The 58,506-nt window shown below is 40.5% G+C and overlaps 2 protein-coding genes across 3 annotated transcripts; both read right to left on the reverse strand.

Annotated features, from left to right (window-relative positions):
* Window positions 1-9,149: 9,149 nt before the first annotated feature.
* Window positions 9,150-11,659, reverse strand: gnrh3 (gonadotropin-releasing hormone 3). The gene is made up of 4 exons (XM_088304487.1): window positions 10,911-11,659; window positions 10,684-10,838; window positions 9,782-9,862; window positions 9,150-9,472 (listed from the first exon to the last, which is right to left on the reverse strand). Exons 2-4 carry the CDS (start codon window positions 10,819-10,821, stop codon window positions 9,416-9,418), a joined length of 276 nt encoding a protein of 91 aa, XP_088160613.1. The 5' UTR covers window positions 10,822-10,838; window positions 10,911-11,659; the 3' UTR covers window positions 9,150-9,415.
* Window positions 11,660-11,815: 156 nt separating this feature from the next.
* On the reverse strand, window positions 11,816-38,215 carry LOC148330144 (receptor-type tyrosine-protein phosphatase epsilon-like). 2 transcript variants are annotated; one of them, XM_088304486.1, is made up of 22 exons: window positions 37,985-38,215; window positions 34,138-34,189; window positions 33,773-33,995; window positions 27,063-27,134; window positions 26,880-26,976; window positions 26,328-26,401; window positions 25,715-25,851; window positions 25,479-25,569; window positions 25,324-25,400; window positions 25,201-25,237; window positions 24,972-25,069; window positions 23,681-23,800; window positions 21,841-22,001; window positions 20,658-20,793; window positions 20,318-20,467; window positions 19,051-19,144; window positions 18,436-18,512; window positions 18,164-18,298; window positions 17,903-18,028; window positions 16,844-16,995; window positions 14,085-14,220; window positions 11,816-13,965 (listed from the first exon to the last, which is right to left on the reverse strand). In XM_088304486.1, the coding sequence occupies exons 4-22, from the start codon at window positions 27,127-27,129 to the stop codon at window positions 13,891-13,893; spliced, it is 2,040 nt and encodes a 679-aa protein (XP_088160612.1). In that variant the 5' UTR covers window positions 27,130-27,134; window positions 33,773-33,995; window positions 34,138-34,189; window positions 37,985-38,215; the 3' UTR covers window positions 11,816-13,890. The 2 variants fall into 2 exon arrangements, with proteins under 2 accessions (XP_088160612.1, XP_088160611.1); XM_088304485.1 differs by having other exon boundaries at window positions 21,841-22,004.
* Window positions 38,216-58,506: the final 20,291 nt, after the last annotated feature.

A 58,506-nucleotide genomic window follows, 5' to 3' on the forward strand; every position in this document is an offset into this window, starting at 1 on the left:
GTGGTTTTTGGAATTTTCGGTCATGAGATACTCCTGTGATTTTACCACCAGTTGCCAAAAGTGGCAAAAGACTGCAAATTGTTGCTAATCTTCACGATAACTGTCGCTAACTTTTGCTTCCAGTCGCTAATGGCTGCCAACTGTCTTTCACAAACATTTTGCCAAACATTGTAGCGCTAAAAGTTGCAAAATGATGCTAACAATATTCGCTAGCTTCACAAGCGTTCATCGCTCAGTGAGATTAAATCTTAACAGAATTAAGTTATCACAGTTAACACATTCATAAACTTTTAACACTTATTTGTGATATTCGTATAAATCCAGTTGAATTAGTATTTAGTGCGACATTGGACTTCATTTTGAGTTTCCCAGTAAACAACATCCAACACGTCAGCCTCCGGGAACGTTTGACATTGTCTGCGTGTCAGCGATCGCATTTTCTTCCGCGCACCCAAAAACGTTGAGGAAGCATTTGCTTAATAAAAAAAGCGCTCCCACACCTCATCTGCTGCCTTGTCAAGTGTAGCGCGACCCTTTCCCCGGCAAAGTAAACAGCGTCCATCCAATGAAAGTTGAATTCAATGACAGCTCCTTTCTCTCACTTAAAAAAGATTTTTTTTCTTTTTTTATCCTGGCGTCCAAACTGGCGGAAAAAAAAAAAAAAAAAAAAAAAAGAAAGCTTGCGCTCGGTGTGTTTTTCCTTTCTTTTCGATTAAATGCTCTTTCTCTGGCTGTTTGTGCTCTACAGTTGGAGTGCGCTACATCGCTACTTTCTTCTCTACAGGGGCCCCTGGGCTCCCCAAGCAATAGGAGTAAATTAGAGTGCACCTGTTCCAGCTCCAAGATAAGCCATCTCCAGAGGATTTCCTCTGAGTAAAATGAAGTGAGTGAAGAATAAACAGAATATCACAGCATTACTCCGCCAAGGTGAAGTCGGCTGCTGCTCTGGGGACACAAGCTTGCTAGTTTTTTTTCTTTTTTTTTTTTTGTGCACATAACACCCAACAAACTATCCTGTGTAAACCTCCACATGTGAGACTGCAGGAATGTTTTTTTTTTTTTTTTTACCTGAACAGAAGTAAAAACAAAAAGCAGTCAGATACTTGTTCTCCCGACTGTATGTCCACTCACAACCTTGACTGAAAAAGTTCTTGCTGGTGCTTGGCGTGCTGTGGGTTACCTTGTACTTTTTACACTCTTCGACTGTGTTTTGAGAGCCTTGGAGAACTCCTAAAAAAAAAAAAAAAAAAAAGAAAAGGAAAAAAAGGAAAAAAATATTAATAATGCATTTTATTATCATTTTCCGCCAGCACGGTGTGCTCGTGTGTTTTCATTCACCGTTCTGAGATTTTGCTTTCCTACGTGAAGTCAAACATTCACTTTAATGTAGATTGTATCGATAGATCCACTGAGAAAATAACGAGTTACTTGACTTTTAAAAAAAAACTAAAACTAATACAAAAATGAATAAAAACTAAACTAAAACAAAACCTAAAGAAAGAGAAACCCCACTTTAGATCCTATTCCACTGAGAACATTAAACAAACATCTCTGACCTTGAACGTACCCTGATGCGAACAACAATTCGCTAATGTTTGCAAATATTCGCCCCTCAGTGGGGGAGGGGCTTAAGAAACCAGCTCGAAGAACTACGTTTTAACAGTGACAAATCAACATTCATAAATCTTGATTCCCATCCAAACAAGTGCTAAAAGAAACTGTGAAACTCTCACCGGTTTTCGTTACTTGAGGCCGGGCTCAGTCCAGTTATTTAATTTATTAATTAATTTTTTTAGATGGCATGGTGAATAAAAAAAATAAAAAAAACACTTTTATTTGTGTCCAACTAGAATGAAACACATTATAATACACCATTCTCCCACTCTTCATCATACCATTAGACTAATGAGGTTGATTTTAAACCTAGTTCCTTGGCACCGGGATGCTACAAGACAGCACATTACAACAGGTCCGAGGGGTGAAAATCCGTTGATTGTGTTTGCGAGCAGCATATTACACGATTCATTTTTGTCGGCCACCACTAGCTTTGTTGTTTTAATGGCCTTTTTCACAGCAGTCATGTTGACACAGTAAAACCATAAATAGGACACATACCGTTAGAAGGATTAGTTTGGTGGATCTGCATCCCTTTAGATGTCCAAACAGTTGTCCTGAGATGGATATTAATTGAAAAGGCAGTCTGACAGAAGATGGTTTCAAAGACGACTAACAGAAAGCAAAGATTACAAAAACCAAAAACAGCACAACGGCAGTATAAGACAAGAATCCAATTACATGGCTGTATTTGACTGGGAAAGCAGTGTTACACCCTGTGAGGATAGGACACGAGACATAGAATTGGACAGCTCGGAACAGGACAAGAGTAGTGAGACGCTTTCTATTTTAATTCAGTCATACGAATCCCTTTGACGTTCATTTAAGAGAATGGCTAGAGATTTGTGGCCAGAGATTTGAGAAAGTGTATAATAAATTACATTTAAAATAGAACAGGACAGGACAGGACAGTATGAGAGTATTAAGCCAAGACTTGGATTGTATCTATCTGAGGCGTGAGAAGGCAGTGCAACACCCTCTAAAGGCGAGGAGAAAATACTGTAGGACAGGACAAAACAGGACAGTAGTAGTGAGCCAAGTGTGCGGCAATCGGTGAATGAGCACCTGTGAAACAAAGCAGAATCACAAATAATTTAGTAGAGATGGGGCGCATGGAACGAGGACCTTTTTGAGTTTGGTGTTTTCTTACCATTTATAATTGATCCGTTCGCCATTCTTCATGAACCAGGCTGTCGCTTGCTAGCTTGCAAACACAAATACGGCTCCGAAGTTAGCGATGAAGTTTCTATACTACGGTGACGACAAAAGCTGACTTTGTACATGTAAGTCGGAATGCTCTGTGAACTATTGCTAACATAGCTAACAAAGATGTTAAGTCATATCGACAGTAAATAGTTGTATAACAAAAAAACTGAATGAAAAACTAAGTACGGCAGAAGCTGGGCGTGGTTTCTTGTGCTCTGTTAACAAGTTCTATGTTGGGCATTTTGGACTTTCGGGTGATATTTCAGTAAGAACCCAGAACAACCAAGAATGTTTCATGAATAAGACATATTGAGACCATCTTAAACTAAGGAGGCCCCGTACACCCAAAACGTTTTCATACAGTTCAGCCTCTGCCCAAGTCTCCACTCTAGCGAGACATCTACCGAGACATTCCAGTTAAATACGATCATACAAAAGTCTGTATCGGGGAATGGCCAAACATTTGTGTCTAATCAAGATGCGGAATAAAAGTTGGCCCGCACGCTGCATGACCATCTCCTTGCGTGCTTTTTCTTCTTCTTTGAGGAAATAAAAGCGCTCACCTCAGTGTGAGGCCCAAAGACCGCTGACCGGAGTTGACTTGAATTCAAAACTCCCTCCGTCGGTTGTCACATGAAAGCGTTGGATAATTAGAGCGGGGGAAAAAAAATGTAATTCTTTGTCTATTTGATCATCTTTCTGATTTGGTCTCCTGTTTGTTTCAAATGTGCCGCTCCCCTACTATTAGCACCCCGCTCCCCGTCGCACCGCCAGTCTGTTTTAGCTTCTTTGTTCCCCCAACAACGCATTATCGTTATTGCGGCTAATTGCATGCCGCTCGCCGTTCGCAAAGCGCGGACGGGGCTTTTCTGTCGCTGCTAATTGCCATTAGCGTGGGGGGCAAGTCGCGCTACCACGCCGCGGCCTGCCGGACGAGCCTCAAACGTGGGTTGCGGCGTCGCACGAGGGGTGGCGCGGAAGGGGTGAGCCAAAGGCGGCTCAGCGGCGGTGGCACGGGCGGGCCGCATCACGGGGAGGGAGGCTCTGCTGTTAGATGGAGGTCAGCGGGAGTGGAGGACCCTGAAGATTACAGTTGGCTCGCCACGACCCCTCTCTGACAGGATCTGAGCCTGCCATCCCAGCAGAGGCGGACCCTCGCGTCGGGCCAAGCCGCCCATTAGCGAGGCTAATAATGTTCACAGGCTCGGTGCTAGCTGCGAATCAAAGCCGGCGTGCTAGTTAATATGCTCCGAAATGACCGGAGAGGGTCTTTAAATGATTCGTAATAAGACGGTAACGCTGTGAAGGAACCTTCATCTTAATATTTCTGCCTTTATGATCTTTTTTTTTTTATTGTCTTTGTTTATTAAAGTAAAGCAAGATGGCTGCTCATTGACGCGCACATTTGTGCAATGTTTGTGTAGAAAACTTTTTGGTAAAGCTGAATTACATTTATAATGTATCAGAAGAGGAATGCTTCTTTTGGAATTAGTATAATAAAATACGGTATGGCTAATACTTCCTGATTTGTTTGTTGCTAATACTGTAGCGGCAGTTAGCTAGTTTGTTAGCTTAAAATTGCCACTGTCGCTCCGCTACTAAGTAAGATGAAGTATGATGACCTTTAAGGGGCAAAAGTGGTTTTGGTAAAAATGATCTTGTTGTTGTTTTGACTGTTTTTCTTTATTAAATGGGCTGTGTTTTCTCAGAGATAATTTTCGTTAATGATTAAGAATAGCATCTCATTTAAAGGTCATTTAGCGGATTTGTTATTTCAGAAGTGTCTCAAACTGGTTGGTCACCTGTGCTCTGAAAATCCCACATTTGGGTTTCTTTTTGCTACCAGGTAGTGAGACATGTGGTGGCCTTTCATGGCTAAAATAGGAAATTGTTTGTTTTATTCGCTTTTTAATTTTTTTTTTTTTTTTAATTAAGTGTAACACAAGGAAAGCGCTCACATGACTTTGAGAAGTTTGAGGCCTTTGGGGGCCAAAAAGGGTTTGGTTCAGTTCAATTTATTTTAGTTTCTTAAATTAGTGGCAATTTTACAACAATATTGAGTCAGCCATTTGACTCACAATTAAATCTTTCAAAATACAATAATAATAAATAAATTCAGGTTTTACTGGCTCGATATGGTGTCATTTAAGGGTAAAAAAAAAAAACAACTTTAGATTTTTAAAGTTTTGCTTTTTCGGCGCAATAATGAACATTCATGTTGATTACTTTCAGTAATATTTGCCATTGTACGTTTGTGAGCATCTCTTTTATTACGTTGATTTATTAAAGCATGACATGTCATTTTCACTGCTGTATCTTTTTCATTATTTCTTTTAAGCACAACTTTAAAATTGTCAGATTTGTGCATTTTCTGCTAGCTTCCCCTCATCCCAACGGGAGTTTTACGCTACAAGATCGACTTCCGACTTAAAAAAAAAGAGTCCCGGTTTCTTGAAGGCGACGCAATCGTAGACATAACCAGTGATGAAGCCTACATGGCCACCAATAGAAGTTGTTGGCTTCCATCGCCTGGAAAAAAAAATACATACTGTAGATACTTCGCATTTGTGGCTTGTTCAAAAGAACAAACAGAAGGAAATGGTGTCATTATTCCGTGAAGCGTACGACTCCATGAGAATGTGAAGAAGAAGAAGAAGAAGAAGAGCCGATTTCCACAACACAAACACACTTCCGGACCCTTTAGCGTTCTGTGCTCGCATAACTTTTGAGACGTATCCATCAAAACACAGCTGTATTCATTCATATTTAACACCTCCTCCTTTTCCCGCCGCTTTAACGCGGTTCTTTCTCGATCAAAGCCGCGCACAACAGGACGCTTTTCCCTGCCAGCACCAAGAAGAAGCAGAAGCAGCGAGGCCTACTGTACACGCGGAAAAACTTCACTCAAATACTTGATGATTCTTTTTGTGATCACCAAAATGTACCAAATACTTTCTAGTAGCAGCAATGCGACTCTTTAGGTGATTGATTGAAGTCTTTGTTGGATTTGGGAGAGGGTGCTGGTGTGTGTGTGTGTGTGTGTGCTGGGTGCCATCATGTTTGCTGCAAGTGATGGAATGGATGAGGAGGCAGCCACTTGGCAAGAAAAGCTCAAGAGTGACACCATGTGGAGCCAAGTGGTAACAAAACACAATGGAGTGGACTTGATAAAGTAGTAGCTCAACTCTTCTTTTTTTTTTTTTATGTAATTAAAATTCTCTCACTAACAACAAGTTCCAAGACATATAGTCACACCTTCTCAAGTCTCTTGAAGACCTCCCCGACATTTTAGACGCGCTCTGAAGATGACTTTGCCTTCGACGATGTGCGTAGCCTGAGGGAATGTAGTAAGACCCACACTCAGCTGCCATTGATATGCGGCGGGCGCGACCCCTCCGGGGGAAAATTATCATTCTGTCCATAACAGGAGCCACAACAAGCACCTGGAATTTGACTTTATTACGCTCCTTGCTTCAATAAAACTTTGCGATACGACCCGTTGGAAAGTTATGCAGATGAGAGGGTGTGGAATTGATTGACAGCTGGGCTAATGTGGCCTTGGATGGAGCAAATGTGTCCAAAGCCACCAAAAATAAAAATAAATAAATAAACACCTTGCTCTTTATGAGAATAAAGTTGCAATATTTTGGCATCATTTAAAATACGTTCACGTGTGGATATCTGTGGCGACAATTGTTTTTAGACAAAGCTAAAGTGATGAGAATAGAAGAAAATTATGACAATAATCAATTCAGGGGCTTAAGAGGTAAAGGTGGTAATTATACCAGAATTTGGATCGCTACAAGGATATGGTCGTAATTCCCCCCCCACCCCAAAAAAAAATAGTATGATAAAGCAAAGTAATATTAATATCTGCGATTTCCCGGCGAGCAGTTCAGTTCTCGTCCGAAGGCAGCTGGGATCGGCTCCAACATCCTCGCGACCCTCGTGAGGACCAGTGGTTATCAAAATACATGTCGCGTAGTAATGACGATAAAGTCAAAATACTACTATAAATATATATATATATATGCGCGTGTGTGTGTGTGCGTGTGTGAGCCCCGCAAATAGCTATGGTCTATTGTATCATTTGCTTCAAATTAATTTATAAACCTGATGGCCCAATTAGTTAAAAAAAATATATTGAATAAAAAAAGTTGTTCTAAAAAAAAAAAAAAAAAAACTTGGATAAGAAAAATGTCGCAATTTATCAAAGAGAATAACTCAACGAACGACAGAATAAAAAAAACTTTAAATGTGTCACACAGCATTAAAAAGAAAAAAAATAAACGCCTCGCCCTTCATAAACGGAATTCCCTTTGAGCAAGGACACGCAACAATGGGCCATTCTCCGCTTCCTCGTCCCTTTTCCATCGCCGTCCGCCAATGGACGTGACCTCGGCGTCGGCAAACAATGGGGGCGAGCCCGGCGCGTTTGGCTTCCCGCCACCTCGCGCTTTGTTGTTATATTTAAGGATGACTCGCTAGCCCGCCATTGTCTTCGGCGCGATTATTCCCCGCCGCCGTTTTTTTGGCCCCAGTTGTGGCTCTTTGATGAAAAAGGTCGCCCGCTCAATTGGAAAACAGTCATTAAAATGCGCTGGGTAGTATTCACCAGTGTGCTTTGGGTGGGTGGGGTGGGGGCAACTCAACTGAGCTGGTTAATCAAAAGTTAATTATATAATTTTCATGCAGATGAGGGGGGAACATTCAAATGAATCCCAACCCTACAATCATTAGAAAAAATAAATAAAGAAAACGCGGGCCTAAAACGCTGTAAAATGTTCAGGGACCGCCGGGCTGTAAACAATATGAAGTTTAATTTGAGGTAAACAAAGTGAATATCCACCAGGGGGGTCCGGGCGAAGGAGAAAGTGAGGTTAAATCAAATTTGGAAACACCGATAGCGGCAGGTTTTTGTTTGCGTCCTGTCGCTACGTGCAATTAAACAGAACCTTGAAAAGAATGTCGGTCTTATCTGTAAACAGGAATTAACCTCTCCTACGTGCGCCAAATTGCAATCATGAAAAAAAAAAAAACATTTTTTCTTAAATTACCTTTTTAAAAAGTCTCATTGTGAACTTGAGTGGAAAAGCCCTGGACATGATTTTCTGCTGTAACTTTGTCAAAGAAGTTTCTATGCAAATTACAGGCATGAATATTAAAAGCAGGTCGACTACATAACGAAAGAGCAAAACGCATTGTTCTTGCAAGTGCAACGGAATGTGTCGTAATTCCTCTGGCTTCTTCTTTTCCCTGCCTAACGTTGACTTTTCATCGGTGTGCTTTACGACAATGAATGGCGGGCCCCTCGTGCATCGGGGCGATTAGCGCGGGGGCTCCGTCTGTGGGGGTTTTTGCCGCCGAATGAGTTCTCTTGAAAACGTTTGCTCCGCTGCTGAAACACGATATGAATTTTTTTTTTTGTAATGAAGCCCGGCAATTTGCTCGACGGGGAAAAGGGGATTCGGGCAAGTTACGCTCGGTTTCTAAAAGAACTGTCGTGGGGAGTTTGACCAATAGTTCAACACTGGTTTTGAGTAGAAAACAGCTTGTAGGGAAAATGTTGGGTTTTTTTTGGGCATCGTAAGAGTGATGGTAAAAAAAAAGTACCGAACACACCTAGACTTATAAAGCTAACCTGGCTGCGCGCAGAGTTTAGTAAGTGAGCTGCTCTTTGAAAAGAATTGTGGGCAGCAGAGAGGGGAGGGGTGAGCAGTTACGCGTGGAGTATTTTTAGATGCAGTAATGACAGAGAAAATCGTAACTTGCAGTCAGAAATGACGATATTTTGCCAACGAAATGCACATGCAAAATGTAGCAACGCGAATGCAGTGAAAATGTGAAACAAGTCATAATGTTATTAGAGAAAATAAGAAGCAGCTTTAAGAGTAAAATTAATAACTTTATGCAAGTAACACAAAAAAAGGCCATTTAAATAAATAAAGTAGCAAAATTACTACCTCCTCTCAAAACATTATTTTTAATCATTCTCATAACGTAAGACCTTTTCTTGATCCTTAGAGTTTATATGAACTTCATCCTGGTAAAGATACAACGATTCTAGTACGATAGAACCATTAGACATACTCGGAGAGAGACAACTTGCGTAGCCCTAAAAATGATCATTTTTCAAGCACTCCACATTTTAACTTTGGCATGGCTCTCAGATGGCGTCACCGACAATGGAATGTGTAACACGTAGTGTGATGTCACAGATTTGCCTTAATGAGCAGCTGCTGTCACGCGAGCATCGCCGCCGTCACGGCTTTGTCATGCTTGTCGGTCGCGGATGCTTGACAGAAAAAAAAAAAGGCAATTTCGTCCACTTAAGAGGTGTCAAAGGTTTTGTTTTTTTTTCTTCTCCTTTTATTTCATATTCGCAATGAACACATGACAGCCAGGCCTCGCTTTTCGCAACTCAAATCAAATAAATAAGTTGATGAGGTTGAAAAGAGTTTATTACAATTTCACATGAGTTTGAATGCCACAGACATGCCTCTCAATGACACTGGTGCAATAAATGCGTTGCCCTCGAGGGGGGATCCATCACTGTTGTAGATAATCATGTAAATTGTCTTCCCCCCCCCCCTTTTCATTTATAAGAGAACCTTTTCTTTCGCTCAAAATGATGAGAATCATCATCATCCATCTGCAGAGATTGGAATGAGACCTCTTTAATATTTCATTTAATTTGTCGTAAGCACTTCAAACAGAGCATATTTGCAAAAGCGTAAGTCAACTTTGGGGTGGGGGGGGGGGGCGGAGGCTACTCGTATATTTAACGATGCACAAAAAAAAAGACAAGGAGAAATGACATTTAAAAAACAAGGTAATTGAGCATTTTGTATGCTGTCGCAGCTGCTCGAGGAGCACAGCGGCACAACTCTGCTGTGGTGTACATTAATATTGCACAATTGAGGGAGACATCCGCCATCAATTATGTATAATAAACACTTACTACATTGTATGGTCGACGTCTCTCATGGGTTTGGGCACTCGCCTCTTCGGGAAGAGACACCACGCCCCCTGTACCCATCATCTAAGTGCAACGCAAGAGGCAAGGTTGGAACATCGACATAAACTCAAATGTATAAAGGGAAACAGTCAACGACGCTTAATTGAATTGTTTGATGTTGGCTCCTGTGCGGAGGAGGTAATATTATAATAGTAAAACATGTAGTTAAATTGAAAAATAAATAAATGAAAAAAAAAGGATTATAATTGTACTGCATTAAACTGTATTACAATTAAAATAAAGCAAAAAAATATTAATTTATAGTAAAAAATATAATGAAAAAAATGTAACGAAACTGCAAATAAAACAAAAATATAACAACAAAGAATTTAACAAATACAATTAATCAATATAGAAAAAGGTTTTTTTTTTCATTTAATAGTAAGATAAAATGTGTTTTGTGTGGCCATTTAGTTTGAAAATGTATAGAAACATCCCAAAAAAATGAAATGAATGAAAATGTAAAAGTGAAATACAACTTATAAACATAGTTGTGTTTACAAACGTCCAGAAAAAAATCTAATAAAAAAGAAATAATTCAAAATAACATTTGAAAACAATGAATTGTTAAAATAAATTAAATTAAATTATAATGCATACAGTTGTGTTAACGTTGAAATAAAATTGAACAATATCAACAATTCAAAACTAATAATAAAACAAGAACACCCAAATTATTTAAACACAACAAATAAATCCATATAAAATACATTAATAAACATTCATTTTAAACACAAAATATTAGGAATAGCTAAATTATTTCAAACCTTACTAAACAGAAGAAAAAGATCATTTGCAATCCAACAAACTACAGGACGAAACTCGAACTGAAGTGTGCAACTCACCCGGATGGTGGCCTCCAGCTCGCCCACACTCCTCTTGCCGCCTGGCAGCCATCCGTACGACCAGTGCTGGCCCGAGGTCGCTTGCAGCAGCAAGGCCAACAGCAACACGTGCACCACCGCTTTGCAACCGGACTCCATCGCAGCTGCGCGGTTTCCTGCACGAAAAGAGCGGACAAGGTCACATCCTCAGCAATGAACGCCATACAGAGCGCACCCGAGCCACTCACCTCTCTGTTAGCCTCGTTAGCAAGTGGCGCATCAAGAACGCGTCTTTTTTTTTTTATAGGTGCCAGGATTATAATCCCTTCTCTGCAGGTGTGACACATTCACACGCTAATGGCGCACCCGATGCCGCTAATGGAGGCGCCTAAGTGCTTCAGAACACCGCCGCCGTCGGCGCCGTGAGGATTCAAGCAGCATGAGACCTGCAATACATTTGTGTGCGTGTGCACCTGTTGGGAGTAAGACAAACAGCGCAGACATTTCTCACCCATGTATTATTTATTAGAATCAACTTTGTACAAGAGACTCCAAAAAGGCAGGAAGTTCCACGGAAACCACTTTTTCTTCTTTTTTTTTTTTGTTGCATCTTACAAGGCCTCAAAGATATTACAATTATGTTGACTTCAAACAACAGCAATCGAGTGAAGCTTGGTGACGACCACAACACACAAAATGACTTGCCTAGAAATGCAGTAGTACAAAGTTCTTACTGCGCCTTAAACGTAAGGAGTCTAGCCATTGTAAAAATAGACTGTATATATTTTTCTTTGAAGAAAGGCGGAGCATTCCCTGTTTGATTATACGCTGAAAAAAATATATACACTTTTGTTTTTCTATGCACACAAGGGCCTATTTCTCTCTAATGTGTGTCAGGGAGCACTTCTCCTTTTTCAAGAAAACCCTTCCAACTCATGGGTGTGGAATTGGACGATTAATAATAATAATAATAATAATAATAATAATAATAATAGTAGTAATCTAGACTAGGGATGGGCAACTAAATACACTTTATGTACTTCAAACGAACTGTCAACGGTTCTTGTGAAGAAAATAATCCCGGCCAGACCATTGAGATGCTGCAAGCCTTCTTTTTGGGATTTCATTTTTCAACAAACACGCAAAGTTATTAAAAAAAAAAAAAAAAAAGCAGACAAACACTCATTGTACAATTTCTATGAAAAACATGGTTTCATGTATCTAGTTTGGAATTGCGAGGTCCTTGGGGACCCCCAGCTACCACCCCATCGCACGGCCATCCGAGTAGCACTGAAGAAGGAGAAGTGCTCACTAAGATTTAGACTGATTACTGAAGGTATTTAAGAGGAATTTGCAGACATAGAAAAAGTCAACAAGTGTCGCATTTATATTGTTGTTCCGTGTATCACTAAACTACTTGTGATTGTTGTGAAAACATGTGGAAAAATGCCGTGTCGATCTTTTCCGAAGAGCAGAACCCTTGTTTGTCCGTTATCAAGCACATCCGTCATAATAGTCGCTGAATTATTCACTGAAAAGATCATACATGCTACATGGTTGCTTAACTATTAAACTGCTGATTTAAAAGCAGTAAAAGTTCAAAATGTCTTCGGGTTGTCGTTAAAAACTAAACACCGTGTCACTCGGTGACAAATATTTCACGATTAGAAGTGTTTTTCGGCGCCTCTAATCAATCATGCATGCCGGAGAAATGGCAAGTATGTTAGGAAGAAAAAAAGCGGAATATGATACTTGACAGTTGAAGGGGAAAAAAAACATGTCTGAATGACATGTTTTCCTGGGAGTGATTAGACATTATTTTCAATATGGGTTAATGGCATTTTGCAGTGTCAGGCAACCAAGCACTAAGTAACATGGCCACGGGCAAGAGAAGGAAGTTGGCCACGTCGAATCAAACGACAACAGACAGCGGCTGCTAACTTATTCATACGAGACCGAGTGAAGATTTTTACCGACAGAATCCAATGCAGGTTACATTGCCGGAGATTAGAAAGAAGGTCCTGAAAGAGACTTTTTGAAAATTGGAGCCGACAGACATTTGAACGTATTTGCTGCAAAGAGAAACGATACATACGCGTGTAAAGAAAAGGCATCGTGGTTAATAAAGAGCCAAGCAAAAAGAGTTGAGAAAGCATTTTGAGAGTGACGCATTTTCGGTGGAAAGTGAGCAAGTCGATACCTACAAATACAGCTGCATCTGAACTCATTTGAATATGCGGGAATTTTATTTTTTTTTTCGAAAGAATTTTTTTACCTTTTCTACAATATTCAAATGTACTGAGATACGTCTGAATACAGAGTTGCCTTGAGATCCAAGTTCAGTTTTTTTACGAGACCATGCTCGTAATTCAAAACACCGTCAGTAAGGAAACTAGCACTACATGAAAATGTTCAATTCCATCTCATCAACACCGATACCACTAGTACTAGTACTTAGCCCAATGACGGATAATGCTGAACAAAGACCACTCCTTCAATGTGCTTTTTGCCTTCACTATCGGTAGCTAGTATCGGCATCCTTTATGAGTATCTGATACCTTCAAATATGGCCGGTATCCGCCTGATATTGATACCTGGTATGAGTCCAAGGCCATCCCTAATAATATCCTAATTAAATCCAATAAAAAGAATTAATCATTTGGTGCATCATGAGTCATTCCTTGTGGCTCTTTCTGCACATCTTGCCACCAGGGGGCAACACATCACGCTCTTGCAGTATACACAAACAAAGATGCATTTCGTAACTACTGTGATTCCGTAAACTGCAGTAATTATCAGTCTCTTGCACATGGAGGATAAAGAATATATGCCTGTGAGTGTTCTTATATTGTCCATCGACAAGTGTTGCTGCATCGTCTGTGTGCAAATACCAGTTTCTTAAAGCGTGAACACTGTTATTTGCTAACCTGTTTCTGGCTTTTTCCGTTATGCATTCACATTAAGATAGCAAACTGCAAGTTTTCACTTTTCACTGGTATCTCAAGGCACCTCTGTATTTACATAATATTACTCTACATATTTTAATGTACTAAGCAAATGTTTTCAAGTCAAATGTAATTCTAAAAGCCTTCCGCAAAAGGAGAGATATGTTTGCTTATACTACAGTATGATACAAAATGTAAAACTTTAGAAAATGTACATTCAACAAACTCCCCCAAAAAGTCGATTGCATAAGTTAATTGGAAAGCAGGCGGTAGAAGGGGTGCGTTATTTAAAGTTGGCGTAGTCTGAGAAGATGTCGACAAAATCCTGCACCACTCGGTAGCAGAAGTCGTACTGCTCCTGAAAAATAAACCAAAAATAAAAAATAAACAGCGCGTTAAGATGCGACGTGTTAACATGCGCTATGTAGACTCCACAAGCGGGTTTTGTTGTCTTTGCGTCTCATTTGCAAACATTACCACGGTCTGCACCATATGCGGCCGCTGCATGCGTAAACTCTTGACGGTCTGGAAGACATCGAGCAGGCCTTCCGCCTTCACACGCTCCAAAATGTTGCTGAGGGCGATGAAGGTCCCCGTCCGACCGGCACCGGCACTGAAAGTGGAAAACGGGAAACCGTGTCACACTCGGGGATGCTGTATAATGGAGTCAATATCACCGTTTGGTGCCTTTGAGACTTCTCCATTTCAGCCCCCAAATTTTGGATTTTCCCTTGAATTGTATTAAGTAGATGATAAAAATGCATATTGGTCCAAGTCACACTTTTTTTTTTTTTTAAGTATATGAACTGCAAGCAAATGTAAGTTGGAGTGAGTCATAGTGCACTGGCCTCTTGTTTTTTGCCCTAATTAAAAAAAAAAAGTTATATTAGGTATGTAATGAAAACCGATTTGAATTGGAAAAATCGGTTTTTACTTAAAGTGGTGCACAAACTAATGACTTGTCCTAAAGTAGCTCAAACTGGCCCAAAAAAATGATCAAAAAGTTCGAGTTGATGCCACTAATGATTTATTTTTCTTGGCAATTAAATTAACTCAAACAGTTCGGGCTTTGGAGAGCTAAAAAACCAACAGAAATTGGAAAAATATTTTTGTTAATGAAATAAAAACAAGTATGCTTTTTTTGAAAAAAAAAAAAAAAAAAAAAAAAAAAAGAACTAACTAACCGAATCGCTCCACTTTAAAATGACCCGCCCTTGAATTGTTGAATTATAACGCAGCCCATGTATCGGGGTACGTATTGAATCGTCTTTTATTGGAGGTATGCATACGCTTGTGAAACATTTAAGTCCCCGTTCGGCTGAATGTTGTTGTAATTAGTGCGAGCCCTTCGCTTGTTTCCCTTCAACGAGCCGGTCCCATTGGGGTAATCTTTCTTTTTCTTTAAAAAAAATAAATGAAAATATTCCAAAAGGCTTGTCTTTGCTGGGTGCTTGGGTTCCATGCGCCAAAGCAATTTTGATGGCTTCATTGCCTCATTTGCCAGCCGGTCGCTACATATTACGCAGAGCAGGGCCGGTGCATGTAAGACTGTCAAAAGTGTCTCTTAAATAATTCTTTCTCTTTCTTGGAAGTTGTCGGCTCTTCTTCTGTTTCATTTTTTTTTGTGTGTGTGTGTTGGTTCTCCGTTTTGAAGAAGCTGTCCAAATATGGCTGTCGTTGTTTTTTTTTTTGTCTTTTTTTTTTTTTTTTAAACCCATTTTGGGCCTTCTGGGCTTACTTTTCTTCCCTCGAGATGAATGTTTTGACAGAGGCATCGGTGGGTGTACCTGATTTTCCAAATAAAACTTGTTTCAGACTTGAAGGGTCAGTAAAATATTGTAGTTTCTTCTCAGACAATGAACAACCTCTTTACTGAGACAATTTGACATTTTCTGTCAGCCGCAAAAATATTTTCCCCTTCAGCCCACTGACTTCTGCATCTTTATCACACACATTTTTTCTGTTGTACTCTTTCTATTTTATTTCCAAAAATGTTTTTTTCTTTAGTTTGACTTATTTTTACACCGAAGAAACTGCTTAACTCAACATATAAACATTAGCATTTAAACAGCTGGCAACAAAAGTGAGCACACCCCCAAGTAAAAAAAAGTCCAAGCTGGGCCCAATTAGCCATTTTCTCTCTTCAGTGTCATGTGACTCATGAATGTTACATGGTATAAGTTGTGAATGGGGAGCAAGTGTTTTAAATTTGGTGTTATCGCTCATACTGGTCACTGGAGATTCAATATGGAACCTCACGGAAAAGACGCAGCGAAAGTGAGGCAACAGAAACAAGCAGTCTACTTTCGTGTCATTTCCTTCGTTCTTCTTTGAGATGCTGTCGAAAGTGACTTTGCATAACTAACCTTGAATCCTCTTATAAGTCAGTCAAGAACCAAAGAGCCTCTGTATCTTTTTGCACCATTTTGTTGTATCATAGTGAGGTGCGCGGGGTCCATTTTAAGCACCCACTTAAGTTACCAAATATGGCTCCTTATCCTTGAGCAAGTATGCCTTTCATCCATTTGAATGCATGGGTCGGCGAGAGGGAAGGTGACCCCTGCGTGGGCTAATGGTGCTAATAATCACCCCCTCCGCCCTCCACTTAAGGAAGGGCTAATCCGAACGCTAACACTAATCAGCGTGGAAGCTGAGTGTTTGACTGAGCCGATGTTTACTCGTGATGGCGGGACGGCGAGGGAGCGAGCGCCGGAGTGATGTGCAATTTGGACGAGTGCGGCGAGACGCCGGGGGATCGCCGAGGGTTAGCCCTGCTCCCGGGAGGTGGCGGGAGGAGGCACGGCTTTAAAAAGCCCCTCTTAGACAAGCGGTGATGAAGGCAAAGAGCGGAGTGATGACACCATTTCCTGTCGTTAGCTCATCTTATCAGATTAATCATAGTGGGGAGTCAGAGGATATTTCACTTTGAGAGGTTTTAATTGACTGCGAATGGGTGGATTGGATCGATCCCACCGGGCCGTCGCCGCTTTAGAATCACTTCACCTGAAGCTAGGTTCTGATCAAAGCATCCACTGAGAAGTCTTTATAAAGGATCACATAAGTGGTTTAGGCATAAGAACAGCGGCTCCACTGAGGCAACACAGGGACTTTCTTGTAACAGACATTCTAGAAAGGAAAAATGTATCGTTTAAAAGGAAAACGCCATCTAAACTCACCCCACAAGTCAGGTAAAAAGGCTTAGAAGCAGATTTGGTGGCGATAGCGAAGCGCCTCACCTGCAGTGCACGACGATGGGGCGGTTTCCAGACTGCTGCTGCTGCCTCTGCACCGAGGCGATGATGTCAATCATCCCTCGGCCCTCCGCCGGTATTCCGATCTCAGGCCATCCGTGGAAGTGGAAATGACGCACGTGTTGAGACTGGTTCTCCTGGTTGGGACACGGAGGAGCTGTTATTTCACTATTGCACTGTTAAAATAAATGCTCCATCATGCAAAACGGCATTATATCTTATTAGATTTGCTGCTTGTTTGTGTTCAAACATCTGTTACTTGAAGGGATTGAACATCGGCTCAATTTAATATTTGAGCAGCAATGAATGCCAATATTTAAATGCAGTAACGTAGTCAGCCTGTGTGGAGGTTTTTATTATTATTATATTTATTATGCTGTATTTAGAAGTTAAATACAATTGAACTGTACTTGGAAAATAAAATAGGTGGTGTAATTCAATTATTTCTACCACACTTTGAGAATCACTGCCTTACACCAAACAACCAAAACGAAAATTTAATTGCTGCCAAGAAGTATCCAGCTCGGACAAAATGGCAATCTCAAAGCGCAAAGAAAATTGTGATTATTATTTTAACTTTTATTGAAAGGCATTTTTTACTTCTTAATATTTTTATGTGCTGCTGGTCCACATTTTTAGCTCTGTAGTTTTAGTAATTTCAGGTTCAAAATGATTTATTCTATAATAACATTTTATCTGTTTCGTTGGTTCTATGAATGTACAAATATGTTTTTGTTTTAGCCTGTTATTTGAAGTTCACTTCAGGAGTGCTTTGAGTTTCGGCCGTCTTCGCGACTCACTTGATTGTGAGTTGTTAATGAACCTAATGCATGTTTTTGGAGTGTGGGAATCAGCCAGAGTAAAAATCTCACGTTTCCATATTGACACATGCAAACAACGGAATCTTGAGACTTATCAATGTCTTATTTTAAAAACAATCTTCCTTCACTAGAGATGGAACATAGATAATATTCATTTATATTATCAGAGAGTTATTAACCTAACAAAATGTTACTTATCGTAGTTGTATTTTGTGCTACGTACTGCTCTGCAGGTGAGCACCAAGTCTTTGAGAGTGAAGGTTTCTCCCTGTGAGTCTCCACTCAGCTCCACTGTGTAGTCTCCAAATGTCACACTGCCCTCTGATGGCCAATACTGGAAACACTTTTCCTGTTAAGGAACGGTTTGATATGCACTTTTCAACATGAGACCATGCGGAGGAAGAAAAAAACAAAACCAAGTACATCACACAAAGGAGGCAAACGTGTTGCAATAAGATAGTAGAAATCATGCGGCGTGCTGCACCTGCTCCCTCTCCTTTAGTTCAGTGAGCATAACGATCGAGTGGCACCTCCACTCCCACATCATCCTCCAGAAGTCCTCCGCCGTGTGAGACAGGGGGGCCTGGGTTGCGATGAAATAGTCCTTCTGCCTGTAGCCCTGGAGGGCACACCACAACACTCGGGGAATGATGTTTTGCATCGTTTCAGAAGGAGACGATGAGCTTTATATTTATACTTCTATGGGAAAATCTATAGAGGAGGTCGCGGCGGCGGCGGCGGCGGGGGGGTGCTTACGTCAATAAAGGAGGCATTGATGTAGTCGGTGAACTCCTGCCCTCGTTTCACTGAAAGTATGACTCGGTTGAAATCATCTGTGCCAGGGAAAAAAGGAGAACTTTTTCAAGCCAATAAAAGTAGGAAGAAGAGGAAAAGTGTCACTTGGGTCCAAAACAGAAAGATGTATTTTATGGCTAATACAGAGCGGGAATTCAACAAAAATGCACGTGCGTTCCGCCTCTATTTGTGAATCGAACTTTTAACGTTGTGGGGGTGGCTGGCTGAGGGTATTCTTTTTAAGTGGCCTGTGCATAGGAAGAAAATAATTTCTGCCTAGCAACAAGTGACTGCATGTGATATGACCAGGATAAAAATGATTTTGTTGACCCAGTCTTCCATTTTTGCAATTGTACTCATTCAGGTTAGGATGAGTTGACAGACCCAGATGAGTTTGGGCAAGAGGTGGCTTACATCCTGGATGCCAACATGCTTCATTCAAAGGTGACATGCGATGACATAATTAGCCGCACGTCCGTTGTACGGCATTGATACTGATCACCCGTCGCTTTGATGGGACTAGGATGTGATGTATTATGGAACCGCGGAGCGGTGAGGAATCAAAGTATTCCTTACACGGGATGATCTGAAGCACGCGGTTCTTCTTCATGTTGGCTGGGAGGTTCCCCGTTCTCATGTTCTCCTTCATTATGCGCACATTGGTCAGCTTCTGCCAAAGACATGCCAGCACATTGATGAGATGCTAAAACATAACCCAGACACTCTTACAGGGGGCAAGAAAATAAGTACGGTTAAGTACGGCCCTTTTCAGAGCAGCTGCTCTCCATAATCAAGAGTCCTGTCATTTTTCTTGCATTCATCTAAATATGGTACTTTTTACATTAAATACCACCTAAAAAAAAAAAAAAGTAGCACACCATGTACCACCAAAATTATCACCATTAAAATACACTAGTGTAGTATGCCTAAATGTTCATTAGAACAGGAATGTACATTTATATATTATCAAGCACTAACCTGTACTTAAATAATGACTCAGTTAAAATGCGTAAAAGTTAAATAACAATTCCAAAATTTTAAAAAACATGTCTAAGACAGTAAATGAAATGTTTTCAATATAAAAGTAATCACTACGTCAATCATCAAAATTTCACATTTCATTTAACAATTCATAAAATTCAATTAATTCTCATTACATTTTGAAAAAAAAGAACTAGTCATTCTTTTATCATCGGGCACATTTTGATTTCTTTAACTTTGCTATGAACGATCTGGCCCATCTGTTCATTTTAACAATCTAATGAGGCTCCTCAATGCAAAAGTTTGCACACCCCTGTTATATTGCCTCCATTTGCAAAACATCTGTGAGGCTTTGCTTCCAGTGTCTTTGAAAATGTAAATTTGCTTCTTCTTCCAACTCCTATGGAACATGTACACCGTGTTGAAGAATGTGGTTGCTTTTATTTTGAACCTTTATCTTCTCTCTTTCCATAATAATTATCTTCTGTTCCATGTTTGCGTTTAATAAAGCGATCCATCAATGTTTAAATACTGTTCATCTTTTTGCATCATCGCTCAGGCTTACCTAATGTTGTGACCCCAGAGTGTATTTCAAAAAGTGCTAAAACATTTACTGCCTCAAGTAAACAACAGCAACAACAAAGTTCTAATCAGCAGAGGGCTGAGGGCGGAGGAGCTATGAGTAAAACATGAGAACACCCCACCGAGCTCCCGTTAATTCTGCATGGCAGATGGAGCCGCCTTATAAAGCGTTGTTATTAATGTCGCCGCCGCTAAGAGCGCCACCCTGGGCCAGATCTCGGGGAAAATACCGCCATGTTGGGACGATTCATTACTGAAATGTTTCAAACGCGTTTCATACCCGGAACTCCTCCTCTAGGCCCAGTCTGTCGTGGGGGGCCCTGGTGTTGTGAAGCCCGTGCAGATGTCCCTCCAGAGAGCACACGTCCAGCTCCGTGTCTCCGTACAGGTAGTACTCCAAAAGAGCCTGGTAGATGAAGGAGTACTGCATCTGCGGACCAGCACAAAGGGAAACGAGGCCAGTGAGTTTCTTTTTTTTCCTCCCTTCCATTCCTCTTCTAGTATCACTGACAGTTTGTTTTGCTGTCTGTTTTTTTGGGGGGGGGGTTGTTGTTTCTCTCGCACCGCAACAACAACTGTCAGTGGGCAGGCACAGCGGGTCAGCAGGGGTCAAAGCTTACATCGGTTTGGATGAGTTGACAGCGCTGCTCTCGTATTCTGCTCACAAAGCCGAAGACGTCCACCCTCTGCTCCATGTGCATCATGTCGATCATGCTGTCAATGACAATGAACGTGCCCGTCCTCCCCACGCCCGCGCTACACACACACACACACACACACACGCACACGCACACACACACGCAGGAAGAAGACTTGTCAGACAACTTGTAAGACAGGTGGACAGAACATCCTGCAAGAACAACAACACATACAGTACTGTACAAAGGTCTTGGGTCACCAATAGACTTCTTATTGCTTCCACTTCAAAATATTTTAGCCATGTGAAACAATAACGAGGAATATGTGAGGATAAGCGCTTTGGATAATGGATGTTTAGGAAAAAAAAAAAAAAAAAAACAGTCAGAAAATTATTTATCTGTCTCCCCCAACGCCCCACAAGTGCAAGTCTTTGAATTTTGTTGTAGCTGCTGCAAGAGTTTTTTTTTTGTGTGTGTGTGTGTGTGTGTGCCCCTCTCTATGAGAACATAGCTTGGAATTGTTTTATTTCCACATCCTTCCTCCCTAAAAACAAACTACACTTCTGAAAACTCGGCGAGCTGATTCCCAAATAGAAGAAAAAGTACATATAATGGATTTTAGTGAGTATTGTCGTGTTTTGCATTGCAATGGCGCGCACACACCAAAGTGCCCCCGAAATCTCTACGCAGAAGAGTAGAAGCTGCCAACAATCGCGCTATTTTCTTCCATTTCCCATTAAAGGACTAAAATCCAGATGCCTGACTATTTTTATCTATATAAGGTATATTATTGCGTTGACGCGCTTGGTGGCGAATGACCATGTGCATGTATAAAAGCGCACCCCAGCACTAGATTTACAAGGGTCATTTCAGCAGATGGGTGCAGGAGCCTCGGGCGTTGAAAAACAACAGTAAGCACCTGTTGCAGCAGTCGGCTTGACCAGTCAAAGAAAGGTGCACGTACACACATAGAGGGCAGGAAAAATGTCCTCGTTACAGTATAATTAAACAAACCTATATTATCCCTTAAGGACCACAAAGCTCACTTTTTCTGTGTTCTGTTAAACAGAGTTCATAATTGCAACAATCTGCCACTCTTGCAAAAACAGATGACGCAAGGGAAAGAAGAAAAAAAAAAAAAAAGGCCTAATTGTGTTCTTCTTACCTGCAGTGCACCACGATGGGTCCGGCGTAAGACGGGTTGACAGCCTTGACCTTCTTGAGGAATTTCAGCATGCCTATGGGCGAGAAAGGCACCCCGAAGTCTGGCCAGCTGGTAAAGTGGAGCTGAGTGACCAGGCACGGGGCCCGGGGTCCATCACTGCCCTGCTGTGAAGAACAGACGGGCCCAGTTAATGCCTGCACGTGAGTAATGTTCACTGTGAGCACACACGCAAGCGCGCGCACGCACACACAAGACAGGCAGTTAGATGAGTCGTGACTCTTCTTTGTTCCGCAGTCATCTTTACTTATTGAAAGGAATGCAAATGTCATTAATCTGCTGCTGTTTCTCATTAAAAAAAATACAAAAGTTCATGTGTTTTAAAAGAAAATTCAGCACATTATAGTATAGTAAAAAAAAAAACCCAATGAAAATAAATTGAATGTCAATAAATTTGAACTGGGAGTGGCAATAAACAACTTGAAGGTTATTTTTCTGGAAGAATTGTTCACTTTCCTTGTCTTTCTTGTTTTGTACCCAGTTGAGTTCATTGCAACTATATTGTGTTTGAGGCTCAAATTTTTGCTTCCAGGTCAAAGCATTCCGAAAAGTGGGAAAATTGGAGGCCCTGTGAAAGAGGCTACACAACAAAAGAGTGGTAACAACAATGATTTTTTTGCGTTTCTTCGTCCTTGCATCATGTCAACGTAAGTCGGGTAATACATAACTGAAATAAACACCTTGTAGTCTTATTAATTGTTTTTTATTGTTAGTCATGCTCAGAATATTTTATAAAATAATAATTTGAACTGCCAGTAGGGTGATTATTCAGATTATCCTTTTGCTCCATATACTCTGCCTAGCAACACGTGACTGTTTTTTTTTTTTTTTTTAAACAAAAACTTGAATCTATTTGACAGAATGAATAAAATTTTTATTGTCATTGCACTAGTCGAGTACAAGGAAATTGTAAATCCCTTTTTTCAGTGCAAATCAGACATTTACAACAACCTCATTGGAATTGACAAAAAAAAAAAAAAGCACGTTAGAAAGTACTGTCGCCTTTCTAATAGGAGAATACCAAATAGCAACATTTTTCCATATAATTCACTTTATCATATATTGTCATTTCCCTTTGGCTTAATCTCTCAAAAGGTTCCTTGACTCACCCATGGTGAGCGTGTCAGAGCGTTAACAGTGTTCACCAAGTCAGAGAGGCTACGTAAAGTCTAGCTGCAGGGTTCCACTATCAAACAGAGGCGAGACAAAAAGCCTGTTGTCCCTCCTCGACTTTGCCAAAGTGAAAAGGCTGCGCAGCAAACCGACGACTGCCAGGAAGAAGCTCTCCCACACAATGTATATTGATTCTGCGAGTACATTAAACACATTAGTATATTGATATTATTTTTTTAATCTTGCATACAACCTCTTTTAATATCCTAGATTGTTTTTCAGCCGCAGTTTTCCCTTATTTATTCTATTTTCTATCCTATTACCGTGTACTAAACTGTTTGAAAGCCCCTTCAGGGAGCATTACTTTTTACGTCTTCTCCATGCAGCTTTATTAGATGCTTAATTTTTAATAAGAGATTGCGATTAAAATGATGTATTTTTAATGTCATTTGATAACTACAGTTGGCTCAAATATGAAACCATTTTACTGTGTGCCTAATTAGAGACAATGCTCCCTTAAAAACATTGCTGGGAAGGCCTGCTGCAAGAGTAATTAAATTTTAGTGGGGCGCTCCGGAAAATCCATACATGGCACATTTTTAATAAAGCAACAGTTTTTCCAAGGGTTTAATGAAAAGAAATGATATGTGGATGTATAGATTTGACTCACATACTGAACGCAGAATTTCCGAATGGTGTAGTCCACCAGAACGGTGACGTCCTCCATGGCCACCCTGATGTTGCCGTACATCCAGCAGCCTTTTTCTGGCCAGTACTGGAAGCATTTGTCCTGATAACACCGGAATTCCATAATTAATTGCAATCGTTGGGAAAAATAGTCCTTAAATGTTGTGCTTTCAATCCTGTGAAGCACATTGAGTTATCTTTTGCAAGCAGCCTTCTTACCTTGCCTGTGCAAAGAAATATTGAACAAAAATATAAATGCATAACTTTGATCTCAGATTTTCTATTTCTCTGTTCACCAGACTGTCTGAATTTTGTTCGTGAACACTTCTCCTTTGCCGAGATAATACATCCACTTTATGGGTGTGGCATATCGAGACGCTGATTAGACAGCAGGATTTTTTGCACATTACTTTGTCCTTTAGGACTTGTTTATCTTTACCTTAACTGAGAAGAGAAAATCTGTATGATTTTTTTGCCTTTTTTGGCGGATGGTATTTGAATGTCTTATGTTGTAATGTCTAATGTGTTAATGTGTATTAAAAACATCATCTGATTTTAGCCGATTATGAATCAACAAATAGGTCAATCAAACCAGCCGGTCAAGCCCGCTTCTGAATACGTAGAAAGTTTCATGAAAAAACAGGAGTACAAACAAAAGTGTTGCGTTTAGATTTTTCTTGCGTGTAACCAGGGATTCAAAGGCACTTGACTTTGCGCGCCCCTGTCAGTCAATACGATGTGCACAAGCCGAGCTTCAACTCATTAACAAGCCTTTCAGACTAATTATCATCAAGTCTCTCAGGGTCTTATCAACAATTATTGCATCATTGATTCCCCGACGCTTCTTCTCCTTCTTGTGCTGTATCAAACCTGCTGCTGAGCTCTCGATTGATCAGCCCTTTGAGGATCGGCTCATGCAAAAGTCATCTGCTAGGTGACAATGGGATGAGATTGTCATCTGAGAGACGGGGTCAAATAAATTACAAGGTGGTGACATTGGGTCAGGGAGAGAATACGCGGGAAGGTTTTTGTGTGGTGTAGCTACATACTGTATATTAGGATGCTTTGCTGTTAAGGTACATTTAACTTAAACATATTTGTATTTTTTCTTGAAGTAGTGTTTGTTTTTGGGTATAGTTTGTATTTGCATCACATTTTAAGTGAATCTTCACACAATTTTTTTTTTCCTTTTTCAATATTTAAGCAGAGTGTTAATGTTCATGTTGTGCATCATGTTAAAGTTTATTTTTTTTACATTGCAGTGAAAAACATACCTCTTTCCTTTCTTTTAGATTGGTCAGCATCACTATCGTTGCTGTCTTCTGCTCGCAAATCATCCGCCAGAAGTCGGCTACCGTCTCCAACTTTGGACCTGAAGCAGAAAAAAAATTGCGTCTATTGAATGTTCATCAGCGATTGGATGGATCAGTCCATCTTCTGATCGGATTTTTTTTTTTTTCCGCAGATCAGTCATTGGTGATCGATGCTTATACAGTATATTACCTTGAGCAGCGATGAATTTCTTCTTTTGCTTAAACCCCTGTGCAAAAGATCAGACTATTGGTATTAACATCAACTTGCAACCTCAACACCCCATTTTGAAGCCGCTATGCAATTGCGACTCACATCTATGTAAGATGCGTTGACGTAGTCTGAACACGCATGACCGATGTGACTGCTCAGAACCACTCTGGAATGGTCATCTGCAAGCGAGAGAGAGTGGAAATAAATTACATGTCAATAAAGGCAGTCTTGTCGTCAGTTTTGGGGGGCTCACTCACAGGGTAAAATGTTGGGGTATCTGTTTTTGTCTCTGTTGTGCTCCTTGCTGGCCTCCTCAAAGGACCCGTGGTGGTAGTAACACGGCAGCGACTATAACGACAAAACCTCATGAGAGCGGAAAAAAAAGACAGAACAACGCTGGCCCTCGTACGTTTTTAGTGCTATTTTCAGTATTTGGGCAATGGCCAGCGGGACAAAAGGTTAGCGTCCGGTGCGTTTGCGCAGATAAACCCACATTGAACTCCTCTCGGAAGAGCTTGCCGTCGTCGGCCGAGCGCACGCGGTACTCCTCCTCCAGCGCGTCCAGCGGGATGGGGAAGTACCTCTTGGAGGGCGAGGGGGATCTGGGGAGGAGGACCACTCTTTGCTCTCCTGTGTTTCAAAAAGGAATATATGGCGGTCAGAAGGCTAACGATTCCCAGTAGGCACCATTACGAGCCGGCGTTGCACCTGCAACAACAAGCCGGGCGGCCATTAAGATTTCCCACTTCTGCCGATTCATGACAGAAATGATTTCTCCAACTCGTAAAACAGAGCGTCGCCTCGGACCGCGTGGAACTGCCTCGGCTCAAAATGCGGCCTTTCCGTTTATTTATATATATATATATATTTTTTTTTTTTTTTTTTTTTTTTCCCCTCTTAAAATGAAAGTTTATAAGGCTCCCGACGTGCTGGGAAAGCTAAGAGGTCTCCACAAACTTCCAGGTTAGCTCAGACTATACACGGGGAATTGTTTCAACGCCATAAAGAATGTAAATGCATGAATCAAATATCGATATTAAAAAAGAAAATAATAAAAAAAGCAGCAAAGCATTACGTTTTCATGGAGTGGTGATTGCGTTGAGTACCTTGTTCCTCCAGGAAGCCATTTGGAAGCTTTTTATCCACTGAGGTAACCAGAGCTTTCCTGTGGTTCTTGAACCTTTAAAAGGAAAGGAAAGAAAAGCAATAGTGAGATAAAGTTAAATACTGTATGTGATTTTAAAATTTAAAAAACAAACAAACATAAAATGTGCCGAAGTAGGCCAATCATAAAACGTCACCATATGTATTATCCACCATGTGAGCGAGACAAAAAGTTGTTTTTATGTTTTTAATTAATTTTTTTTTTAACTGATTTTGTTTTTGTTATTTAAGAATTGCAGTGATCACTTCTAATTTTAATATAAATGTAATGAATATGTTGCATTTTTATGTGGAGGGAGAATATATGAAACGTAGCTATTGATGTGAGCTTGACTATTTATTGTTCTATGTATTGTTAAATTTAATGAAAAATAATGAACGTGAATTTATCATTCAGTTGTATAAAAAAAAATGTAATAAAGACGTACTGAAAATCGAGGCTCATTGTTTGCTTTGTGTGTGCTTTGGCGTGTTTCAAATTCCCAAAACCTCACCTGAGGCAGTAGATGGTCAGCAAGACGACAAAGATGAGCACAAGGGACAAGATCAACGTGGAGGGCAGCACATGGGCACCCTGGTGGGTGGGGTTCCCTGGGCAGAGAACACAATACGGGGATGCACTTTTCAAAATTAAAAAAAAAAATGTTGCCATGTAGAGTCACTTTAATATTCCTTACCTGCCGTTTGGTTGTCATGAGATGAAACGTTCACGACTGCAGAGATCCCGATCAGAAACAACACCATCGTCTCTGTGGGAAGAAACGAGAAGGAGTGCCTGCAATTACACACTACGTCCACTTGAGGGCGTCGAATCAATATGCAATGGAAATGAAGCCTCGAGAATTCCCTGTTTCTGACTGAATGAGCTTAATCCATCCATAATTTAGAACTCTTCACACATTCTCACCGAAGGACAACTATATGCATTTTCTTTTAAAACAGACAACCAGTGCTTATGTTGAATATATATATCAAAACAGAAGTTTTCAAACGTTTTTTGATCGTACACATTTTGTATACTTAACCACATACTGGAAGTTAATTCCTTTTAACGATCCATCCATCCAATTTCTATACCTAAAAGGGAGCTGATCTCAAGGTACACCCTGGATGGGTTTATAGCCATTTGCAGGGTACCTATTAATAATCACAATTCCCAAAGGCTAAGATTTTCTTCCCCTTGGTATCCTCAATTACAAGTTGATTTGGTTCAGAATAACTAATATAAAATTCAAATTGCAAAGCTGCTGCAGAGAAAACAAAATCTGTGTGCTTTTGTTGTCCAGCAATCCTGCCCTTGTGATATTCCTCATTAAGGACAGTGATGACTTGAGGACAGCGGAGGAGTGTCCAAACCCACATATGCGCAGTTATCTAGGTTATAATCTTGACCAGATGGTGTTTTCCTCTCACGGGCTGAGTCCTATTTATTCCTGCCTGCCACACTCCTTTTCCCCGCTGCTTCCCTGACATCACTTGCTCAAAAGCACCATTCTCACTTGTCCTGTTTCTTTTTCGATGTTGGGAGCCGTTAGTGCGGCTTTATTTATTTGGGGCTTTCTTAAAGGGGAACCGACACGCCAAGATCCTCGACAATGATACAAGAATTAAATAGTTTCTTTGACTTTTTTTTTTTTTTACTCCAACTGAGCAGAGCTGCAGAATAAATTGGGCCCCAATCTACCTAAATGGCATCTCGGCATCCTAATTCATCCTCAGTTTTAGGACCCCCTTCTTGTTAGAGAAGGATAAAATCACTCATTGTGCCAATTTACTTCTTCTGGGTCATCCAGGGGCCTAATTTGTGATGTTTGAGAGAGCGCTTTACCCAGAAGCCTGAGGGGCTTTCACATAAACGCACTTGCGGGCCCCTTACAAGAAAATCAGCCGCATGTCAAAGTGTTATCGTACGACAAACGAGGACAGAGCGGGGGCGCGGGAGTGCCACTGTTAGAAGGCACTGATGCAGAGAAGAGTGCACGCTGACACACATTGTGTTTGCTGAAAGAGCTACTTTGTATAAGCATAGCCGGGCTTGCAGTAGAGGAGAAAAGTCTACACACCCCTCCAAGGCCAAGTTTTGGGGATGGAAATGTGACCAACATAAATAAACCTTTTCCACCATTAACATGACCTTTTATCTGTGAGTCTTTATTGAAAACCAAACAACTGAGTGTGAAGGTCCTCTTAATAACCATGTTGTGGTCCCATGAAACCGAGAAACTTTCGGGCCATAATTCCAAAACTGGTTTTAGACAGGGTGGAGAGATTTAACCTTCTGCAAGAATGTAGGAAAAGCCTCCTAGAACAGCTGACATGGATTTGGAAATAAAGACATTTAAATGGTGGCGGGTATGTGCCAACTCCCATTTAACACGCGGGAAAATGTGACTGGTTAATTGTGAAAATGAGGGTGTGCACACTTTTGCAAACACATAATTGCACTTGATTATTTTGTAGCTACGCTCTCAAAAGGTTTAAAACACTGCTTTTAGTTGTACAGGTTAATGGTCATATGAACGATTTATTTAGAATCATTTCATCAAACTGCCATTTAAATTGGGGTGTGTAGGCTTTTAATGTTTAATCAATGAATCTGAAAAAAAATCCATCCATTTAATTTAATTTCCATCACTTAAAAAAGGGGATATTATTTCAAATTGACAATGTGGAAAATGCATAAATGTTAATAATAATTCTATGGGTTTGGTCCGTAATAAATCAGAAAGTTGGCAGAGATTTTGATCATTGGTTTTCAAAATAAAAGCATTTGTTTGGAAATGTCTTATGTTGAAAATCTTTTATTACGACTTAAAAATTCTGTGGAGGATTTATTGTTGACAGGCAGAAATTTTGAGGATTTGGACAGTTTTAATTTAATGTCTTTAAATGATTAAGCGATCAAAATAATTATCAACTTAAATTGATTAATTGTTGCACCTCAATTATGATAATTCTGACAAATTAATCTGCAAGGCGCTGAGATTTATCAAAAGAATCAGCAAATCATAGCACATTTATCCCGGTGAAAATATACTTGTTGCACTTGAAAAAAATTCACTGAATAGAATGTTCTGGACAGTTAAAAAAAACAAAAACAAAATGTGTGGAGAATCACGTCATAGTTCGATCACTTATTAATAATGCATAGCAGGCGAGTCCCCCACCTCACCCTTGGCTTACATACTCCAGATTCAAGTCAAGAAAAGGCCCACCCTGCATGATTCGAAACCTCACACGCCCATTGTGCATGACATTACAAGGCATGACATCACATGTTCTCATCTTGCATGTATGCATGCTTGCAGATGTGTCCCACAGCCCAAGGCCACGTGTCAGGGCGTGGGTGGGTTCCCTCCCTTAGCGCTAACAAGCTGGCTGCGTCGGCATTTGAACCACAAACGGCCCGCATGTGCGCAGGGGCACTCGGTGACCCAACACGCGTCAGCATACATGCGAGTCACCGCACCGCCGTTGACAGTATGTATGATGGAAAGGAGAGAATGGAAATGTGGTCTTGGAAGATGTCAGAATGTGGCCTCATTAATTTATCAGAAACATAAATATTTTTCCATCTTCACTGTTACAGACTCCTTTTATGTCCAGAGACCGGAAATGTAATATTTATTCCCTGAATCAACATTATTGGTCATTCTTTATTTTCACGCATTGCTAATAAATTTGAAGTGTTCAAAATAGCTTGAGAGAAATCTATTAACGCTCTTGGACACTTGGAAAAAGCCTGAGAAGTGTCATAAAGCTCCACCTCTGTCGCACTACGCGGGAGCCTTGTGGCATTATGTTGCCTAAGGACTGAAATTCTTGCTTATTTTTTATGTATTTATTTTTTTTACGCAATAATGAGTGAACATTGATTAGATACATTTGGGTAAGCTTGTTTTGATAAAAATGGATAGTCCCAAGTTGCGTATATCCAGATTCATTACCATTTATGACACTGCTTATCCCATTTTTTCATTTTATTTATTGCATCACTTATGGATCTTAGAAGTTTGGAAATAGAGTTTGGGAAGATGATGTAAGCACAGTTGTTTGCACTTCGTTCTTCGCTCGGTCGGTATGAGCGCAGACTTTGATGTGGACGGCTGGCGGCAGCGAAGCATCCTTCCTTTTTTAATCATAGACAGCGGAATAAATTTGTGTGGATTATTTATTTTTTTTGTATCTTATTAAATTAGCGATTGTGCTCAAGTAAAATGACATTTTGGAGATTTCCTGCAAGGATTCCGCCTGACAGTGAGAATTCTAAGGATATTTTTAGTTTAAATTGGTTGTAAAAACTTCATTGAGTATTTTTTTTAAACTGTGTGCAGGCTGTTCTGCCTATAGGAGACGAGCTTTAAAAAAAAAAAAAAAAATTTGATGGTGTTGGCCATCGTTGAGAATTAATGCAATTACTTCCACGCTGCGGTACCATCTTGGCATGAAACGACTCCTGTGAATTAAATTAGGCAGAAGCGTCCCATCCGAGTATGATGCAACGCTAACAATGAAGCGGTGGCAAGCTGCTCCAAGCTTGGGGCTAATTCTTCCTGCGCCACTCAAGACAAGCAGATGAGCTCCGCCTTTATTACATCTTCAACAGACATTGAGGTCAAAACCACTTCCTGTTTAATCCATTCAAAAGGCGAGAGGTTTGGTTTTTTTTTTCCCCTTACACGCACACACACGCACAAACACACACACACACAACTCTCAGAACAGAAGCCCAAAGCTCATTATTGCAAAAAAAAAAAAAAAAAAATCATTTGCGTGCAGATTTGCTGTATATCTTTATGCAAACACCAGTGGAAAAAGTCTTAATATTTAAAATCAAGCATGATGAAATTGACTCCATGCTGACCTCCGGACCTCATTTAAACAGCTCTTATAAATAATGGAGCTATAGAAAAGAAAGAAAGAGAAAAAAACCATAATGATGTCATTTACACATAAGACACATGCTGATACAAGCTACTCATTATTCTAATGTATGCTGCGGAATTTAAATATCATGAATAAAGTTAAATATTGATTTAAATCAATGTCAGGGAACTTTAGTCATCCTTAAAATTTGCATGAAAGGTGTTGTTTGTCATCCTGCACTAAGCATGTTTAACCTTAAACATGTTGTGCCTCATTACAGAGGGGATAGAACACTTTTTTTAAGAAATTTTCAACGCCTCAATATGCATTGCTATGGTTCATCAAGCGAGGATGCAAAATAGGATAAATTATATATAATCAGTATTCTCTACTTCAGTTTTTTTTCACGCTAATTTAGCCCACGATTCAACGACTGGCTCATGTTCTACTGCTATATACGTTAATCCTGCATACATGTCACGTAATCCACTTTCATTTTTATTATTTTTTTTCCCTGAAAGCTGCCTGCTAAAGTAATATGATGTTTACACCTTCTACAGCGGCGCCGCATAGAAAAGCCGCTGGAATAGTTCACAGTCGCTGCTCAAAATGTGCAAATTAGAAACAGAAAAAACAGCGTGCCAGAATTTTTACGCCGCAAATGTGTTGCTTTGCTGAAAGGTTAAACGAAATAAATCCCAACGCAAATCCTGATTACCGAGGCTAAAAGGTGCAATGAGCCTGTAAGGTTTTATGGACTACTTAGGAGGAAGTACTTTATGTGAAATTGCGTCTAATCACACCTGGAGCCAGATACTGTGTCAGCCCTTCTTGACTTATGAATAACGCAATCTGGATGCAATGTTATGCCCTTTCATTAAGAAGCCATTAAGTGCATATTAAGCGCGTGTTGCCAGCGCAGTAAAACAATTCACGCCGAGGTCGTAATCAGCAGACATGGCAAACATTTTAATTCCAATACGCCAGCATGATGGAGTCAGACTTGCGCTAATGACATTCACACTCACCACAAGAAAATCTAATAAGATCCAGTAGGAGTGTTTAAGGAATTAAGTGAACAATATGTTTATTAGTATGGTGGTGTCGAAGAGATACAATGCATCAAGATGTAAGATGTTGCTCCTGGGGGGCAGCTAAATAATATATTCAATTTGTGAATAAGGGACTATTACTACATATGCAAATTAGGTGGTTAATACAAATTAGTTTTGCCATATGAATAAAGTTGTATTGTATATTGATTTTATGGAGACAAAAATGATTAAATCAGTTCCAAAGCCGTACTACTTGTTTTGAGGCGTCTAATTGGTTGATTGCGTTGCATGACTGCACATTTGATTGTTAATAAAACAACAATTGTTCATGTTAGTCATAATCTAGCAGTTCATTTTCATCTATATTTTACGTTTCAAAATCGACAAATTCATTTTTTTCCAGATTTATGAGTCAGATGGTCAACAAGTGTTCAGTTTACACAAAAGGGAATATTCACAATGTATTTAATGCTAATCACGATATATCGTGAGTCTTAACTATTGGAAATGTAAAGCTGGGCCATCTGTTGCATTGGAGATGAATTCAAGCCAAACTTAGACGAAAGTTACGGGTGTAAAGAGAGACAGACGGATTTTTCCATACACTTACTTTGAAAAGGTTGCTCAACGAGTCATTAGAGAAATCAAAAATAATTTGCGCGCTTTGCAAAGCCAAATTTAAATACGATATTAGTTGTAGGTCTGGCGTATCGTTCAGCATTTGTATTTTCCAGGAAAAGAATCATATTTGTTCATTTATCTATTTTTTACTTCACACCAATTCCAAGATTTTCCTCAAGTAAATATGAATACAAGCTTCATAGAAAACTGTAGTTGAAAAATGTGAGTAATCGCGATCAATTATATATGATATAATGTCTCTTCTCTGTGTCTGTGCGCGCGTAAACAAATAACAAAGCATTGTGTTGTGAAATAGTTGGCCAATTAGAACCTAAAACATACCCGCAATCATAATTTTCCTCGTCAAAACTGCCTTTATGAGAAATCTATAACTTGAACTGGAGTTGAGCACGACTACCGCCACACAGTGTGCAGCGATCAATATCTCCTCACAAACAAGTGGCTGCCTCTTCATAAAGAGATTCTTCTTCTCATTTCGTCAAGGCGAGAGAGAACAAAGATGTGTTTTAAAAAAAAACAAAAAAACTGTAGAACAAGCATGCCAGTGAAGTGTGGCAGCAGGGAGAGGGGATGAGAGGAGATGTGAAGGGATCAATGTCTTGATTTTTGGTTCGCACATAAGTGGCTATATGAAAGACATCGTTGGTTGAGGGGGAAAAAAGAGAAATGGGAGAAAACCTGACGCCGTTTAACACAGCAGAGAAGCTTCACCACAACAAAATAAACTTCACGAGACATGACGCATCACTACAACTAACCCGGTGATAGTGTTTATCCGCTGTCTGATGCACTCGTCAATTATTCAAACGTTTCCGGAAACTTACATGTCCAAACAAAGCTGACGCAGTCCTGGTATCAGTGGAGCCGTCGGTCCATAGCAGCAAAGCGATCCAACTTTTCCCAAGGCTTATTGCTTTTTCTCTCGTTTCCTGACATAGCTCACATCCTTTCAGAGGAGCCGGTTCCGGTTGCAGCGAAGAGACGGCCACAGTTTTAAGATGGGTCAGAACGTCAAATTGGGATCAAGGCACATGGGGTGGCGGAAACCTGGAAAATGATTCGCAGTGATTAACACAAGTTCATCAAAATAAAATGGCCAAGTTATTTTTTAGTACAGAGCAACAATTGCATTTCATCCCAAATCACTCACGTAGGACATATTTGGTCACTCAAAATCGACGTCACACACCTTAAAGACAAGCACCATGTGATTTATCCCAGGCGATCCGTAAAAAGAGGCTCTGAAAACAGTGGGAAAGTCATATTGGAGTAAATAAAAGTAGATTGTCATGTCATAATGATTAGAAGTGTTGAAAAAGTAACTAAAGTAAAAATAAAACACTAAGACTTAATGAACTGCAATCATTTTTGGAGGTGACAATTTTCAATTTCCACATATAAGTGCTCATAGAGCAGGGGTGGGAAAACTTTTTGGTAACCTCACCTCATCAGAGAAAAAAAATACATTTAATTTGAAATGAAAGTGAACAAAAGCACAACAACAATAAATATGTCTTTGAAAAACCATAGTATTTAGAAAATAAAACATTAACAAGGTTTATTCATTGAATTTTTTTCAAGATCGGCGGGCCGGATTAAAACGTTTAACGGGACGCATGTGGCCCGGGGCCGTAGTTTGCTCACGCCTGTCATAGAGGATTATTATGGCACACACACAAAAGAAATCCAAACGAATAAAATTCACTGCAGTTTTCATGTAGCTCCCCCCCTCATAAAAAAATAATTCAATTAAAGAAAGATTTGACTGTCCAAGTATTTTATTACGTTTGAGTGTGAGAACATAGCCACACAAGGCGTTTTGTTCACATGGTGTTCCATAAATTTGGGAACATGTAATGGAAGGTGTAAGTCCAATATTTTTCTTTACCACGCCTCCAAAGCCAACAGAGAAAAAGTCTTTTTTCGTGCTTTTACAGAGTGAACAGGAAGCTGCCATAAAAATCTTTAAAAAGCGCATTTGTGTGAGTCAGGCCAGTCATACAGCTGTGATGCATTACATTGCTCCTTGAGCATGTATGAGACATATAGTGCTAGTGAGTGACTCATGAAGGTCGCAACGCAATCATGTTCCGGCCACAAAGCTCAAGTCAACTTTGCCCTGGCCGGCAAATACAAATCCGTTTAGCTGAGCCGTCAATCAAAAATGAAATGCACAGAAAAGGGGAAATTTAGCGGTGATCCATGACAAAGTATGAAGCAAGTTTTTAAAAAGAGCTTGAAAAGATTTGAATAATGAACAAATCTGATCGTATAATACAATTTGAAGGCTCGTGCTAAGGTTACTGCAACGGAAATGTGCAATGTGTGTATTATCATTTGGGACGAAACGCCTGAGCTGAATGATAATGGCAATAAAAAATGCATAAGCTCTAAGTTATTCATATTTCACTTCCCCAAAAAGTCCTGTGGGAGCCTCGGATGAAGCCATCTTTATATCGCATTCTCCTTCCAGGCTCGCACACTCGCTTGCATTAATGGCCGGGCGTGCGCGTATGGCGGGAGCGCACGCGTCCACTTCCTCACCCGTACGGCTCGGCCCACTGACTAAGAGTGCAAACATGCAGCTCATTAAAGTTTGATGGCGTCACACTCGCCGATTCAATCATTAATTTATGGGGAAAACAGGCAGCGTAGACGGCCGAGGGATAACCATTCGTTTCCTTCCAAGTGGTTCAATGACACTTTTAAAAAAATAAAATAAAATAAACATAGAGACTTGTTTGCCTTGTATTTCATCCACCATGTGATAAAACAACAGATGACAGTCTCAGTTGAACTGTTGAATCCGGGTCAAGGCACCAATTGAAAGGTTGTGAGCGAAATTCCACTCCGTACTTTTAACTTTATCTTCTTTTATACACTACACTAACAGTAACTTGCAGAAAACGACATACTATCAGTTCAACTATTGAATGGATGTCAAAAAAACCTCGAGAAACAGCCATGGAGCCTTATTCTGCCAGATGCGGAAGAAAGTCTAATGCGTCCAAAATGCTTCATAATGTCATAAAAAAAAAACCTTTAAAAAAAAAAAACAGGCATAATTGAGTCATCATGTGTAAACGAAAGCAGGCTGGTCTGGTGAGTATGTCACCCTTCTTTTTAAGAAGAGCAACTACCGCCAAGGGATATAGCTAAGAAAGGTTATTTCCATGCCTCCATTACAGAGGATGAGCACAGTAATCTCCTCGCTTCGGGTTGAAGGAGTCTGAAATGAGAAGCGATAACGAGAATGACACTCAGAAGTAGGCAGATCTCCGCCAAGGACGAACCATCCGAAATATTTTGGACTGATTTGCGTGACTGAAAAAAAAAACTAATCGGGTAATCGTGTCAAGTATGCGATGATGCTGTTCCACTCTAGTCCCGTTGGTGGCGGTAAAGTCGAGCGGCAGTGTGTGAACCTGCGAAAATAAATATTAGCTCCACAAACTGAAGTTAAAAATGACATAGCTAATTATGCTGTCATGCTAGAAATTGTGTCCCGAGTGTTACAAATTTGTAAAGACAGATTTTAATACAGCTCTTTTTTAATTAAGTCTCCTCTGTGGGTGTGTTTGTTCACCACTCTTATTATTGTACTGTAAGAAGACATAAAATGGCTAAGCCACTTACAGTATACATCAGATCAACGTGGACGTGTTTTGACATAATCAACATAATTTCCTGTCCACCCCCTGATAATAGGATCGTGTCATAATAAATGAAATGAGTCTTCTTATGTGGTCGTGCGTCTAACGTGAGCTCACGTATCTTCCCGAGGACTGTCAGGAAGTGGGCCATGCGGGGAGGGTCGAGATGTGCGATCTGACTCAATTTCTAATGTAGGCCGTCTAATCTGGGGACAGGAAATGAAGGTTACATCATTTGTTGTGAATGAGGTTAAGGGCAATTTATAATTCATGAATGATCATCCTCCCATCAGACCACAGTTTATGAGTAAAAGAGTGATTCTCAACCAGTGTGCCGTGGTACATTAGTGTGCTGTGAGAGATCATTCAGAAAAATATCCAATATCAAATATTGGGAGGGGGAGGGGGGTGAGGCAAACTTCTCTTTTCTACGTTTTACAAATTAACAACCTGCTCACGTGGAAAGGTTTGAAAACCTTACCATCCTACCTCACCAGATGAAGTTATCTATCTGTCTCTGCAGCATGTGGTTAGTATGCCTCCCTCTTGTGCTTTGAATCTGAATTGGGGGTGCTCAGGATTCCTCTAGCATTCCACAAGCATGCATATTATAAAGGCATAAAACTGTGAAATATATAGAAATAAACGTCATATTGATTTGTTTTTTTGTTGTAGTATTAATTTCTGTCCACATATTTGGTATTGGAGCAATCCAAAAGTAATTCAATGAATTCCAGTTACATTACCTTAATATTGCGCCACATTTATTTGATTACTAACTACATTTTTAAACAGGTAACTACTAACTGTATGTATGTAATAACAGTCAGATGCACCCTACAATTATATCGGCTTGCGGTGGGCATCATCTGACTTTTCATTTAAGGGCACCCGGCTTTGGTATTAGGTGCACCTAATCTAGTGGCCAGTCAAACCCCAAATCGTGTTGTTTCGCCACCTCCATCACATTGTTATGAATGCAGCCTGCAGGCCTCACTTGTGTACTACGGGTACCACTCAACACACACCCCAAAAGCCCCCACCCCACTTTTCCATTCCTGTCTAGACCAGTGCGCGTCCTGCACATACACAGCATACGCCCCCCTCATACGATATTGATTTGGTTTATTTACAACATTGTCGGCGATTCGCTTAGATTTGCTCCACTAACCTATTTCCTTCCACGCCGACATCTGAAGGAATGGCAGCGCGGATGACAACGTCCGCGGCGATGCGCACCTTGACGCTCGCGAATTCTATACTCGGAAATTGCTAGCGATGCGACGTGGAGCGATGGAGGACACGAAGGAGCAAAAAAAAAACAAAAAAAAAAAACAATCACAGCTCGCTTGTTTTGCAGTGATCACGTCGTCCGCGTCTTACCGTGCAACATGACCTCGCCTCACTCGGCTGGAGAGGATGATGGTGCTTCTGGTTCCCGTATGCACGCTCCGGATTCGTTTTTGATCCTTGGGAAAAGGGAGAGAAGAAGACAACCGATGTGAAATGTTGTCAGAACGTGCAACGGGTCATATTTTTTTTTTTTGCGTCAGATGTGAGTGTTAGGATGCGCCTGCTGCCTGAGCTTAGCCGCGTTATGACAGCCTGTGTGGAGCCAGAGGACCCCCCCCCCCTTCCTCCTCCCCTCAACCCCCCCATACTCATCTTCATACACCACCATCCGGCTAAAGGAGGACTCACTGAGTTGCTCACAACAGCATCATTGCGACATGCTAGTTCAAGTCTTTTTCTTTGACATTTTTTTATTTTTTTTGGAAGAGCAACTATAGGTCCATAAGTATTTGGACAATCATTTTGCTTTTACGCAAAACCTAAAAATGTTTTACAGTGAATTGATAGAAAACAAGTGACACAGTGGGTGACTGGTTAGAAATCCCTCGATGGCCTCACATTTCAGAGGTGCAGGGTTCGATTCTGGCTCCCGCTTTCCTGTTTGGAGTTTGCATGTACCTGCGAGGGTTTTCTCCGGGTACTCCGGTTTCCTCACACATTCCCAAAATATGCATGGTAGCTTGAGTGGACACTCTAAATTGGCCCTAGGTGTGATTGTGAGTGTGTATGGTTGTACCCTGCCGACTGCACGAAGATAGCTGGGAGGAGAAGCTGCACCGATAATGGCTGAATGGATGGATAGAATTTTGTAAGTTTCACATAAATAGGTCATTTCCTTTTGACAAAGTCAAAGTCATTTTCTGCACATCAGCTTCAGGGACAAAAGTCAATGATCGTTTCACATTCCTTTGCCTGCATGTAAAAAATGATATTTCAGTTTCTTGGGCCAACTGTGTAAATGAGGCCAATACAAGGTCAAAAAGGCATATTTCTAGCTGAGTATCAGAATCATAGCTGAGGTAAGACCGCACTTGTGTTAAATGGTATTCAGAGACGAGGAGATATTTGGATCAGGAGTTGAAATTCATCGATCGACAGTGCACTCATTTTTAGCGCCGCGCAAAAGTTCAGTAGAGTAACTAAAAACTGCACTTGTGATAGAGAATTGTTAGTTTAGAGCAGGTGTGGGCAAACTATGGCCCGGGGGCCGCATGCGGCCCATTAAACGTTTTAATCCGGCCCGCCGAACTTGAATACAATTAAATGAATGAACCTTGTTAATGTTTTATTTACTAAATACTGTGGTTTTTCGAAGACATATATATTGTTGTAGTGGTTTTGTTCACTTTCATTTAAAACATTATTTTTTTTTCTCCATCCATCTGCTCCTGGTCCGGCCCCTCTGTCAAATTTTAGAACCCATTGTGGCCCGCCAATCAAAAGGTTTGCCCACCCCTGCTTTAGAAGATGAGTCAATTAACAGTAAAAAAATATTCTTATAAAAAAAAAATATTAAGAAAAAAATTACAAAAAAAATTGACACTCCAGGAGTAGCTATTGATTAGCTAACAATAGGTGTACTTTTCCTGCTGGTTTAATTCCACAGAGCAGATCCAAGTAGAGTTCTTGTAGGCTGAAATGTGAACATTTGTAGGCACATTACATAGTTCTTCTTTTTTTTTTTTTTAATTTATAGTCCATTCAACCATTTTCTATATGGCCGTTCCCTTGTGTGCAAAGCAAATGACATGTCGGACAACTATGTTCCACGTCCCACTGACTCCATCCAATTATCAGATTACAGAATGTTGCGTTGGCTTTGTCAAAGCGATGGCAATATTCTGCTTGTTGGCGGGGACAACGGCGAATTAATACTGGCTCTTCTGTTGAGTCTCAGTCGCAACAATCCTTGAGGGAGCTCATGTCTGGAGGCAATGGACATCACCAAACTTTTAAGTTTTCTCCCTGGAGATGCTTTGACAGGCCTTCACTTGCTTTGCGGCTCATTTGTGAGTATGGAATCGTTCACTTTTTTCTCCAGTAAGTGAAAGGCAAGATCTTGATTGAGGAAAATTCATTTGCTTTGGTCTTCAAAAAGTGGAACCATGTCAAACTTTTGCAATCTCATTACCGATCAGATGTGGCCCATTTGATTGACTTGGCATAGAATTGCTGTAAGGGTACTCGATTACTGAAGCACTTAATTACGGTGTTTCACGACGACACTTTTCAGTTATCTTAACAGTTATCATGGCTTCTACATCGTTCCTCATCATCCATTCGTGAGAACAATACTTTTCAGAAGTGTAGCTTATTCGCCGCCACAGAGGTGAAGATCACTGACAGGTGCGCCTCCGCAACGTTTAGCTGCACTAGTAGCCATCCAAAGCTTGTTGCTAGCAAGCTAGTGCAGCATTAGTAGCACCGCGTTTACCTCGACCGCCGACTATTCGCAGGTGACGTGAGCGACGTGTATGACTCCAGTCTCTGAAAGCTTTTAGGGACTGTTTTGATAGTTGATTTTCAGTTTTGCAATTCAGTATGTTTTGATCAGGCGCGAAATGTAAATGATGTACTTTTATATTATTGTAACCCAAAACCGCTATTGGCAAATGTACATCTGGGTGAATACATTATGAACATCTGTCAGTAGGATTCAGTGCACGATTAAAAAAATTTGCATCCATCTCTCAATGGTACATTGATATTTACATATATCCACTCCAGAGGAAACACATGAGAGCTGTTTGGAATGTGCAGGCCCCGTTTCACGTCTGATGGTGCCTCGGGAAGCTGTGGAATAGCATCAAGATTAAATGCATGGTGTTGTTTATTGCTTGCAAAATATTGACTCGGAAATCTTCCGCCACAATCTTCCGTGTCTGCTATTGATTTTCCTGTGACACGGAAACAAATCATTCAGTGGGAACGACCGGCGTTTTTCGCTGACCTCTCCTGGAAGTGAGCACTGAGTCAATGAAGTGATGCTATCTTTGATGAGAGGCAATAAACTGGCGCCAAAAAGTTACGATCTAGTGGCCCAACAAACTATTTACTCGCATAAATGCCCCCATAAGGTTTGAGTGTCTACGAACAAACGCTGACAGACCCGGTAACTTGTATCACCTGTTGTGTTGTTCAAATAGATTACGTCATCACGTCCATTGATTCTCCCGGACTCATGTACAGTTAGACAATTAAAAATGCTGCCCATTAAGAATGTTCCAAATGAAATAAGTTGTGCTATTGGCTAAATCGGTCCCACTTTCAGCAAAACCGATAATAGAAGATAAATGTAGCGTAGTCACCCTGTCGATTAAAAACGTGATTTGCAGTTCATACTGGACGCCAGGAGAGGTCAGTGTCGCTCTTCATAAAAAATAACGATTTTTTTTTCACACCTGGTACTGCTTCAATGAACACTTGCTTCTCCAAGTAACTATCATGACCAACGTTCATTTACGTTTTATTCCTAAAAACTATATACAGTATATCGCGAGCCACTGTAGATTAGGCACAACTTAAACATTAACAGTGATCTTAAATGCTTAAGGGATTTTTGAAAAGTAATTAATCCAATTAAACATGGCCTGCAACGTGAGTTAAAATAAAAGTAGTGATATGGGGAAAAAGGTAAAGATCAAATATAAGCATTGTATTTAAAAGTTAAATGAAATGTGCTGAATTAAAAAGTAAAAAATGTTGCAAATTTTAGTTGTATTATTCCTTACGTACCACTAGAGGGAGCCCGCTAATCACAAGTGATAGTCGTACCACACCTAGTATCACTGCACTAATCAATGGTTTAACAAATCTGTGCTTTGAAACTTAAGTCACTAAAATGTAATTCTAATATCCATATAAAATATGCATATACAAAAAATATCCCAAATAAAATATGTCTATTTTGCAATATTTTTTCTCATGCTTCCATGCGATTAATTTATATTTATAGTCTACTAATGTTGTGTTTGCTTTTCAATAAATATTTGCTGTAATTTTGACTTTACGACTACAAACTGACCACAGCACATTTCGACTTTTGCATAAGAATGGAACTCCATCGTAAACACAAATCACAGTAAAGGCAATGTTTTAAGTAAAAAAACATATTGAATGGTTGTAGAAGTGTAAAAAGAAGTTTAACTCCATGAATGAAAGTCAAGAAGTACTCACCCGATTCATTCTTCAGCTCTGGTGTACATTTGTTTTTTTATTAAAGCTTTGCCAATATTGTACTGAGAGGCCATGACAGAGATGAGCTACCGTGCAATAACACCAATTTTTAGCATCACAGCTATTTTTCCATCACAGAAAATCCCAAAATGAAAGAATGTAATAATTTTGTTCACAGGGCAGACTGCAGACCTTTTTGAAGGTCCAACATTTTCTTCATACAGCCAGATAAAAATCTGCTCCCCCGCCTTTTTTCTTCCCCACAGCGTGACCTTAACCATTTCTTTGGTTTAACATAAAAATGTGTTCTTCTCTGAAGGTCTGCATATCAGGACGGCGGAGCGGAGCGCCGTGCGCTGTGTCCTTGCACCTGCAGCAGCAGCTTGGAACCGGCAGGTGCATTGTCCTCAAATAGGCCAGCGTGACAAGTTGTTCACTGGTGGCTGTAGGCGGCGGCATAAATTTGCTCTTTGTGTCCCGCCTGCTGCCTCTCAGGCCAGGCCACGAGAAGAGAGGCTGCTGCGAGCTTTATGACAAAATGCTTCATCCCCCATTAACCTTCACAGAGTGGGTATCAGGAGGGGATTTCGGGCAGAATAAAGCACCAGTGTGAGAAGGCACCGTCCTTCATTTCTCCTCTTTCAGTGGGTCATCCCTTAGCTGGACTCGGGCAAAAAGCGCTGATAAGAAAATGATTGAGTATCATTGGACCTTGGTCACAAAACAATTCATGATCCCCTGGTTGCTCTGCGGAATACAAAGAAAGACTTAAGTGATGTATTTTTCTTCAATGTGTAATCAGGAAGCTTTCTTGCAACTCATGTATGAGTGTGCCGTACACACCTGAAATCTATTTACAGTTATTCACACCCCGAAATGGGCCACCTGGCCATTACAGCTGCGGCGAGTGAAAATGGCAGAAAAAGAGCAGTTGGTCAGCTTCTTTGCGGCTATCGCAGCTTCAGAGGGGACCGCATGATGCTGGAGCGCGCCTTTGGGAATTTTCATCACCGACATTGGACATGAGCGAGGACCTGGCTCGCTCAACGTCCACATTCGAGTTCATGCCATGGTGATTGATGAGGTTCTTCCGCACCAAAAATCGACAAAGCGTGACTGCATGAGCTTTGCTTTGTGCAATGAAGGGAAAGACATGCTGCAATAGAAAATGGGAAGCACGGGAGAGTCCAAAATTGTTATGGTAAATTCAAGAATTTAGTTTATTCTTATATTGGGCAAAAAGGTGTACAATCGATGGCCACGGATTGACAATGAAGCAAATATCAAATTAATCCATCATTTTTCCTGGTAATCAATGAATTATTTAGATACTTTCTGTCATTTTAAATTGTCCAAATGCTTGGAATTTCAACCTGTGAAAAGTAAATAATCAACATTGAAAGCAGACTGATTACACTGGTCAACAGCTAAATTTAATCAGATATGGGGTTTTTTGTATCATGTTTTTGAGATATTTTTTTTTTTTTAAATTTGACCCCCCCTCCCCCCAAAAAAACCTTGCGCAAAACTGATTTTACCACACAATTTTTTTCTGAAAAAAAATCCACCTGTTGTTGAACGGAACCTTTCATTCATAAATCCTACTAAATATTAGAATATTGCATATTATTATTATTATTATGAAAACCTGTTGTCTAGAGGAAAAATGAGTCCAGATTCAGAATCAGCACTAACAATTGATTTAGAAGTTTACTTGTATTGCTGATTTAAACAACGTAGTAAAAAATGTTGACAAATGTTTTCCTGGTGTTGAATCAAAATAAAACATTTGCTGCTAGATTAGAAAACATTGAACATTTTTGTTACCGACCAAAGTGAATCCTAGTTCCTTTTTGCAATAATGTCTTCTTCTTTCATTCAAGATTGGAAAAAATCGTGCTCATATTTGTTTCTTCTTTTATAAATCAATGAAATAAATGGAGAAAATGGAATGAATGGAAAATTAATGTCCCGTTTTTGAATAAAGGGATTGGAATTGAACTTAAAAAAATCTGATTCAGATGAAAAAAATTAAAGAAGAAAAAATGACAAGAGAAAGACATTTCAAAATATTTATTCATTTTTTTATTTTGGGCCAGGAAATTAAAAAATACAATTTATGCTGTTTATAGCAGGCACAAGTCAATTCCCAAACAGAATCTAACGGTTAAAAATCAACAGAATGAAAAAGTAGCATAGCACGAGATACAAGGAATTTTTTTTCTGTCATGGGAAATTTTCTTTCACAATTCAAACAACTTGGAAGTCACCTAGCGCCAAGAAGCAGGCAGCTCAACAGTTTGCCTATTTACACGTTGCATCATAAACATCATTTATCAGAGCCGTCGTTAAAACAAACCCAAACATGGGTTGATTGAGCCAGCTGTTGAAAGTCTCCATGTGGCGCCGGTAGCACGGGCCCGCCTCATCTGTCGGCCTGCCATCTCATCGGCTCTCTTCATTAGAGTCGAGCGCTGTCCATTAGGTGCCGTAATCCTCCTCACCCGGCGCAACTCACGCGACCTTGAGGTGCAACTGCACTCGGTCTGTAAACAACTCCCGAGTTCTCACTCCGGCGTAATAAATGTCAGCTGCGCTTCGGCTCGTGCGAGCGGCGGGCGGAGGTGGGTAGGGGGGGAACTTGTTCAGCAGCAGTATTGACAAAGTCGCTTCTTCTTGTCGTGTCGACGGCACACGGTGTGACTTTCCTCAGCGGTCTTTTACAGCAGGCAATCATTTCCATCTCGCCGTTTAATTGAGCCGGATGTACGTTAATGATTTCACTTAGAGGGAATCATCAAGATTCAGACGGGCACCTGTTCTTTTGTGTGTGCGGACGCCTGGCAGCAGAAAACCATTAGCGACCCCATTTGTTCGCGACAGGCAGTGCTGACCTTTTCCGATTGGCACATCCTCTTAGGAATGACAGCTTTTCTTTCGTCAAAGCAAGAAGTGATCTTTCATTGGGTACGCGCATACTTTGCATATTTGAGCATCATACCGTCCACGAGCGGTGCGTTTCGATTTTTGGCCGGTTCTGAGGTCAAGTGTTAGCGGTGTCACTGCGGGAAATGATCAGTTTGGCATCTGCCGTTTGCTTGCGGAAGCTTCACTTTGATGAAACGTGGTGATTAATGAGCTGTAAAACTTGAAAGCGATCCAACACAATGGGTGTTATTTTCCACAATATGACAATTGTTGTCGTGCCAAGTTACTGTAGCAACATGAGAAAAAGGATGCAGTGCCGTATCACAATGGAACTCGTGTTCAGGAAATATCTCTCTGACAATCAAAAGGAGCATTGTTTTCTTTTTGAAGGCAGCGCATTTGATTAACCTGAATCAAAGTGGCAATGGAGTGCAGGTAGGAAATATAGATTTAATTTAGACGTGTGTTTCCAGATAATCACACAGAAGTGACAATAATAAACAAACCAGTGGTTAAAAAGAATTTGACCAAAGGTGGTCATGAGGGATGGGCGAATACTGATACCAACTATCGGTATCTAACCGATACCGTTCCTATTTCTAAGTATCGAGTAGTCATGAAGGCAGCCGATGCCAGTCACCGATACAATTCACCGCCGTCCTCTTGTGGCCGTTCTATCAGGAAGTAAACGGCATGCATGGCTGAGAGAGTGTTTCACTCAGTTCAGTTGCCTACTTTTTTTTTTTTTTTTTTTACATGTACCAATATTTTGTATTTCCCTCCTGGTTTGAATATTAAAAAAATACTCAGTTTTTATCATTAATGATATGGAACATCCCCTGTGGTCATTTCAAACCAAATACTTCCATCTCAAAAGATGTAAATCCAGTTGTTGAGGTACCAGTTTCACTTGCAAGCACTGCAGAAATGTTATTCATCATAGGTTTTGATTGGGTGGGTGTTTAAATTTGTCTTCTAATGTATTTGAGTGCGATGTATTTGAGTATAGCAGACCATATAGTTATTTTTCCCTGAGGGGACAATGAAGCATTGTTGTTTTCCTCAAAGTGACTAGAATACATAGCGTACGTTTCAGCTTCAGTTCATTCAAGCTTTCTCCTCAGGTTATTTTCAATGTTAGAGCAAGAAACTCATCGATTCGAAATCATATCAATCCAAAATGTTTGAGGTATCTCAGGCCAGACATGATCCCATATCATTCATCGTTTTTTTTTTTTCTCTTTTCCTATCAACACCTGGTCTCTATCTCACTTTTCTCTGCCACCCAAGTACAGATACACATCATTCTGTTGTATGAGGCAGATGACAAGTACAATTTAAAACGTATTGAAAAGGCCTTGATGAAATGTGATCTCATTTTTTTTTTTTGCCCGCAACAAAAGGGAGGAATTCAATTTTGAGTCGGCCGGAGAGAGGGATTCATCTTTTGACTGATGTTACAAAGAGAATAGGCACTTTTGTTGTTGGCAGTACTGCATGATGTGAGGTGCCTGGGTCAATCAGCTTCTGCTGCATCACTGTCGGAGTTTCTACTGCCCACACATAAACTCGTAAAAAAAACAAAAATAAAAAATGAATGAAAGGAATTCTCCCAATGCACACATATAATACAAACCATAAAGCACTTTCTTTTTGAACAGATTTCCTTTTCTTAAAGAGAAGCACCGCGAGCAAGCCGAAACTCGGCCGTTATTAATGACGACCTGAGGCCGCTTGCTCACTTCAGGGAGCTGGAGAAAGATCTACCGTCACTCCAGCAGGGGAGGAAACATCTGTCCCCAATAAAGTACTACGCCTATGCAAGTTATTTCTATCACGCTGCCGCCTGATTCCCGCGGCCGTCGCCAAGGGGATCAAACAAGATTAGTCAAATGACTGGAAAGTGGAAAGGTAGGAGGGAGGTGCGGCTTCTTCTCTTGTCATCTGCTCTCTTACCAATTAGGAAGTGGGGACTGTCCTCGGGTGAAGCGAAAAAAGGGACGTAATCACCTCATCCATCAGCCAGCTTGTCAGTGAATGGCCGAATCCCATTACACGTGCAGTTGTACGAGATAAAAGCATCGCGCAGATCCACAGTGCCGTACTCTTTAACTGCTATGCGACCAGCCGGACGAGCTGGAACCAAACCTGCGGCGGTTCGGCTGAAGGGATTGAAGTTGACTTAAATACGCGATAGTGCATTGATGTGGGAAAATGACCAACGTTTGATGGCCTACGTATGGCAGGTAACTCGACTTCCAACATCTGCAATTTTCTGGCCGGGGATGAAAGCGCTTGAACTGTGACATGTGCGGGTCCGCTGTTTGTGCAGCCTGGTTTGGAGGGCTTGCTCAAGCCGGCATGAATTAAATATGGAGTGTAGCACAAAACAACGGCCATGATGTGCCGCATTCCATTTTAAATCATATCTCACTCTGGTAACGAGGAATATAGCAGAAATGTTTTGCCCAGTTGCTATCATACGTACAAACGTGCAGTACGTATATAACCAGACTGAGTAATTGAGCGGTTTGTCCCCGATTGCCCCGTTGTGGACCAAAAAATGCCGGGCTGAAAGAAATGTGAATGTTGTGACCCACCATGTCATCACCACATCTATAAATCATGACAAAAGACAATCCACTGTCCAAATGAAAAATTGAGCCAAAGAGTGAAGAAATAAGGTTAAAATAGGGAGAAAATATATGGAGGACGTTGTGCAAATGCATGACTTGACCCAGCCCCATCCCGCTTCTTGCTACCTGGCACTGTCACCAACTTTTAGGGATGAATGCATCATGGGGTCGCTAAACCCTTACAGACGTTTATACACTCTTAAAAGTGATCAAATAAAACAGAAGTTTTAAGCTTGATGCTGCTGGGAGAAAGATTTCTAGCCGCAGATGGAGCCTGTTGTAATCCAGATTAAAAAAATATTTTGGGAGAAAAGCAAAATGAAACGGTTTATTTGAGATATTTTCATTTTTGTTTTTAAGTTTGACTGAAAAAAGCTTGCACATTATTTTACCATATCTTTGCAATTTATACCTATGATATTTTAGGAAAAAAATTACACCGGCGCCCCAGAAAATCAAAGTAAAAAAAATGTGGACTAACATCTCAGAATCAAAACTGTATTAAAATTTATTGACCAGCGTAATTAGTCTGCTGTCGTGGACAACAGAACTTTTACTGCTGAGAAGCAGAAATTCCAAACATTCAGACCAGTTGTTGATTAATGGTTGCACCTCTGATCATAATAATAATAATAATAATAATAATAATACATCCAGATGTCAACTATGGTTGAAGGTTGTTGCGATAGTGTGGATCTACCCTATTATTGGTATTTGACGCGCCTTCTTTGACTGAATATTATTGAGCAGAATAACGCTACTGCATTCTTGTGCGACGGTACCTCAACTTGCAATTGCTGACGTCAAGTCGTTCTTCTCTAAACCGCAAACGAGTCGCAATCGAATCAACGGCAAAGTAGTGCACTCCACATTGGCTCATTTGCTTCAAGACAATTAATCACCAATCAGTTCCACAAAATGGACCAAATTCTTCATGATCAATTAAGCTATTGCTATGACCATAGCTTCAGTGTGATTAAGCACTTCGTTTCCGCACAATTTCCCGGCAAATTCTCATGAAAACCTGTTATTACAGTCCAAACCCAGGTGAGAGATGTCTGTGGGCGGATGATTGGAATCATACAGTCCAAAGGGGGTGAGAAGAGGAAGACAGAGAAGCATCTGGAGGGTAAAACAGTGGGAAAGAGCAAAAGTAATAAAGAATATGGACTTGTGAGAAAAGCCCACTGAGTGTCAAGACAAAGACCATGCAGTTGCAAAAATATGGTTGGAAATAGAAATACTCAAACAGGCAGGGCTTGAAGCAAAAAAAGGTAACAATGCCCCAACACATACATGCATGTACGTGGTAAAGGGGATGTTAAACAATTAGATATCTATAATGACGCCAGGAAGTTAGACATGCTAATTAGCCATGTAAATCAAATGTACTACAGTATAATAGTCGTATATTAGCATATTACGAAGTGTGATGGGTGGCACTTTTATAAACACAATCTCTTGGGGCCACTAGGAATTCCCAAAGAGACAACTTTCGACTGCTTGCGCCAACAATGAGAAGGGGCGGGTTGGGTCATGTCACTGCAATGACGACTCCCAAATCTACATCTTAGCGTATTTGAAACCTTGCGCAGGGGCACCTTGCAACCATGTCGAAAGAAACAATGGCAATTATGCTTCCCATACAATACAACACTGGCATCGAAAAGCTGTGAAGCAAGCAATACAAAATGAACACACCACATACGATGACAAGGATTGGACAAAACCCGAGTAGAAACCAAAAGTAAGCACAGAGTCTGATTTCAACAATGCAACACAGGTGGGCGGGTCGATGGAAAAGTGCTGATGAGGACTGAAAAGTGATGAGACAGATGGAAGTAATAATCAAGAGAGTGCAGACAGGAAAAAAAAGGACAATTGAAGGAGATTACAGTAAACAAGATGACCGTTGCACTCAGGTGTGACCTTTGACCATTGAGGGCTGGCAATCATCGAAGCTCTTGCTCGGTAGGGCCAACGGGATGATTGGAAAAGGAACGCTTGAAAATGGCAACGGTCAAGATATTTACTTAGTGACCGGAACTGAAGGTGATTTGTCCGTTCAAATCAATAGGACGGCAGCTGCTTTGTGGAACGAGAATCCCTAAAAGTTTGGTGAGCACTGTCAAAAAAAGAATTGAAAAACATTTCGTTTTTTTCCCCACGTTTGAAAAAGATGCCCTGAACTCATTTGAGTTGTGTTGACATGGAGGTCAAATTCCATGTAGTAGCAATAATTCCAGAAGGACAGCCCAAACAGTGCCTGTGGCAAATTTCAATCATGCCCATTTGCGCCCTTCTAACCTTAAATGCATGTACTGTCATATTTCAAACGTATACAGTCGTGAAGTGCTGAGCATTTCTTTGATAGACTCCCTCAATAAGGCAAGTTGGGATTGTTTCATGAGTCCTAATAAGCCTTTTAATCATTCGGCTTGACTCAGGAGGTCATAAAGTTAATAGTAAAAAAGAAGCTGCGGCTATCATCGTTCACCCGCGTGGTTTTAGTCTATCTCTGCCCGAGTCTGATTAAAGCTCCGCGGCTCGCTGCCACCGCTTCTAAATACAATGATAAACACATTTTTTAATTGCTAATGCCTCAAGTGTGACCAATGTCACGAGTTCACGTTGCACACCAGCACGATTCCCCACATCGCTACGTGTCACTCATGTCACCTAACAGATGGCGAAATGCATACCCAGGCTTATTAACACTTGAAAAGCAGCTTTATTTATATTCGCTGAAGATTGTTTTTAGACTTTATTCCCACGACATGTCACAGATTCACCTAGTTTCCTTTCGATTCCAATGGACTGTCTGGAAGCATTTTAACAATAACTTCCTTCCCCCCCCCCCCCCCCCCCCCATGTGCTCCAACATGCTGCAAGGTCCTGATGTTTAAATCTGCCAAGCTGTCCGGCGTTGTGATATAAAGCAGCAGTTTATCTGCTTGAAAAACGATCCAATATGCACAGAGGTCTAATAGGCTGCCGGCGCCACAAGTAGTACTAAGGCCACTGTCAAGTATCGTCAAGCTCTGTGGCAATTTGTGTCGGCCTTAAAGAGCTGACAAAACAAGTGTTCTGGCATGTTCCGCCATCAGTTGCCAGTCTTACTCAAACAACAAAACGCTCGGGTGTGGGAAAAAAAAAAAGGCAGCGGTGCCGTTTAAATTATAGAATTTTTGACAAATGTCAGGAAAATTCATTTTGCAAAGAGTAATGTTAGATGATCAGATTATGAACAGTCTAAATACGATTGGACCAAAGGGGAGATGTTGAACTTGGCCAACTTATATTGCATATTTCATACACGATGCAACTCAATGTGCTTTACACAATCTCAAAAGCACAACACCAAAAGGTATTTACAAACAGAAGAGCTGAAGACATGCAAAGGCAAAGCAAAGAGATCTAAAGTGGTTTATTAAACTTACTGAAACAACGCACAGTCGACATTTACACACATTTAAAAAAAAAACATTTTGAAGATATTGAAAAGCAAGGGAAAGAAATAAAAATAGATTTCCGAAATCACTAAAAACATTCAAGAGAAATAAATTATAAAAATGCGTAATAGATCGGAATCAAATCTATACATGTGGCTGACTTCACTTCTGCAGGCTCCTAATTCCACGTGCGTGCAGCATAACAGCCAAATGCCGCTTCACCATGTTTGCTTTGAAACCTGGGCTCCACTAATTGATTTCCTTAATGTATTCAGAATCCAAATCATTCTGTGACTTCCAGACCGGGAGCCAAACCTCTTTGCCCTGATGGATTTGTGGCGCAAGGCTAGATCTTCCTACTGCTGTATAAAATGTCATCTCCAGTATGTTGAATCATATCTTTTTAAGATGATACCGAGGAACACAAGAAGCAAAAGACACCATCTCCTGCAGAAAGGAAAATTGGTCACTTTTTTGCTCAAGATTTGAAGAAGTCCGTCCTCCCTGAATATTCCGCCACAAAATATTAATGACCATCTTCAGAATGTCTCGCACGGAACCTGATAAGGACGGCGTTGTCTTTCAGGGTCTGCAGACTCCAGCGGGCTTTGAGAGATTCTCCGCACTCTCTCGCAATAACGATTGGCCCTCGGTGGTGGACATGGATAATCAATGCGTAATTATTCTCTCAACGCGGGAACGGGATGAATATGCAAAAAGCGAAATCTGTCTATTGAGTTTTAATCAAGACGATGAAATACTGTTTTGCACTCATTTCCATGTTTGAATAAATCAATTGCATAAAGAGATCGGAGGGTCGCTCACCCTGTCTGACGTCATCGTTAATACATTTGCTGGCCTGCGACGACCGCCATCGTTTTGATTTGTTTTAAGAGGATGCCTTTGAAAGCCAGTTATCTTCGATTTTAATAAGACAAATGTCGATTTTTTTACACCTCTGCTATGTCATACCATCAAGTGCATCATTCCCCCGCTGTGATCAACTGTGATTATGTAACGCACAAGTCACCTTGAAAATATTTTTTGCCGCATCATGACTGAATTTGAAACAATCTACCTTCAAGGATTTCTTGTTTCTTGCGGATGGATGAAAGCTTTAACAGATTGGTCAACAACGTGCTCAGCTTCTGTTAAATAAAAGCCAATATTACCTCGTAAATGGGCATCTTGTGGAATTTGTTTTAGAGCTGTAATATTGCCTCAGGAAAGTCCCCCGTGCTTATTTATGTTGCACACATACGTAACTATTATTACAGCGCTGGCATGCTGATCTTCTCGCCAGCACCCCTCGCCCATGTAGAATGAGCTGTCAGAGAACATAACAAGTGAGCGTCATAACCTCGACTGTGGCTTGAAGGTTTTATGTAAAGCATTCCCTTTCATTTGTTTTTCATGACATCATATCTGTTGGGCCATTACTAGTGTGCTGGGGATGTTTGTTTTTAAATGTGTCAAATTTATATGGCGTAACAGCTGAGGGTAAGCTCGGGTGATCAGGTGGATCTATCGATTGACCCCACTGCCGCATTTTGTAAGAACAGAATCGGACTGCATATGTCAACATCACTTCCAGTCAGCCACCGGGCTGCATGTAGATTCGAAAACGGTGTCGCGGAATCTCACTGTATTCATCGCCCACCTAGGTTCTCTCTGCCAGGACGGCTGGTGGGAAATAGGATGGGGATGGAGGGGGCGGGGATTTAGAGGTATAACGTTGCTGGTTCTCAGGAGACTGAAGAGTTCACGAGCTGCTCTAATTGCAGGGCTGGAGAAGAGAAGATTTTGACCTTTGGCCGTTTATTTACTCACAAACATCCCCATCACAGGTAGCGTATCATTTCCTCAGTGAGACGTCCATGGATAAAGACGACCATCTTTGAAACTGACCTTTTCCTTAAACGGACAAGACAATGCAAAAGCACAGAAAAGAAAGTGAGGAAATTCCCTTCATATTTGCACAGGGGGAAGACGTATTAAGCAAGTCTGCTGGTACGTATAAATCCGAATCTTCCCTAGTGTTTCTTTTTCTGTGAATTTCAAAGTGTTAAATAATTTTTAAAAGGGCTCAGTCGTCCCATGTAAAACCACTGGTGAAAGTTGTGAATGGGTCACTGCGGAACATTCATTGTCTCTCAGGCTGATGTAATAAATTTCTTATAAAGTTTTATTGTTCAATTCCGTTTCTTTTTTTGGAAGACTGCGAAATCTGGGTTACATAGGGAGTGAATTGGGCAATTCTATAATTGTGTATGAATGCAAACGCTTCAAAAGCTTTGACTCGTCGGCATATTTTATTCAGAGAACTGTAACGTGAGCAGTAAATGTCACAATTAACGTCGGCAGCGATCTAGATAAACAAACATGGCATCATGCGCAATGAGCCCAACATTCTAACTTTGTGTTATCTATTGAGCGCATTCCAGAGAGCGTCCAACACATTCACTTCATAGGGTGCATTGAAAAGGTTGGCAATTGTGTGCTTGAACGCCTTGCTCAAGGGCAACTCACTGTCAAATGTGTGAAACAAGGTTCACAGGACGATGACCTTTTGCCAGTTGGGGGAATTGGATTGGGTGCCCCTTCGGCAACAAGATGTAACCACTGGACCGCAAAAACATATTAAATAGGCTTTGTTTGCACCCCATATTGCATATATTACTATCTATTTTGCTTTTGGATGGCTGCTGAGGTCAACACATTAACATGAAACGTAAGACATGATGGAGCGGTGGTAGCAATCGACTGCAGCTCAACGGCAATCAATATAAAGTGACCACTAAATAACTACCCGGCTCAAGTGAAGCATCGGGTAACGTTTTATTGCACAACTCCGACGAGCAAAAAGGCACCAAATGCCCTCCTATAAAAGCGAAAGACACACAATATAGTGTGGCGTATGCTTGGAGGTGAAATGAAGACAATCGGTGGTCGATCAATTATCTCTTTATTGCAAAAATGAACATTTAATGGCGGCCAATTAAAATGATCTTTGCGCTTCTCTGGAACATAACTGCAGGTTTGCTCAAAAATAGAATTACAGCAAAGCATTATCTCATAGATATATATATATATATATATATATATATATATATATATATATATATATATATATATATATATATATATATATATATATTTTATATTTATTTATATTGACTGTTATGATATGTTGTAGCGACCCAGCATTTGTGTGCCGTGAACTGCTGTTTTACTGTCCAACTAGCCTTGAGGCAATGAAAGTATACAAATGAATGAATGATTGGGTGAACGAGACGGGACGTGGGGGTGGGGCATTGTGCAACCGAGGAAGGCGATTTGGAAGCACGCACAGCATGTCGACAACTGAAAGTTATATCATTGACATCATCGATTAGTCGAAGTCACCTAAGCGTCAACTAGGTCACGCTATTCCGCTATAAGAAGGTGAAAAACATCCCAATTGTTTGACAAACCAGACAGGCGTGAAAAGCAGCGGCAGACAAAAGGAGGAGAAAACAATAAAATAAATAAATAAAAAAGACGTGTCCGAACTGATAAATTCAGTATAAGGAGAGACCGATCAGTTCAAGCATAAAATTGCCACAATTGTCTGAGGTTTTGGGCGCATATGTTTCACTTCACGGCCGCATTCCATTCACAATAATATAAATGACTAAATTAAAAAAATAATAATTTTCGAACAAAACATCCCGAATCGGGCATCATGCCCTACAAACTGTAGCACAGGGATCTTCAATCCTGTTCCTTGAGGGTCGGTGTCCTGTATGTTTTCCCTCTCTCCTGATCAGTAAGATCTGCAGAAGCTATATAATGATCCTGATCATTTGAATCAGCTGTGTTGCAGCAGGGAGAGACGGAGAACAGACAGGACACCTCGAGGAACAGGTTCGAAGACCCTTGTGCTACAGTGTGCATGTAGTCCTAGTTTGCACTTTAAGGGTGTCAACTTAACTGAGTTAACCCTATATAAAAGTTCCACTCTCCCAGTGCATTTGCCTTAAATAAAGTGCTCGAGCAAACCTGACAAATGGGATTAATATTGTGGAGGTTGTGTAATTATCCCACACAGAACTGCTGAATCACCATTAAGTTGCGTGTGGCCTCATTTAAAAGTTGAGTCAGGGATATGCCATGGTGAAAAATGTAAAACACTGGTCATGCAAGGAATAATGTAATTGGATCAGGCAGATATAATGCAAAAATTATTAGTTCATGAAATTACGGCCTGTGATGAGATGGAATAGGCATTATCTCGTGCTAATGAACGCCAGTCAAATTGTAATTACACATACATGTATGTCAGCATATCATTGGCATGTCTAAGTGGCATCAGTTACAATTGTAATTCAACAAGCAGAGATACAAGTTGAAAAGAAAATGGAGTAAGGAGGAAGCACGTGGTCACAGAGGACAGATCAGCAAGATATATTTATCTTGGGCTTAATTAAAATTTTGGTTCCCATTGAATGGCGCGAGACGTAACGTGAGGAGGAATTGACAGGCGGCACCCAAAGGACACCCCCACAGCAGCCACGGGGGACCAGTGGCCAGCAATAAAAGAAGATGAGTTAGGGATTTCGGATAAGTCACTAAGGATCAGCCCATTATATGAGCTATTGCGTTATAAACCCTCATCAGCATAACAGGGATTTCCGGGCAAGACTACAGTCACTCGGGAGAAAGGAAAAATTCAATTTTTTTAATACCTCTGCGCGATGCTGCTGTCACTTATCGGCTTGGGCAAATAAAGGCTTTTTCCATTCATGAGCTTAACGCTAGTTTTATCTTTGAACGTGCCATCCCTGGCAAAGAGAGTCATCCTTTAAGTGGCTATTATGGATATTTTGTGTCATAAAAAAAAATGACAATGTGTAACGCTGCCTGTGGTGAAGAGACTACAGAGAATTATCAGCACCTCGCCTCAGACAATGAAGTGGGTTTTAGCCCACTGTACGTAGGCAACGAGGTGCTTCAAAATTGTCGTTTGAACTTGCAGCACTATAGCGGGAAAAAAAAAAACAACTACTAAAAAACGCTCACGTTCTTAACACCAAACAGTCGAGGCTCATTTGCAGCAAGTGATGCGGCCAAAGTTCAGCTTGTGATGGTAAACCTTGCTCTGTTTCGCATTTCAACCGAGGGGCATGTTGGCCAGATGGCGTTAGCTGAAGAGGAACGTGACAAAGTAAACAAAGGCGAATACTGGAGGACGTCCAGCATTTTGTGTTCTCTTGGCATGTGGCTGTTTATTACGAAACGACCATAAGCTTTATTGTGTGATGGAAATGTGTGTTTTCTTTTTGTTGTGGCTGACTAAATAGTGAGTGGACTGCCGCATGTCTACCATCATCCTTTGGCTGAGTCAACCATTGGAGATCAGTATTCTGGCCCTGCCGTGCGTTTTGCCTGAGGGTTCCGATAATAGCATTCACACTGGACCAAACGAAGCAAAATACAAACGCAACCGCATCAGGGGCGTAGCTACTCCTTTGAGGGGCGAGGAGATTTGGTTCTCAAGGAAAATTCAAGCCTAATTCCCTAAAATTATTTGTAATGTAATGACATCCATTTCCTCAAATGCAGTACTTTAATATTTAATTTTGAAATAAATATATATCTATATATATATATATTTTTTTTTTCCCCCCCCATGTCTCTTTACCTAAAAAGTGTTAAGAAAACTGTTCTATTTCCGGAGCTAAAGAAACATACTTAAAATCCTTCTTGAGCGTTATTATCATCACACAAGTGAGTCATGCAAACACTTACTGTAATTGGTAAGACCATTAATCAGTGTTTAACCCAGTGTGCCATTTTGACCACGATTCCAAACGCCTTCAAGAGGAAAAGTGTCACTCTCCACTTTTTTCTCTATTACGCTACGACTTAATGTGGTGCTTTAATAATGCCTGGCTCATGCTGTTGTCAGTTATGCACATTTGTCACTGCGAAAAACAAAAAGGTCAAAAGCATTTATTACTTTGAAAAATACAAAATTGTGAGTTCATCACATTGGAAATATTTATATCATGTAAAACCGCATGCTCGGCTGTTCCTATTTTGGGGGCTTTGGTTAAAAGTAGTCAGGTCAAAACCAGTTGTGCTTAATATTAAGTGGCCCAAAATAAAGTTCCGAGCACTTTCCGCAGGGATACACATTCACTGACTGAGTGCTTCTACATGCTTTTGTAAACGATACCTGGTCAGCCAAGGGATGCATAGCCATTTCACGCTAAAAAACAAAAAAACATATTTCAGGTCAACAATACAATGGACGTATATAAATTTCAGGAATAAACTCATTTGTTGTTCTTTTTTTAGCTATCTCGAATAAACAGACAAAGGACAAAAAGGTAATTCTAAATCAATCAATACTAGTTAGAGAAGTTGAAATGCACTCACTGGAAGTCATTTGGATGTCAATCTGATTGCATCGGAATTCCAAGTTAGTGAATGAAGCGGGGAGAAAAATTAATATGATTTTTTTTTTTTTGTGCTTCCTGACTACTAAGATGACGAAGGATATGTATTGCTGTTAAAGGGATTGATTGGTCACACGCTCCTCAGCGGATATTTTCCAAAACATGTAAGCACTGCAGTGGAAGTGCCTCCCCCTTTCCGACTCCCCCCTTCCTTCCCCGTCAGCCTCTATATGTGTTTTATTGATCAACGCGCTGTTACTTGGATGTCATTGCCTTGGCCAGACAGTCAAACAACACAAGTCTGCTCGAGGGTGTCTTTCTTCCACTATTATTAATTAAAATGGAATCCAACGAAAAGTAATTAGTTTGCTCACCCCTTTTGCTCTTCAATCTCCGCTCGGATGAGGATGTCCTAGTGAGGACTAGCTGCATAATAAGAACAGAGGACTTTTCTACCTGAATATTTTAAGCTACCGCTTTGGAGCAGTGATACAGAGAGCCTTTGCAGCGTTGAAGTGAGACGAGAGAATGGCAATTAAATATTGCTTGGGTGTCTTTGATGGGAAATAGATGTGTTGCCAGAAGCAAATTACAGTCAAGGCATGTTTCTTTTGAGCAGGAGTGCCAAAGTCTGGTCCTCAAGAGGGCCTATCCAACCTGTTTTGCAAGTTTCCCTCCTCCAACACACCTGATTCAAATTATGAACAGTATATCGCCGCATATTCTGAAAGTATAACACCCAGAAGGGCAACCAGGTGAAAATTCTGCGTATGTTTCAGCATTTCCTTGTGGACACACACACACACAAATTTATTTTGCCAGTAACTTTACTCATTATGTTGTTTGAATACAGCACTCATCTATGGCTTGAATCTAATTATTGTATTGGACATCTGCCAATTCGACAATCATAAATG

This window comes from Idiotropiscis lumnitzeri, chromosome 9, assembly GCF_059441095.1.
Source record: "Idiotropiscis lumnitzeri isolate Australia: NSW breed Sydney's pygmy pipehorse chromosome 9, RoL_Ilum_1.0, whole genome shotgun sequence".
Lineage (NCBI taxonomy): Eukaryota > Metazoa > Chordata > Actinopteri > Syngnathiformes > Syngnathidae > Idiotropiscis > Idiotropiscis lumnitzeri.

What these genes read in the sequence shown, in the direction of transcription:
- gnrh3 (XM_088304487.1), bottom strand. Translation starts at nt 10,821, where the DNA reads ATGGAGTCCGGTTGCAAAGCGGTGGTGCACGTGTTGCTGTTGGCCTTG. An exon ending in AGCTGGAGGCCACCATCCGG is followed by an intron (nt 9,863 to 10,683) that starts GTGAGTTGCACA and finishes CGTTGCACTTAG; the next exon opens with ATGATGGGTACAGGGGGCGT. An exon ending in GACGTCGACCATACAATGTA is followed by an intron (nt 9,473 to 9,781) that starts GTAAGTGTTTAT and finishes CAATCTCTGCAG; the next exon opens with ATGGATGATGATGATTCTCA.
- LOC148330144 (XM_088304485.1), bottom strand. Translation starts at nt 27,129, where the DNA reads ATGGTGTTGTTTCTGATCGGGATCTCTGCAGTCGTGAACGTTTCATCT. An exon ending in CTGACCATCTACTGCCTCAG is followed by an intron (nt 26,402 to 26,879) that starts GTGAGGTTTTGG and finishes TTCCTTTTAAAG; the next exon opens with GTTCAAGAACCACAGGAAAG. An exon ending in AACTAAAGGAGAGGGAGCAG is followed by an intron (nt 18,029 to 18,163) that starts GTGCAGCACGCC and finishes GTTCCTTAACAG; the next exon opens with GAAAAGTGTTTCCAGTATTG.